At 41.7% G+C, this 61,072-nt stretch overlaps 2 protein-coding genes across 23 annotated transcripts; one reads left to right on the top strand and one right to left on the bottom strand.

The window, feature by feature from the left end:
• Positions 1–7,844: 7,844 nt before the first annotated feature.
• LOC110521170 (acyl-CoA Delta-6 desaturase) lies at positions 7,845–30,108 on the top strand. Of its 12 annotated transcripts, none has more exons than XR_016495040.1 (15): positions 9,755–10,009; positions 10,350–10,452; positions 10,629–10,723; positions 10,813–11,124; positions 15,116–15,226; positions 17,183–17,380; positions 17,676–17,777; positions 18,108–18,233; positions 23,042–23,102; positions 23,230–24,229; positions 25,180–25,277; positions 25,439–25,535; positions 25,760–25,839; positions 27,825–27,950; positions 28,085–30,108. XR_016495040.1 is itself a non-coding variant. In XM_036968522.2 (15 exons), the coding sequence occupies exons 4-15, from the start codon at positions 10,888–10,890 to the stop codon at positions 28,134–28,136; spliced, it is 1,365 nt and encodes a 454-aa protein (XP_036824417.2). In that variant the 5' UTR covers positions 9,755–10,009; positions 10,350–10,452; positions 10,629–10,723; positions 10,823–10,887; the 3' UTR covers positions 28,137–30,108. The 12 variants fall into 12 exon arrangements, 10 of the variants coding, with proteins under 10 accessions (XP_090087090.1, XP_036824418.2, XP_036824415.2 ...); XM_036968522.2 differs by having other exon boundaries at positions 10,823–11,124; positions 23,230–23,306; XM_036968521.2 differs by having other exon boundaries at positions 23,230–23,306.
• A 7,092-nt stretch (positions 30,109–37,200) lies between these two features.
• Positions 37,201–51,631, bottom strand: LOC110521168 (acyl-CoA Delta-4 desaturase). Of its 11 annotated transcripts, none has more exons than XM_090230952.1 (15): positions 50,479–51,584; positions 49,849–49,951; positions 49,579–49,673; positions 49,178–49,489; positions 48,732–48,842; positions 47,316–47,513; positions 44,646–44,747; positions 44,191–44,316; positions 43,468–43,528; positions 43,283–43,359; positions 41,518–41,615; positions 41,260–41,356; positions 40,059–40,138; positions 39,340–39,465; positions 37,201–39,205 (listed from the first exon to the last, which is right to left on the bottom strand). In XM_090230952.1, the coding sequence occupies exons 4-15, from the start codon at positions 49,412–49,414 to the stop codon at positions 39,154–39,156; spliced, it is 1,365 nt and encodes a 454-aa protein (XP_090087078.1). In that variant the 5' UTR covers positions 49,415–49,489; positions 49,579–49,673; positions 49,849–49,951; positions 50,479–51,584; the 3' UTR covers positions 37,201–39,153. The 11 variants fall into 11 exon arrangements, with proteins under 11 accessions (XP_090087078.1, XP_090087084.1, XP_090087081.1 ...); XM_090230958.1 differs by having other exon boundaries at positions 49,178–49,479; XM_090230955.1 differs by having other exon boundaries at positions 49,579–49,646.
• Positions 51,632–61,072: the final 9,441 nt, after the last annotated feature.

The raw sequence follows: 61,072 nt of genomic DNA, 5'->3' as shown, positions 1-61,072 counted from the left end.
GAAAGAGAGAGAGGATGGAACAACAGTGTCAGAGAGAGAGAGAGAGAGAGAGGAGGGAACAGCAGTGTCAGAGAGAGAGAGGAGGGAACAACAGTGTCAGAGAGAGAGAGAGAGAGGAGGGAACAGCAGTGTCAGAGAGAGAGAGGAGGGAACAGCAGTGACAGAAAGAGAGCGAGAGAGGAGGGAACAGCAGTGACAGAAAGAGAGAGAGAGGAGGGAACAGCAGTGACAGAAAGAGAGAGAGGATGGAACAACAGTGTCAGAGAGAGAGAGAGAGAGGAGGGAACAGCAGTGTCAGAGAGAGAGAGGAGGGAACAACAGTGTCAGAGAGAGAGAGAGAGAGGAGGGAACAGCAGTGTCAGAGAGAGAGAGGAGGGAACAGCAGTGACAGAAAGAGAGAGAGAGGAGGGAACAGCAGTGACAGAAAGAGAGAGGAGGGAACAGCAGTGTTAGAAAGAGAGAGGAGGGAACAGCAGTGTCAGAAAGAGAGAGGAGGGAACAGCAGTGACAGAAAGAGAGAGGAGGGAACAGCAGTGACAGAAATAGAGAGAGAGAGAGAGAGAGAGAGAGAGAGAGGAGGGAACAGCAGTGTCAGAAAGAGAGAGGAGGGAACAGCAGTGACAGAAAGAGAGAGAGAGAGGAGGGAACAGCAGTGTCAGAAAGAGAGAGGAGGGAACAGCAGTGTCAGAAAGAGAGAGGAGGGAACAGCAGTGACAGAAAGAGAGAGAGAGAGAGGAGGGAACAGCAGTGTCAGAAAGAGAGAGGAGGGAACAGCAGTGACAGAAAGATGGGAGGGAACAGCAGTGTCAGAGAGAGAGAGGAGGGAACAGCAGTGTCAGAGAGAGAGAGGAGGGAACAGCAGTGTCAGAAAGAGAGAGGAGTGAACAGCAGTGCCAGAAAGAGAGAGGAGGGAACAGCAGTGACAGAAAGAGAGAGAGAGAGGAGGGAACAGCAGTGTCAGAGAGAGAGGGGAGGGAACAGCAGTGTCGGAGAGAGAGAGGATGGAACAGCAGTGACAGAAAGAGAGAGAGAGAGGAGGGAACAGCAGTGTCAGAGAGAGAGAGGAGGGAACAGCAGTGACAGAAAGAGAGAGAGAGAGAGAGAGAGAGGGAGAGAGAGAGAGAGAGAGGAGGGAACAGCAATGTCAGAAAGAGAGAGGAGGAAACAGCAGTGTCAGAGATAGAGGGGAGGGAACAGCAGTTTCAGAGAGAGAGAGGAGGGAACAGCAGTGACAGAAAGAGAGAGAGAGAGGAGGGAACAGCAGTGTCAGAGAGAGAGGGGAGGGAACAGCAGTGTCGGAGAGAGAGAGGATGGAACAGCAGTGACAGAAAGAGAGAGAGAGAGGAGGGAACAGCAGTGTCAGAGAGAGAGAGGAGGGAACAGCAGTGACAGAAAGAGAGAGAGAGAGAGAGAGAGAGAGAGAGGGAGAGAGAGAGAGAGAGAGAGGAGGGAACAGCAATGTCAGAGAGAGAGAGGAGGGAACTGCAGTGGCAGAAAGCGAGAGGATGGAACAGCAGTGACAGAAAGAGAGAGAGAGAGAGGAGTTAACAGCAGTGTCAGAAAGAGAGGAGGGAACAGCAGTGTCAGAAAGAGAGAGGAGGGAACAGCAGTGTCAGAAAGAGAGGAGGGAACAGCAGTGTCAGAAAGAGAGAGGAGGGAACAGCAGTGTCAGAAAGAGAGAGGAGGGAATAGCAGTGACAGTAAGAGGGATAGAGAGAGGAGGGAACAGCAGTGTCAGAAAGTGAGAGGAGGGAACAGCAGTGTCAGAAAGAGAGAGGAGGGAACAGCAGTGACAGAAAGAGAGAGAGAGAGAGAGAGGAGTTAACAGCAGTGTCAGAAAGAGAGAGAGAGAGGAGTTAACAGCAGTGACAGAAAGAGAGAGAGAGAGAGAGAGAGAGAGGAGGGAACAGCAGTGTCAGAAAGAGAGAGAGAGAGAGAGAGAGAGAGGAGGGAACAGCAGTGACAGAAAGAGAGAGAGAGAGAGAGAGGAGGGAACAGCAGTGACAGAAAGAGAGAGGAGGGAACAGCAGTGACAGAAAGAGAGAGAGAAAGAGAGAGGAGGGAACAGCAGTGACAGAAAGAGAGAGGAGGGAACAGCAGTGACAGAAAGAGAGAGGAGGGAACAGCAGTGTCAGAAAGAGAGAGAGAGGATGGAACAGCAGTGTCAGAGAGAGAGAGGAGGGAACAGCAGTGACAGAAAGAGAGAGGAGGGAACAGCAGTGTCAGAAAGAGAGAGAGAGGAGGGAACAGCAGTGACAGAAAGAGAGAGGAGGGAACAGCAGTGTCAGAAAGAGAGAGAGAGGAGGGAACAGCAGTGTCAGAAAGAGAGAGAGAGGAGGGAACAGCAGTGTCAGAGAGAGAGAGAGGAGGGAACAGCAGTGTCAGAAAGAGAGAGAGAGGAGGGAACAGCAGTGTCAGAAAGAGAGAGAGGAGGGAACAGCAGTGTCAGAAAGAGAGAGAGGAGGGAACAGCAGTGTCAGAGAGAGAGAGAGGAGGGAACAGCAGTGTCAGAAAGAGAGAGAGAAAGAGAGGAGGGAACAGCAGTGTCAGAGAGAGAGAGAGGAGGGAACAGCAGTGTCAGAGAGAGAGAGAGGAGGGAACAGCAGTGTCAGAAAGAGAGAGAGAGGAGGGTACAGCAGTGTAGTTTAGACTCCCTTTGAAATGTTGCATGTTTGAGATTGACTGCATCGCGGACTGATCTACACATTAGAATGTGTCTGAATTTAGAAGGTGGTTTGTAGTTTGAGCAGTTGGTAATTACAGACTGAGCTAATGGTATAGGTGTGTTAAGCAAAAACACATTAGCTCATCACACATACAAGTATCAAGATTGTGCCTTATAAAAAAACATGACATTTTTAACATACACAGCAAGCTGCAGGGTTTGTCCTTCTAAAAATATACAGTGCCTTCGGTACAGTATTCAGACCCCTTGACTTTTTCCACATTTTGTTACGTTACAGCCTTATTCGAAAATAGATTGTTATTTTTTTTAAACATCCTCAGCAATCTACACACACTACCCAATAATGACATCACAATACCCAATAATGACATCACAATACCCCATAATGACATCACAATACCCCATAATGACATCACAATACCCCATAATGACATCACAATACCCCATAATGACATCACAATACCCCATAATGACAAAGTGAACACAGGTTTTTAGAACATTTTGCAAATGTATAAAACATTTAAAACATCTTCTTCAGGCTAGGGCCTATTTTTCTCCATTTCCGCCTGACTGATGTGCCCAAAGTAAACTGCCTTTTGCTCAGGCCCTGAAGCCAGGATATGCATATAATTGGTACCATTGGAAAGAAAACACTCTGAGGTTTGTATAAATGTTAAAATAATGCAGGAGACTATAACACGATAGATATGGTAGGAGAAAATCCAAAGAGGCCATGCTCTTACATTGGAAAGTATAGGGGAAAAATGTAATCTAGCTCCCAGTATGCAATTCTTATTGCTTCCACTGGGTGTCAGTAGTCTTTGTTCAAGGTTTCAGGCTTGTTTCTTCCAAAACAAAGAATAATAATGAGTTTTGGTACAGGGACACAGACTTGGAAATTCGTGTACGCACGACAAAGAGGACACGCACCTGCTAATATCGTTTTCCTATTGATCATACTTCTTTCCATATGAAATATTATAGTTTAATTACATTTTAGGGTACCTGAGGATTAAATAGAAAAGTATTTTGACTTGTTTTAACAAAGTTTAGCGGTAGAGTTTTGGATTCCTTTCTTTGCAAGTTGAACGAGTGGATTACTCAAATCGATGGTGCCAACTAAACTGACATTTTGGGATATAAAGAAGGATTTTATCTAACAAAACAACACTACATGATATATAGCTGCGACCCTTTAGATGACAAATCAGAGGAAGATTTTCAAAAAAGTAAGTGAACATTTAATCGCTATTTGTGAATTTATGAAACCTGTGCCGGTGGAAAAATATTTCGATGTGGGGTGCCGTTCCTCAAACAATCGCATGGCATGCTGTCGCTGTAATAGCTACTGTAAATCGGACAGTGCAGATAGATTAACAAGAATTTAAGCTTTTTAGCGACACTTGTATGTACCTACATGTTTAATATCCATAGTCTGATTATTTATTTGAATTTCGCGCCCACCCGTTTCACCGGAAGTTGACCCCTTATTCATTTAAAACAGAAATACCTTAATTAAGTATTCAGTATTCAGACCCTTTGCTTGGTTGACTTTCTATGTAATGAAAATAAAATGTGTCTCCTTGCCTACGTAACAGACATATTTGGGAAACTGGAAAGAACTTAACGCAAGCATTCAGGAGAAATACAAAGAAATTCTACAGATGAGTGACCAAATCAATTATTTTCATATGTTTGGGGTCACAAGAATTTTCAGATATCAAAACGGGATCGTGGGCCAAAAGAGTTAGGGAACACCTGCTATGTAACCCGATGAAACTGACACCATCGCACAGTCAGAGAGCCTAATATAGCGGACACCATCGCACAGGCAGAGAGCCTAATATAGCTGACACCATCGCACAGGCAGAGAGCCTAATATAGCTGACACCATCGCACAGGCAGAGAGCCTAATATAGCTGTCACCATCGCACAGGCAGAGAGCCTAATATAGATGACACCATCACACAGTCAGAGAGCCTAATATAGCTGACACCATCGCTCAATCAGAGAGCCTAATATAGCTGACACCATCACACAGTCAGAGAGCCTAATATAGCTGACACCATCGCTCAATCAGAGAGCCTAATATAGCTGACACCATCACACAGGCAGAGAGCCTAATATAGATGACACCATCACACAGTCAGAGAGCCTAATATAGCTGACACCATCGCTCAATCAGAGAGCCTAATATAGCTGACACCATCACACAGGCAGAGAGCCTAATATAGATGACACCATCACACAGGCAGAGAGCCTAATATAGCTGACACCATCGCACAGGCAGAGAGACTAATATAGCTGTCACCATCACACAGTCAGAGAGCCTAATATAGCTGACACCATCACACAGGCAGAGAGCCTAATATAGCTGACACCATCACACAGTCAGAGAGCCTAATATAGCTGACACCATCGCTCAATCAGAGAGCCTAATATAGCTGACACCATCACACAGGCAGAGAGCCTAATATAGCTGACACCATCACACAGGCAGAGAGCCTAATATAGCTGACACCATCACACAGGCAGAGAGCCTAATATAGCTGACACCATCGCACAGGCAGAGAGCCTAATATAGCTGTCACCATCGCACAGTCAGAGAGCCTAATATAGCTGACACCATCGCACAGGCAGAGAGCCTAATATAGCTGTCACCATCGCACAGTCAGAGTTGGACGGAGGGGAAGGAGGAGGAATTTCTTATTTGGGTAAATTTGGGGTTATGACGTCAGATCTACTGAAAAATACATTTTTGGGAATACGTCCCAAATAGCACTGTATTCTATTTGTAATGCACTACTTGACCAGGGCCTTTAAGGAATAGGGTGCCATTTGGCTATAGGCCCTGGTCTAAAGTAGTGCACTACATAGGGAATAGGGTGCCATTTGGCTATAGGCCCTGGTCTAAAGTAGTGCACTACATAGGGAATAGGGTGCCATTTGGCTATAGACCCTGGTCTAAAGTAGTGCACTACATAGGGAATAGGGTGCCATTTGGCTACAGGCCCTGGTCTAAAGTAGTGCACTACATAGGGAATAGGGTGCCATTTGGCTATAGGCCCTGGTCTAAAGTAGTGCACTACATAGGGAATAGGGTGCCATTTGGGACGCATTCTTGATGTAAAAAAATTTCACATCATGTCTTGAGCTGAGGGTCAAAGGAGAATAAGGAGGACAGTGTGTTCGGTCCAATTAACTGCAATGTGAATTTGTGGGTTTTCAATGTGGTTTTGTTTCCACCTGCTGGTTAATATCGGTAGTGGTTGAGCTGAAACAAACTCTTGTTCAAGGTTGAATGAATGGGTTGCGTTTATATAGCGTGTGCCCACACTGATATTAATCGGCACGTGCGCTTTTGCCAACTGCTCGCAAAAACGGTGAGGGTATAGCCTGTATCCCTTCTAATAGGGATGTATCAGGCAGAACAGAAAACCAGCAGGCTTTCGGATCTTGTAGGGTCAGAGTTGAGTACCACTGGCCAACGTGATGAGATTATTATGGACAAAAGAGTGAGATTATGTTTATTTGTCAAACGGCAACCCAAGCATCGATGATCATGTCACCAGAGTAAGACCCTCGATATTTATTGGGAAGGAGCGTCAAAACTCCTTTCGCCATCCTGTGATGTTCACCATCATTTATTTCATCTGTAGCCTAATAAACAGAGTGGTTTCCCGCCGAGTCATAGTGGCAGGACTACACAACATGGCATTGCATGACTCCAAGTTAACATCGATATAAATGGTTATTAAATAAATAGTTGTGCATAAAAATGATTGCACTGACATTTCTCGCACAATTCATTTTAGCGACACAAAAAGATCCAACCTTGTCTAGCGTGTTTTTGTTACCCCGGGCAAACCCAAACCCGGACGACGCTGGGGCCAATGGTGCTCCACCCTATGGGACTCCCAATCACGGCCGATTGTGATACAGCCTGGAAATCGAACCACGGTGTCTGTAGTGACACCTCTAGCACTGAGACGCAGTGCCTTAGACCGCTGCGCCTCTCAGGAGTCCCATGCTAAAAAGCCAACCTTACTGAAGCAAGTTATTCCTATCACACTCTATTGGCATCGGTCTAGTCACAGGGAACCTCCTCGCCCTGAACACATCTTCCTCTGCTACTCTCTTCACTGCCTCAGCATATGACACCTGTACTACTCTGATCCTGGCAACCTAAACCTGCCTTTCCCTCACAGGACACTTCTGATCTGGGTACCCCTACAGTAATCACACACAACTTCTTCCACCAATACTACACACTCCTTTGACTCATGCCCTCCTGCACACTTCTCACATCTAGGAATCTCCCTCCTTCCTACACACTACATGCAACATGACCATAAGTTTGGCACCTAAAACACTGTTATGGGACAAAAAGTTCTACAAACAAGAAAGCTCTTACAAGCATTTATGAAATTTCTCCTTCCAGTTATTGATAAACATGTACTTATTAAGAAAGGGACTGTTAGATCTGCTGAGGCACCATAGATCGATGAGGAACTGAAGAATTGTGTGGTTGAGAGAGAGAGGAAGTTAAAGAAGTGGCTAATAAGTCTGGCTGCTCATCTGACTGGAAAACCGACCGCAAATGGAGAAATGATGTGACTGAACTGAACAAAAAAGAAGAAGAAAAACTGTATTATGAAACTTAGATAAATTATATAAAATATGGCGTAAAAAAAAGCTTTGGAGAATTTCATATGAAATTATGGGCAAAAAAGACTAATTCAACATCGTTATTTATTAAATCAGATGACTCATTCATCACCAAACCCTGTGGCCAATTATTTAAATAACTTCTTCATTGGCAAAGTGGGCAAACTCAGACATGAAATGCTAACCGCCGAAGACGTGGATGTCAATTTAAGGCAGCCCCACCCCCAACCCCCCACCCCCCTGCACCGCTCTGATTCATAGGGTTTGGGTTACATGCGGAAGGACACGTTTCAGTTGAATAAATGTCCCTTTCCAGCAACAAACTGTGAGCTATCCAGACATAAAATACCTAATTATGAAAGAAAAGCAATTTAAATAAGGTTAGCATGGAACATTTTTCTGAGTGTTCCTGGCCATTAATAATGAGAGACCAAAGCTACTGAGGATAATAGCAGAATATGTTGCCGTTATCTTCAATCTGAGCTTGAAGAAAAACAGTTTTCACCTCAGGTAGGGAAGCTAAAGTCATGATACCTTTACTTTCGAATGGTAAAGGGCTGTTTTTTTTGTCTCAAACAGCAAACCAATAAGTCTACTGCCGGGCTCTTATTAACAAACACTTTGGAAATCATTGTGTTTGAATCAAATACAATGCTATTTGTCTATGAAGAAATGAACAACAGACTTCATAGACTGCACTGACACAAGGGAAAGGGGGATAGCTAGTCAGTTGTTCAATTGAATGTGTTCAACTGAAATGTGTCTTCCCGCATTTCCTGCCTTAAATCAACATCCACGTCTTCCCGCATTTAACCCAACGCCTCTGAATCAGAGAGGTGCCTTAATCAACATCCACGTCTTCCCGCATTTAACCCAACGCCTCTGAATCAGAGAGGTGCCTTAATCAACATCCACGTCTTCCCGCATTTAACCCAATGCCTCTGAATCAGAGAGGTGCCTTAATCAACATCCACGTCTTCCCGCATTTAACCCAATGCCTCTGAATCAGAGAGGTGCCTTAATCAACATCCACGTCTTCCCGCAAAAATAATGTATTTCACCTTTATTTAACCAGGTAGGCTAGTTCACCTTTATTTAACCAGGTAGGCTAGTTCACCTTTATTTAACCAGGTAGGCTAGTTCACCTTTATTTAACCAGGTAGGCTAGTTCACCTTTATTTAACCAGGTAGGCTAGTTCACCTTTATTTAACCAGGTAGGCTAGTTCACCTTTATTTAACCAGGTAGGCTAGTTGAGAACAAGTTCTCATTTACAACTGCGACCTGGCCAAGATAAAGCAAAGCAGTTTGGCACAAACAACAACACAGAGTTACACATGGAATGAACAACTAATAACAACAAATAACTGATGAATGCATAAAATGCATAACACTTAAAATAAAAAACAGAAATAACTTATTTACAGAAGTATTCAGACCCTTTGCTATGAGACTCTAAATTGATCTCAGGTGCATCCTGTTTCCATTGATCATCCTTCAGATGATTCTACAACTCTATTGGTGTCCACCTGGGGTAAATTCAATTGATTGGACATGATTTGGAAAGGCACACACCTGTCTATATAAGGTCCCACAGTTGACAGTGCAATATGTCGGAGGAAACACTGTACAGCTGGCGACCGAGGTCAGCTTGCAGGCTCCCAGCCCGCCACAAGGAGTCGCTAAAGCACAATGGGACAAAGAAATCCCGTCCGGCCAAACTCTCCCCAGACGAACCCGGGTCTGTAGTGACACCTCAAGCACACGTGATGTAGTGCATGAGACTGTTGCACCACTCGGGAGGCCAACTTTGACACCGTTTAATCAGCTTCTTGATATGCCACACCTGTCAGGTGGATGGATTATCTTGACGAAGGAGAAATGCTCACTAACAGGGATGTAAACACATTTGTGCACAACATTTGAGAGAAACAAGCTCTATGTGCATATGGAACATTTCTGGGATAATTTTGTTTCAACTCATGAAACACTTTACATGTCGTGTTTTATATTTTTGTTTTGTGTATTGTAATTTCACGTTATTTTATTTATTTTAATGAATGTGGTTCTGTATCTGTCTATTCATGTTGTGTATTATGTCATGTTTTATGTTTTGTGTGGACCTTAGGAAGAGTAGAAGCAGCTTTGCCTGTAGCTAATGGGGATCCGGATAAAATACTACACCGGAAAGCATCAGGGAGGGGCAGTCCTTTCTTCTTCTTGAGACAGCATGTAAACAGGCACTGTGTCAGGGGCGGGGCCCTGATTGCGTCCAAGAACGTCCTGATTGGTTGGAATAGGTAAACTATTGACATAGGAAAGTGATTGACAGACCAGAAAGCCAATCAGATAGAGAGGGCCGGCCTTTATTTATTTTTTTATATAATTCGGAAAGGCTGTTATGAACCAATTGCAGATATGGCAGCAGGCTAGTGAAACAACTCTATTGGACTAGAGACCCTCGAATGATCGGCTTTGAATTGTATAGTGAACGAGTGGGTGAATGACTGAGTGAGCTATAGGAACGAAATATACAGTTAGTAGCCTACTGGTGATTTGATTGGATAGATGATGAGACGGGTAATCAGAAAGAAGTAAATGTATTTTTATGAATAAGAGACGGAGCGAGGAGAGGATTGCACATCTGGAAATGTTGGTGAGTGCAGCTATTCTATTCATTCTGTATCCACATCATCATTGTATAAATTGCGTTATATTGTTGATCGCAATATAGCCTGATTTAATGTAATGTCATGTAGCCTGGGGATTTCTGTAACGGTTGACACGACTTTTCGATTTTATCATGTGTGTCATTATACAGACATTAACATGAACCACTCATAAAGGTTTGCACTGTGTGTCATATAAAACTCGGGAAACATATGCGGAAAAGAAGAGGAGTCCATGCCCACACAATGGCGTTATCTTTTTTGTTAGAAAAGGAACTCCACAGAATTACAGGACCCAGACTGGCTGACATTCTTGCGCCTCTACAGGTATTCGTCATTCGATATTTTCAGCAAATGAATTGAACAACACATTTTGTTGTACATCGTTGTCTGGAAAACATCTCCCTTCCCTCTGGCAGAAGAATCGCAGGTTAGCGTTTTTCGTCATGAATGTTGTTCTGGAGGCAGCTCTGCCGAATGGTCACTAGCTAGCACAGCCACAGTCATCAAATCAGATTTTAAACCTAACCCTAATCTTAAATTAAGACCAAAAAGGAAATGTTTGTTTTTATAAATGTTTTAATATAACCAATTTTGACTTTGCAGTTGGCTTATCTAGTGGAAATCTCTCAGATCTGCCTCCAGGACAAGACTCATCCCAATAAACATCAAACTGTAGAAGAGTCACACCATTTCACCACGTAGGTGTGACTTGGCTCAGACAGCATGATCTGATTCTGATTCCATTCCCTGACTTCCTCTCTGTACGTTGCATTTGACTGGTCCTCAGTGTGTTTCAGTTGGACAGACTGGTCAGAGCGCAGCCAACACAGCGACGGTGTGAGTGGAGCAGAGAGAACCGAGGATGGGGGGCGGAGGTCAGCAGACGGAGTCAAGCGAGCCGGCCAAGGGTGACGGGGTTGGGCCCGGTGGAGGGCGAGGTGGCAGTGCAGTCTACACCTGGGAAGAGGTCCAGAAGCACTGCCACAGAAGCGACCAGTGGTTGGTCATCGACAGGAAGGTCTATAATATTACTCAGTGGGCGAAGAGACACCCGGGGGGCATCAGGGTCATCAGTCACTTTGCTGGAGAAGATGCCACGGTCAGTAGCCTAACTATGGAAGATGTTGGTGAAATGTTTTCAAGTTATTCCAGGAAGACTGTTGCAAATGTTATAATGTTTTAGGTATGACATATTACACTAGTTGTTAGTGGATCGTACATTGTGATAATGACTTATTATATTAGTTGTTAGTGGATCGTACATAGTGATAATGACATATTACACTAGTTGTTAGTGGATCGTACATTGTGATAATGACTTATTATATTAGTTGTTAGTGGATCGTACACTGTGATAATGACATATTACACTAGTTGTTAGTGGATCGTACATTGTGATAATGACTTATTATATTAGTTGTTAGTGGATCGTACACTGTGATAATGACATATTACACTAGTTGTTAGTGGATCGTACATTGTGATAATGACATATTACAGTAGTTGTTAGTGGATCGTACATTGTGATAATGACATATTACACTAGTTGTTAGTGGATCGTACATTGTGATAATGACATATTACAGTAGTTGTTAGTGGATCCTACATTGCGATAATGACTTATTACATTAGTTGTTAGTGGATCGTACATTGTGATAATGACATATTACACTAGTTGTTAGTGGATCGTACATTGTGATAATGACTTATTACACTAGTTGTTAGTGGATCGTACATTGTGATAATGACATATTACACTAGTTGTTAGTGGATCGTACATTGTGATAATGACATATTACAGTAGTTGTTAGTGGATCCTACATTGCGATAATGACTTATTACATTAGTTGTTAGTGGATCGTACATTGTGATAATGACATATTACACTAGTTGTTAGTGGATCGTACATTGTGATAATGACTTATTACACTAGTTGTTAGTGGATTGTACATTGTGATAATGACATATTACACTAGTTGTTAGTGGATCGTACATTGATGGATCATGATAATGATCTTAAAGCTGCAATATGCAAATGTTTAATAAGCAGTTCTATCTGTTCTATTTCTATGCTTCCTGTTCTTAAGTTTTCATTTTTCTTTTTTCTTTTACTTTCGGTTTTGTTGTTTTGTTTGCTGAGATATGCAAATATTTTTTGGTTATGAAAAAGTTATTTCCCATTTTTTGTCATACAATGATTCTCTACTCTATATTATTATATATGATTCTCTACTCTATATTATTATATATGATTCTCTACTCTATATTATTATATATGATTCTCTACTCTATATTATTATATATGATTCTCTACTCTATATTATTATATATGATTCTCTACTCTATATTATTATATATGACTCTCTACACTATATTATTATATATGATTCTCTACACTATATTATTATATATATTCTCTACTCTATATTATTATATATGATTCTCTACACTATATTATTATATATGATTCTCTACACTATATTATTATATATGATTCTCTACTCTATATTATTATATATGATTCTCTACTCTATATTATTATATATGATTCTCTACTCTATATTATTATATATGATTCTCTACTCTATATTATTATATATGATTCTCTACACTATATTATTATATATGATTCTCTACTCTATATTATTATATATGATTCTCTACTCTATATTATTATATATGATTCTCTACTCTATATTATTATATATGATTCTCTACTCTATATTATTATATATGATTCTCTACACTATATTATTATATATGATTCTCTACTCTATATTATTATATATGATTCTCTACTCTATATTATTATATATGATTCTCTACTCTATATTATTATATATGATTCTCTACACTATATTATTATATATGATTCTCTACTCTATATTATTATATATGATTCTCTACTCTATATTATTATATATGATTCTCTACATATTATTATATATGATTCTCTACTCTATATTATTATATATGATTCTCTACTCTATATTATTATATATGATTCTCTACTCTATATTATTATATATGATTCTCTACTCTATATTATTATATATGATTCTCTACTCTATATTATTATATATGATTCTCTACTCTATATTATTATATATGATTCTCTACTCTATATTATTATATATGATTCTCTACTCTATATTATTATATATATTCTCTACACTATATTATTATATATGATTCTCTACACTATATTATTATATATGATTCTCTACTCTATATTATTATATATGATTCTCTACTCTATATTATTATATATATTCTCTACTCTATATTATTATATATATTCTCTACTCTATATTATTATATATATGATTCTCTACTCTATATTATTATATATGATTCTCTACTCTATATTATTATATATATTCTCTACACTATATTATTATATATGATTCTCTACACTATATTATTATATATGATTCTCTACATATTATTATATATGATTCTCTACTCTATATTATTATATATGATTCTCTACACTATATTATTATATATGATTCTCTACTCTATATTATTATATATATTCTCTACACTATATTATTATATATGATTCTCTACACTATATTATTATATATGATTCTCTACATATTATTATATATGATTCTCTACTCTATATTATTATATATGATTCTCTACACTATATTATTATATATGATTCTCTACACTATATTATTATATATGATTCTCTACATATTATTATATATGATTCTCTACACTATATTATTATATATATTCTCTACACTATATTATTATATATGATTCTCTACATATTATTATATATGATTCTCTACATATTATTATATATGATTCTCTACTCTATACTATTATATATGATTCTCTACACTATATTATTATATATGATTCTCTACACTATATTATTATATATATTCTCTACACTATATTATTATATATATTCTCTACACTATATTATTATATATGATTCTCTACACTATATTATTATATATGATTCTCTACACTATATTATTATATATGATTCTCTACACTATATTATTATATATATTCTCTACTCTATATTATTATATATGATTCTCTACACTATATTATTATATATATTCTCTACACTATACTATTATATATGATTCTCTACACTATATTATTATATATATTCTCTACTCTATATTATTATATATGATTCTCTACACTATATTATTATATATGATTCTCTACACTATACTATTATATATGATTCTCTACACTATACTATTATATATGATTCTCTACACTATATTATTATATATATTCTCTACACTATATTATTATATATGATTCTCTACACTATACTATTATATATGATTCTCTACACTATATTATTATATATGATTCTCTACACTATATTATTATATATATTCTCTACACTATATTATTATATATGATTCTCTACACTATATTATTATATATGATTCTCTACTCTATATTATATATATATATTCTCTACACTATATTATTATATATGATTCTCTACACTATATTATTATATATGATTCTCTACTCTATATTATTATATATGATTCTCTACACTATATTATTATATATGATTCTCTACTCTATATTATTATATATGATTCTCTACTCTATATTATTATATATGATTCTCTACTCTATATTATTATATATGATTCTCTACTCTATATTATTATATATGATTCTCTACTCTATATTATTATATATGATTCTCTACTCTATATTATTATATATGATTCTCTACTCTATATTATTATATATGATTCTCTACTCTATATTATTATATATGATTCTCTACTCTATATTATTATATATGATTCTCTACACTATATTATTATATATGATTCTCTACTCTATATTATTATATATATATTCTCTACACTATACTTGCTTGTTTTGTCACATGAACTGAAATTAGGGCGAACTATTAGAATTGTAACAACCAGGAAACGGCGGAGCGATTTCTGCATGATGCGTCTTTATTTAATCACTCGGTGAATATTAATTATATTTTTGTACTGAGAGACAAATGAATGACATTTGTATGTATTTCTCTTAAACAACATAGATGAATCTATGTCTCTGATTTCTAGGAAGCATTTGTCGCATTCCATCCCGATCCTAATTTTGTCAGGAAGTTTCTGAAGCCGTTGCTGATTGGAGAGCTGGCACCGACAGAGCCCAGCCAGGACCAGGGGAAAAACGTGAGGAGGCCCATCTTTATTTCTCTCCCTCTACAGCACCACGCCCATAACATACATCGTTGTAGGCTACATAATGAAACATAGAATGTGAAGCCTACAGCATCTCTCCCTCTGACATAGCACCACACCCACTCTAACATACTGTAGGTTTAGGTAGGGACCCGGGGACCAATGTGAGGCCTGTCTTTCTCTGGCTGATAGGGAATTACATGCATCTCAGACTGAATGCTGTGCAGAATGATATTTTCTACAATGTGTCAGAAGAACCGGGGACCAAGTCGTAGTGTGTCATCTTCAGTCATCTACTATAATAACTAGGGCACATTATACCAGCCTGTCTATGTGCCCAGATGCCCCTATAACTAGATCACATTATACCAGCCTGTCTATATGCCCAGATGCCCCTATAACTAGATCACATTATACCAGCCTGTCTATATGCCCAGATGCTCCTGTAACTAGATCACATTATACCAGCCTGTCTATATGCCCAGATGCCCCTATAACTAGATCACATTATACCAGCCTGTCTATGTCCCCAGATGCCCCTATAACTAGATCACATTATACCAGCCTGTCTATATGCCCAGATGCCCCTATAACTAGATCACATTATACCAGCCTGTCTATATGCCCAGATGCCCCTATAACTAGATCACATTATACCAGCCTGTCTATGTCCCCAGATGCCCCTATAACTAGATCACATTATACCAGCCTGTCTATGTCCCCAGATGCCCCTATAACTAGATCACATTATACCAGCCTGTCTATATGCCCAGATGCCCCTATAACTAGATCACATTATACCAGCCTGTCTATGTCCCCAGATGCCCCTATAACTAGATCACATTATACCAGCCTGTCTATGTCCCCAGATGCCCCTATAACTAGATCACATTATACCAGCCTGTCTATGTCCCCAGATGCCCCTATAACTAGATCACATTATACCAGCCTGTCTATATGCCCAGATGCCCCTATAACTAGATCACATTATACCAGCCTGTCTATATGCCCAGATGCCCCTATAACTAGATCACATTATACCAGCCTGTCTATGTCCCCAGATGCCCCTATAACTAGATCACATTATACCAGCCTGTCTATGTCCCCAGATGCCCCTATAACTAGATCACATTATACCAGCCTGTCTATGTCCCCAGATGCCCCTATAACTAGATCACATTATACCAGCCTGTCTATATGCCCAGATGCCCCTATAACTAGATCACATTATACCAGCCTGTCTATGTGCCCAGATGCCCCTATAACTAGATCACATTATATCAGCCTGTCTATGTGCCCAGATGCCCCTATAACTAGATCACATTATACCAGCCTGTCTGTATGCCCAGATGCCCCTATAACTAGATCACATTATACCAGCCTGTCTATGTCCCCAGATGCCCCTATAACTAGATCACATTATACCAGCCTGTCTATGTCCCCAGATGCCCCTATAACTAGATCACATTATACCAGCCTGTCTATGTCCCCAGATGCCCCTATAACTAGATCACATTATACCAGCCTGTGTATGTGCCCAGATGCCCCTATAACTAGATCACATTATACCAGCCTGTGTATGTGCCCAGATGCCCCTATAACTAGATCACATTATACCAACCTGTCTATGTGCCCAGATTCCCCGCTGCCCGCTGTCTGTTTACCTATTCAGGAGTCTTACATCTTATCCTGGTTCTCTTCAGCTTTCTGTTACTTCTATTTCCTCACCCTTCCTCTTATTCTTCCTCTTCTTCTCTACAGGGTTCTCTTCTCAATTTACACTGTCCTTATCCCTCTCCTGTCCTTCTCCCTCTCCTGTCCTCTTCCTCCCCTCTTCTCCCTCAATTCTCATCTTTCTACCATCGTCCATCTTCCTCCTGGTTCATCTACTTTGAGAAAGATCTCATTACATATGTATTGATTATTGATCACCTCTAATCCATACAGGCAGTACTGGTGCAGGACTTCCAGGCCCTGCGCGACCGTCTGGAGAGGGAGGGTCTCCTCCGTGCCCGCCCCCTCTTCTTCAGCCTCTACCTGGGCCACATCCTGCTACTAGAGGCCCTGGCTTTGGGCCTGCTCTGGGTCTGGGGGACCAGCTGGAGCCTCACACTGCTCTGTTCCCTCATGCTGGCCACGTCTCAGGTACCATTACAGTATTATTAGGGAGTACAATAAGATATTTGACAGGCAGATTCAAAGGTCAGGCAAAAGGATCTAAGGTTAGGGTTAGGGTTAAGATTATGGTTATGGTTAGGTTTCAGATTAAGGTTAGAATTAGAGTATTAGGGTTAGCGTTAAGGTTGGGGTATTAGGTTAGGGTTACGATTAAGGTGAAGGTTGGGGGTGGTGAGGTTAGGTTAGGGTTTAGCTTAGTGATAGGGTTACCAAACCACCTTTCAGACACCGTTCAAAATCTGCCTTTCTTTCTCCCTCTCAGTCCCAGGCTGGCTGGCTGCAGCATGACTACGGCCACCTGTCAGTCTGCAAGAAATCCAGCTGGAATCACGTACTGCACAAGTTTGTCATTGGACACCTAAAGGTAGGCTACTGGACAATGGTTGGACATTCGACAATACTGTTTCTTTAGGCTGATCTTCTGCTACTCTTTGGATAAGTTAATCGGACACAGTTTAAACCTAGTTCTAGACTGAAAACCATTCTCAATGGATAATCAGCTTTGAAAGTACAAGTTTAATCTGTGTTCATGGAAACGGTCCTTTTCACTTTCCTACATTCACCAGAGCAGTGTTACGTTTCAAAGTTCACTGCTATACATTAGCCTTATTTTGTGTAGTGTCCAACAGGTGTAAGTTACAGTAAGTGTAATTGTGTGTACCATTAATAAGTAACAGTAGCTGTGTGTTTCCAGGGTGCCTCTGCTAACTGGTGGAACCATCGTCACTTCCAGCACCACGCTAAGCCCAACGTGTTTAGTAAAGATCCTGATGTCAACTCACTGCATGTCTTCGTCCTGGGAGACAAACAGCCTGTAGAGGTAGTTATCACTATAGTATATTTGTGATTCCTGCCCCAACTGGACTCACAACCTTAGTGCTTTATGACCCATCTGACTTCCTGTCATATTTGAATAATAATCTAAATATTCATGTAATATTATTAATGTAGTATTTAAATATCCATGTAATAGCTCATTAATTTAATTTAATATTCATGAAATAACCATACAATAATATTCATGTAAAATTCTAATATCCTCTTAACCTGTGTAGTCTTAACATTCTGTCTGCTCTGTACACAATGACCGGCCTTCACTAAACCCCTAAAATAAAACATCTTGATTGAATTTTAAACCCCAAATCTATTTTGCATGAAGAAACAACCTGTCATTCATCACAAACGTTGTGAATATCTGGGGTTTTCCCTCTTCACAATGCAGAAAGACTGCATTCAATCAGTGGTCACCACTCGTTTCTATTACAGCACACCTGTCACACCTGTCATAATTGTTTAGAGGTTTACTATTATTATTAATGGTAAAGGTAGGTGTAAAAAGGTGTAAACAAACTTTTTAGCACACGTGTAGCCGAAGAAAATAGCGGCAAAGAAAGTAGAAAGTAGTTTTGAAACAATAGCAGTCGTGACATTTTTTTGGCAACATAGTGATATATTCTTATATACTGTACAATGAGGAATTCAACTACAAAATACTAGTCTTCTCCCATTTTTTTTTAACCATTGCCCCCAACCCCATGTGTATAAACAACAACAATAAATAAGAATAAAATAAGATAACAGATACAAAACAAAAATGTGAAGAACATAAATCAATCGACTCTAATTAGCACATGTAGGACAGTATGTAAGTGTGTGTGCATGGACTTTGCAGATGTATTTCTCACATGTGCAGCACTTAGTATTGTTTTACAGTCCTTCTTTGGGGGGCAGAAGTGGCATCTCCTCCTCTTGTCTACCATCTCTGGCATACCCCAGCTGCAGCCTCAGGTGGATCAGGACAAGATTCAGCCCCCTGAACAGCTTTCACAAGCGCTGCAGATGCTGCTGTGCAGGGGAGGCACTCCCTTCTTTGAATGTGTGGGGTTACAAGTGTCTTTCCCAGCTGCTCCAGGAACACCGCTTATCGGGCATCCAGATAGGGTTGATCTTGTTCCGTATCATGAAGGCATTGTATGAGGACACATCAATGATGTTATGGAAGATGACCAGGGGCCTGCGGGCTGTCATCCTCCTGCAGCTGTAAGTTCCAATCACCTTGTCCAGGTTGTCCACGCCTCCTTTGTTGTAGCCTCGCCTCGGGACCTATACACACCCTCTAAGATTAGCAGCCCTATGTAGGCACGCAGGTCAATTTCATCCATCCCTCTTCCAGTTGTCTCCATATCTACGGAAACCCTCCAAATTTGTCATCTCCAGGAGGATTTTTCAGATGGCTGGTGTGATGAACATGTAGAATGTTGAGGTGATGTCCTGGGCATGGGAAACGGCATGTCTTGTGTGCCGTGGGGTCATCCTTATGACATTTTGTGCTGCCATCCCGCCCTGGTTGTCATATGGTGACAAGGACCATGTTATTTTGCTGTTCTTTAACAAAAATGTCTCTCTTTCAGCTTGGGGGATTTCTTCTTCATCTGAAGATGATACATCGTCCTCTGGGTTGTATTCTTCCCCATCTTCTTCTTCATCTGAAGATGATGTATCGTCCTCTGGGTTGTATTCTTCCCCATCTTCTTCTTCATCTGAAGATGATGTATCGTCCTCTGGGTTGTATTCTTCCCCATCTTCTTCTTCATCTGAAGATGATGTATCGTCCTCTGGGTTGTATTCTTCCCCATCTTCTTCTTCATCTGAAGATGATGTATCGTCCTCTGGGTTGTATTCTTCCCCATCTTCTTCTTCATCTGAAGATGATGTATCGTCCTCTGGGTTGTATTCTTCCCCATCTTCTTCTTCATCTGAAGATGATGTATCGTCCTCTGGGTTGTATTCTTCCCTATCTTCTTCTTCATCTGAAGATGATGTATCGTCCTCTGGGTTGTATTCTTCCCCATCTTCTTCTTCATCTGAAGATGATGTATCGTCCTCTGGGTTGTATTCTTCCCCATCTTCTTCTTCATCTGAAGATGATGTATCGTCCTCTGGGTTGTATTCTTCCCTATCTTCTTCTTCATCTGAAGATGATGTATCGTCCTCTGGGTTGTATTCTTCCCCATCTTCTTCTTCATCTGAAGATGATGTATCGTCCTCTGGGTTGTATTCTTCCCCATCTTCTTCTTCATCTGAAGATGATGTATCGTCCTCTGGGTTGTATTCTTCCCCATCTTCTTCTTCATCTGAAGATGATGTATCGTCCTCTGGGTTGTATTCTTCCCTATCTTCTTCTTCATCTGAAGATGATGTATCGTCCTCTGGGTTGTATTCTTCCCCATCTTCTTCTTCATCTGAAGATGATGTATCGTCCTCTGGGTTGTATTCTTCCCCATCTTCTTCTTCATCTGAAGATGATGTATCGTCCTCTGGGTTGTATTCTTCCCCATCTTCTTCTTCATCGGAAGATGATGTATCGTCCTCTGGGTTGTATTCTTCCCCATCTTCTTCTTCATCTGAAGATGATGTATCGTCCTCTGGGTTGTATTCTTCCCCATCTTCTTCTTCATCTGAAGATGATGTATCGTCCTCTGGGTTGTATTCTTCCCCATCTTCTTCTTCATCTGAAGATGATGTATCGTCCTCTGGGTTGTATTCTTCCCCATCTTCTTCTTCATCTGAAGATGATGTATCGTCCTCTGGGTTGTATTCTTCCCTATCTTCTTCTTCATCTGAAGATGATGTATCGTCCTCTGGGTTGTATTCTTCCCCATCTTCTTCTTCATCTGAAGATGATGTATCGTCCTCTGGGTTGTATTCTTCCCCATCTTCTTCTTCATCTGAAGATGATGTATCGTCCTCTGGGTTGTATTCTTCCCCATCTTCTTCTTCATCTGAAGATGATGTATCGTCCTCTGGGTTGTATTCTTCCCTATCTTCTTCTTCATCTGAAGATGATGTATCGTCCTCTGGGTTGTATTCTTCCCCATCTTCTTCTTCATCTGAAGATGATGTATCGTCCTCTGGGTTGTATTCTTCCCCATCTTCTTCTTCATCTGAAGATGATGTATCGTCCTCTGGGTTGTATTCTTCCCCATCTTCTTCTTCATCTGAAGATGATGTATCGTCCTCTGGGTTGTATTCTTCCCTATCTTCTTCTTCATCTGAAGATGATGTATCGTCCTCTGGGTTGTATTCTTCCCCATCTTCTTCTTCATCTGAAGATGATGTATCGTCCTCTGGGTTGTATTCTTCCCCATCTTCTTCTTCATCTGAAGATGATGTATCGTCCTCTGGGTTGTATTCTTCCCTATCTTCTTCTTCATCTGAAGATGATGTATCGTCCTCTGGGTTGTATTCTTCCCCATCTTCTTCTTCAGATACCTCCTTCTCTTATAAATCATTGTTCTCTGGTTCCTCCTGGACATCTGATAAAATCAGATATATGACCTGTTGGGCACTGAAACCTGCACTCATGGCTTCAGCAAAGAGAGAACTGGGAGGATCTGCAGCATCTTTATAGCCTCTGACTGCATTCCCCATTATTAAACAATGCTTTCAAGACATGTTTATTTTGTCTGAAATTTGGATGATTTAGTCCCCTCCATGTGTGGGCTCGTGGAAGGGTCATGGAGGGGTTATGGAGGGGTCGTGGAAGGGTCGTGGAGGGGTCGTAGAAGGGTCGTGGAGGGGTCGTGGAGGGGAGACGCTGCACATCCACAAGAAAGTTTTAGTTTGGTCTGAGTTCAATCAGCAGCACATAATCTACATTTATCATTGTGTGTGTGTGTGTGCGTGCGTGCGTGCACGCGTGTGTGTGTGTGTGTGTGTTTGTGGTGTGTAAATTAATTTATAACTGCCGGGTCAAAAATGACCCTAAAACAATCTTTGTACCCTGTTGGTGTACAGACAATCTTTGTACCCTGTTGGTGTACAGACAATCTTTGTACCCTGTTGGTGTACAGACAATCTTTGTACCCTGTTGGTGTACAGACAATCTTTGTACCCTGTTGGTGTACAGACAATCTTTGTACCCTGTTGGTGTACAGACAATCTTTGTACCCTGGTGGTGTACAGACAATCTTTGTACCCTGTTGGTGTACAGACAATCTTTGTACCCTGTTGGTGTACAGACAATCTTTGTACCCTGTTGGTGTACAGACAATCTTTGTACCCTGTTGGTGTACAGACAATCTTTGTACCCTGTTGGTGTACAGACAATCTTTGTACCCTGGTGGTGTACAGACAATCTTTGTACCCTGTTGGTGTACAGACAATCTTTGTACCCTGTTGGTGTACAGACAATATTTGTACCCTGGTGGTGTACAGCTTAAATGGAAATATGAACAGAGGCGATGTTTCACTTGTTGTAATGTTGGGGGTCACTCTAGGAAACGTCATCAGAAATACCCTTTATGGGGTTTTCTCTGCTGTTAAACATAGTGGGTTATGTTTTACCTTTAAGACAACATGTTAATTAATTTAATGTGATATTCATGAAATAACCATGTAATATTATTAATGTAGTATTGAAATATCCATGTAATAGTTCATTAATTTAATGTAATATTCATGAAATAACCATGTAATAATAACCATGTAATAGCTCATTAATTTAATGCAATATTCATGAAATACCCATGTAATAATGTCCATGTAAGGGTTTGTCTCAGTCGTGTTAAAACGGTATTAGTGTTTCTGTGTAAGATCCATCTGACTCCTCGTCTCTGTCTATTGCAGTATGGTATAAAGAAGTTGAAGTACATGCCCTACCATCACCAACACCAGTACTTCTTCCTCAGTAAGTTGCTGAACACGTTTCATGGATTTCTGTATAGAATCACATCAACTTCCATTGAACACACACAGGTAAAAGACAGACCACTGTGTATGTGTGTAATACCAATAATTTCCCTTCTGTGTTTCAGTTGGACCTCCACTACTTATTCCAGTGTATTTCCACATCCAGATATTACGGACCATGTTTTTACGACAGGACTGGGTGGTGAGATTTCATACCAACTAAATGTAGACTTAATCCTCTTCATTCCCATCTGGAACATAAGGGCTTCCACGAGAGAGTAAAATTATATGATGTTTAGGACCTTGAGCGTGGCTGAGGTGCACCTATGACCAGCTCGGGAAAGCAGATTGCATAGCGGAGAAGGTACGGTGGGATTCGAAATGGTCGGTGATCTGTTTGTTGACTTGGCTTTCGAAGACCTTAGAAAGACAGGGTAGGATAGGTATGACTGTGTGAACACCTGGGGGCACTAAATCCTTGTCCGTTGCTCACTAAAGCTAGTGAGCAATAATATTGTACTACCAACAACACACTGACTGTACCATCAGAAATGACTAAATCAAATCAAATTTTATCACATACACATGGTTAGCAGATGTTAATGCGAGTGTAGCGAAATGCTTGTGCTTCTAGTTCCGACCGTGCAGTAATATCTAACAAGTAATCTAACAATTTCCCAACAACTACCATACACACAAGTGTAAAGGAATGAATAAGAATATGTACATATAAATAAATATATGGATGAGTGATGGCCGAACGGCATAGGCAAGATGCAGTAGATGGTATAGAGTACCGTATATACATATGAGATGAGTAATTTAGGGTATGTAAACATTATATAAAGTGGCTTTGTTTAAAGTGGCTAGTGATACATTAATTACATCCAATTTTTTATTATTAAAGTGGCTGGAGATGAGTCAGTATGTTGGCAGCAGCCACTCAATGTTAGTGATGGCTGTTTAACAGTCTGATGGCCTTGAGATAGAAGCTGTTTTTCAGTCACTCGGTCCCCAGCTTTGATGCACCTGTACTGACCTCGCCTTCTGGATGATAGCGGGGTGAACAGGCAGTGGCTCGGGTGGTTGTTGTCCTTGATCTTTATGGACTTCCTGTGACATCGGGTGAACTATCTTCCTTATCACCGTGATAATTGTTGCTTTGCAGTCATTCTATAGGGGAATAGGGGTGATTTTAGCAAAAACAAAAAAAGTGGGATGCATGCCAGCAAAGCCACTACACAACACTAAACAATACATTAATTGCACTATAATGGTGACAAATGGTGCCCACAAACTGTTAGGGCCTACATAAAGCTGTCCCAACAGCAGAGTCCCAAAAGCAGTCCCTTCATCTTACCACTGTTACACCTGGCTGTCAGCGGAGCCTTGTCTGGCAGCGAAACAGTTCATTCAGCCTCATTTACTGTCTTTAAAAAAACATTGCTGATATGGCTGACTTGGTTAAACAAATGTGGTTTCTACTGACAATTTGAGATGTACAAACTATGGCATAAGGGGACGACAAGCAGATAAGAGGCAAACCGTAATTTCGATTAAGACTTTAATGAGCGCTCTAGGACGGACGTAGTCAATATAACTATTTGTTCAGCACTTTTGAAATGTACCGCGACAGAATTCAGAACACAGGCCGTTCTTCAAGTGTTCAACCTGTACACCAAGTCACAACCATAGGATAAATAAAGGGGGATATAAGCAGACAAGGAAAGCTCTTACAGGCTACATGTGCACCACAAAGTCAGAACAGTAGAGTAAGTTATGAGGTGGAAAAGGACCAAATTGTTAGGGTGAGGCACATGGGCTACTAACAGCTTACTACACAACATACACTTGTATTACTTTCTTAGCTACAGTATACATATCTCCCTGGTATATTACATCATCAACCAACTTGTTGTGTAATGTCTATGTCCAATGGCCGATGAGCATCGATACGTTCCATCTATAATTTCTAATAAATGTGGGACTCAAAAAAATGAATGATGTGTTGCCACTGGGTAGGGACCCCAGATGTATAATGTCTGGCCTAATACCAATCTTTGTCTCCTGTGAAGGATCTGGCGTGGTCGATGAGTTTCTACCTTCGCTTCTTCTGCTGTTACTATCCCTTCTTTGGTTTCTTTGGCTCAGTAGCATTGATCAGCTTTGTCAGGTAAAGTATGAACTGAGAGGGAGCTCAAAGATGAACTCATTCATTCGTTGTATTCAAACTATCTGCAGTATTAGAAAACAACACAATGTTGTGCTTGATGTAATAATGTAATATAATATTGTGGCTGAATAATTATATTGTGAATATTGTACTGTATATAGGTTTTTGGAAAGCCACTGGTTTGTATGGGTGACCCAGATGAATCACCTTCCTATGGAGATAGATCACGAGAGACACCAGGACTGGCTCACCATGCAGGTAACATGTCATTACTAGACAACTGGGTCTTGTCTTGGAGTAGGAGGGCTGATCTAGGATCAGGTCCCCCCTGTCCATACATTCCTATTCATTATAATCTTAAAATGCTAAACTGATCTGGGAACAGCAGTCCTGAGTACAGGCCCAGGACTGTTTTCTGGGGCTGTGCCTTCTGTAGTTCTCCAGCAGAGGGAGCTGTAACGTGTCTCTTTCTCTGGTCTTAGTTGAGTGCTACTTGCAACATTGAACAGTCAACCTTCAACGACTGGTTCAGTGGACACCTCAACTTTCAGATTGAACACCAGTAAGTGAAACAAATATCCCACCTTCTGTCAACAGTATATACTGTATTGTCGTGTCTTTGGCATCATTAAACTGAAGACCTTTAGTTTATCAAATCAATTCTCTGTAATTATTATTACGTGATTAACTAATCAGGTAAATGTAATTAACTAGGAGGTCGGGGCACCAAGGAAAATATTCAGATTTCAAAGTTATAATTTTCCTAATATAACTTTCAGATATTTTAATATCTGATCAATTAGTCTTCTAATTAATGAATTATTCTTTACCTCACCTTGGTCTCATTCCAAACGTCGTAAATGGTTGGCTATCTGCACGAACCCAGTCTTCACTATGAATCATCCATACATCAATTGTCTCAATCATTTATTTATTAACTAACTAAATAATCACAGAAATGCACACACAAACAAACAAAGTAGATATGGTTACAAGGCAATGATAGGGGATGTGCCCTAGTGGGCTAAACCGGCATCGCGGCTTGGTAGACAATGGGACTGAGAAGGGCGCCAAAGATAAGACACGACACAGTTGATAATTCTAACAGTTGAAATGCTAATCCTTTGCACATGAACGCTCACTCATTCGGGAACAATTGTAATCAATATATATATTTACGCTCAGTGTGTCGTCGTGATCTCTGTTGGAAGTTCATCCGCCCCTCTCTCTGCGTACCTGGAGTCTTTGGTTAGAATGGATAGTTCAGAGTAAGTAACATTCAGAAATGTAGAATAGATGTTTCGGCGGTTGTCGGCCTTCGCATTCACGGGTACATCATTTCTAGCTGCAGACTACTAATTAGTATCGAAGAGTAGCTCTTATTCTGTCGGATCGATAGTCTCAGAGTTTAACCACATGGTATGGTTATAAGATTCAGCAATCTACTCCAACCTTAACTCCCTCTCGTGGTAATCGAGGTTCAGCTGGTCTGAAGAGGATTTTATTAGGTGGGGGTTATATTTGGAACAGTAGACAATATCATTTTACTCATTCATTTTATTCAACAATTAGATGCAAACCCCACAACTGAGACTCTTGTATAAACACAGTTATAGTAACGTGGCTGTATTGTCTCATGAGTTTCACAAAATTGTACAAAACGGACCAGTTCATAGCTGGATTCTTCCCCGACCATGAACACATTCTCCAAAACATGGACATTGTTCAGTTCTCAAGTTCTGTGATTTGGAAGAGGTTCCTTTGTTCTCCTGTGAACCTCACTCTCTCTATACTCTTGCCATGAGGAGAGAAACTCCTCTAGGAATTTATGACCTGCCTAACAGAGCCTGAGTGTAGGAGGAAGAGAGAGAGGTGGTGCAGAGAGAGGGGGATGGTGCTCGCTGTACCCAAAGAGGCCCACTTCATGACAGTATTTATATGTTCATTTACCAGGTCACTGACATACTAAAGTTATAGTTTAAGCAGCACTCAGCTTCATTTGATCTTAAATATAACTTGTTGTTTGTACTAAATACTCTACCTGGTAATAGTGTTTAGATACAATATTGATACAATCTACTACTCAGAAACTGAGGTTTCTCTGATAACGGTTTCTCTCTCTGTCTCTCCCTCTGTCACCTTCCCCCTGCCCCTGCCCCTCTCTCTCTGTCTGCCTCTTTCTCTCTCTCTCTCTCTCTCTCTCTCTCTCTCTCTCCCTCTCCCTCCTTCCTCCTCCCCCTCTCTCTCTCTCTCTCCTTCTCTCTCTCTCTCTCTTTCTCTAATATCTCTCTCTCTCTCTCTCCTTCCTCCTCCTCCCCACTCTCTCTCTCTGCCTCTCTCCCTCTCTCTCCTTCCTCCCCCCCACTCTCTCTCTCTCCTCTCTCTCTGCCTCTTTCTCTAATCTCTCTCTCCCTCTCTCTCCTTCCTCCCCCCCACACTCTCTCTCTCTGCCTCTTTCTCTAATTTCTCTCTCCCTCTCTCTCCTTCCTCCTCCCCCCCACTCTCTCTCTCTGCCTCTCTTTCTCTGTCTCCCCCTCTGTCTCCCAGTCTGTTTCCTACCATGCCCCGTCATAACTACCACCTGGTGGCTCCTCTGGTTCGTGCTTTGTGTGAGAAACATGGAGTTCCCTACCAGGTCAAGACTTTGCAGAAAGGCATGACTGATGTTGTCAGGTAAAGTGTTTTAATGAATACTTGTATAGTGCTATTCCTCTCGGGAATAGATTGTACATCATAAGGTGATACCTGCTGCTCTCAGTCTCCTATGTGATTTACCTGGTTCTTTATCCACCTCTGTTCTTCTCCAGGTCTCTGAAGAAGTCAGGAGATCTGTGGCTTGATGCGTATCTCCATAAATAAATCCCTTCCTGACTCTGGACGGGATTTAATCCATCGCAGATTAACCACCTGCGAACAGAGAGGACATTTCCTGGATGTTTTTGATGATAATGATCGCTGCAAACATTATTGTGATATAATTGTTTTAATCCTTGTCAGCAGTGAATGGGGATCCATAGCATAAATAGAGGGTTTATATAGTAGGGCCAGGCGTTTAAAAAAAAACTAAAAAGTATTTATTGACCAAAATTCCAGCATTATCCACTGGGTTTGATGCAGGCAGAAAATCCTAAGAAATGCTCTGTAATTGACACAAGTCTCAGTCATTCCAGTCTGGTTGTCCATTCGTTTTTGGTGGAGGGATCGCCTGAACCAGGGGAGGCGCAGCAAATGAATCTTAATTTCACACAACCTATTATTTGGCAGGGAATTCTATTCGTAGATCAGTGATTTTACACCTCGTTTTTCTCAAGCTGATCGCCTCCAACAGACTCAATCCCTGATCACAGGAGGTTATATAAATGGGGCAATTAGGACACCTAAAGGGGAAAGACTATGAATCCAAGCAGAAAATATAAGTGTACAATAAAACATCTCTATCGCTTGAAATTCCCCGCTGGGATGTTCTTCGCAGACAACAATATATTCTGCAAAACCTAAAATTTAGCGTCACATTTTAAATGGAAAGACAGGATAGACAGGATAGACAGCCATCTGACATAATTATGCCGTCTCAGAAGAATGTTTCAACCTTGAAAGGTTGTGGGGGATATATAGTGAAACAGTCTCGTCCTTACATAACAAGACAACATCAATTAACAACAATATTTCACGACGTCTTCGTTGTCTGTTAATTAACATATGGGTATGATAGGCATTTTTATATCCGAAAATGTAGAGGGTGAAATATAAACTATTTTCAGAATACTAATGGCTCGCCTATTTTCATTTACTATAGACATAACACCTTTTATCCATCTCTGTTAAGACGGCAGTATTTGGAGAGATGCGCTTCTCCGCCTCCACAAGGTTCATGTAAAAGCGAAGCTACTCAGGAGTGATATTCTAACACTGTTGAATAGTTCTCTGCCTGTAAATACACTCTATCAGCCAGAACAACTTTAACATCTTCACCCAGCTCTCATACACAATGTGTGACAGTGGATTTGTCCGTTACTATGGAGATGCTTTCTGTTGTGTTTTTTTTACCGGAGACTGCGGCTCCGTTCTTTTCACGTGTCTTAATGAAGGTGCGCAATTTGGGATTGTCAACTTTGTTTAGAGGGATGTTGGCGCTTGCAAAAGCAAAATATATATCCTCATCATTGACGTTTGTACACGTGTTTAATGAAAATGGCTAGATTTTGTTCGGCTACATTTTCTTAGATAACGTGCCTACTATTCCTATATAATTTTGATAACAGACAATGAGTAAGTAAAATATTTATGCCGATGTATTTCCTTAGGCTAATCATTTGGTGCATTAGTCTAAAGTGCATGCTGTTGATGCAAATATTTTCTTTTAAATCTCATTTGAAGTCAATTCACACGGTTGGGAATTGATTTTGGACTAATTGGATAATTATGTCAGATGATCACGGTGTGAGAAAGTGCTACATCGGTAGAAAAACAACAACTGAAGAACAACCAAAACGCCTGGCCCTAATCATTGGTGCCACCCTGTTTGAACAACATTTATGTATTTACGTATATTAAAATAAATATGTGTTTAAGCCTTATATTACATATATTTAAATATATGGACATATTACAAAATTGGCCTTTTTGATATATTTCTACATATATGTTTATATATTTAAATATATGGAAATACATTTTGAGAGCATGCTGTGGTAGCTAGTAAAATAAATGCCCAAATATATTTCATAAATATATGTTGCCATGTATTTAAATGAATGAATGGAAATGTTTGCTTTTTACCTTAATGATACTGTAGCTAAGCTACATAAATAAAAACAATCAATGTGTAAAACTACAGAGGTCAGGACTGAATCACAGTGGCCTGTTGTGGTTTACGTTGAAAAGTCTGACTGAATGACTGACAACTAAAAGAGTCGTTTCAATCATCTTTATCGTTGGCTCAAATAACTTGGTCCGTTGTTGAATTGTTACCTGGGAGTCAACGGAAGGTCGCATCTGAAACAATACAATGTATATAATTAACTCTGTGCTCTAAACATCCGAATGTTGAAATTATATCTTTCTACTACATCCGGTTGCTACTAACGACGTTGATTCCTTCACCTCCAGTGTCCATTTTCAGACTCACAAGTTGACAGTTACCCTGTGGATAATGCTGAGACAGGTTGACAGTTACCTGGTGGATAATGCTGAGACAGGTTGACAGTTACCCTGTGGATAATGCTGAGACGGGTTGGCAGTTACCCTGTGGATAATGCTGAGACAGGTTGGCAGTTACCCTGTGGATAATGCTGAGACAGGTTGGCAGTTACCCTGTAGATAATGCTGAGACAGGTTGGCAGTTACCCTGTGGATAATGCTGAGACAGGTTGACAGTTACCCTGTGGATAATGCTGAGGCAGGTTGGCAGTTACCCTGTGGATAATGCTGAGACAGGTTGGCAGTTACCCTGTGGATAATGCTGAGACAGGTTGACAGTTACCCTGTGGATAATGCTGAGACAGGTTGGCAGTTACCCTGTGGATAATGCTGAGACAGGTTGGCAGTTACCCTGTTGATAATTCTGAGACAGGTTGGCAGTTACCCTGTGGATAATGCTGAGACAGGTTGGCAGTTACTATGTTGATAATGCTGAGACAGGTTGACAGTTACCCTGTGGATAATGCTGAGACAGGTTGGCAGTTACCCTGTGGATAATGCTGGGACAGGTTGGCAGTTACCCAGTGGATAATGCTGAGACAGGTTGGCAGTTACTCTGTTGATAATGCTGAGACAGGTTGACAGTTACCCTGTGGATAATGCAGAGACAGGTTGACAGTTACCCTGCGGATAATGCTGAGACAGGTTGACAGTTACCCTGTGGATAATGCGGAGACAGGTTGACAGTTACCCTGTGGATAATGCTGAGACAGGTTGACAGTTACCCTGCGGATAATGCTAAGACAGGCTGACAGTTACCCTGTGGATAATGCTGAGACAGGTTGACAGTTACCCTGTGGATAATGCTGAGACAGGTTGACAGTTACCCTGTGGATAATACTGAGACAGGTTGACAGTTACCCTGCGGATAATACTGAGACAGGTTGACAGTTACCCTGCGGATAATACTGAGACAGGCTGACAGTTACCCTGTGGATAATGCTGAGACAGGTTGACAGTTACCCTGTGGATAATGCTGAGACAGGTTGACAGTTACCCTGCGGATAATGCTGAGACAGGTTGGCAGTTACCCTGTGGATAATGCTGAGACAGGTTGACAGTTACCCTGTGGATAATGCTGAGACAGGTTGACAGTTACCCTGCGCATAATGCTAAGACAGGCTGACAGTTACCCTGTGGATAATGCTGAGACAGGTTGACAGTTACCCTGCGGATAATGCTGAGACAGGTTGGCAGTTACCCTGTGGATAATGCTGAGACAGGTTGACAGTTACCCTGTGGATAATGCTGAGACAGGTTGACAGTTACCCTGCGCATAATGCTAAGACAGGCTGACAGTTACCCTGTGGATCAGTGAAACAATTCCCCACAAGATGAAGAATAAATAAGGTGTTAATGTTCAAATTTGAATTTGTCAAATGCTTTGTAAACAGTGACTTTCAACGTGGCACCGTCATAGAATTCTACCTTTACAAGTCAGTTTGTCAAATTTCTGCCCTGCTAGAGCTGCCCGGGTCAACTGTAAGTGCTGTTATTTTGAAGTGGAAAGGTCTAGAAGCAACAACAGCTCAGCCGGTAAGTTGTAGGCCACACAAGCTCACAGAACGGCACCGCCGAGTGCTGAAACGGGTAAAAATCATCTGCCACCTGTTGCAACACACACCGCCGAGTTCCAAACTGCCTCTGGAAGCAACGTCAGAACAAGGACTGTTAGTTTGGGAACTTGATTAAATGGGTTTCCGTGGCCGAGCAGGCGCACACAAGCCTGAGATCACCACGCGCAATGCCAAGCATCGGCTGGAGCGATGTAAATCTCGCTGCCATTGGACTCTGGAGCAGTGAAAACGCGTTCTCTGCAGCGATCCATCACGCTTCACCAATGTGGCAGTCCGACGAACGGATTTCGGTTTGGCGGATGCCAGGAAAACGCTACCTGACGCAATGCAAAGCGACAAATGGAAAGGAGTAATGCTCTTGGGGGGGTTTTCATGGTTCAGGCTGTAAAGTTTGGTGGAGGAGGAATAATGGGCTAGGCCCCTTACAGTAGTTCCAATGAAGGGCAATCTTAACTGTACAGCATACAATGAAATTCTAGAGGATTCTGTACCTCCAACTTTGTGGCAACAGTTTTGGGGAAGGTCTTTTCCTATTTCAGCAAGACAATGCCCCCCCCCTATGGGGCACAAAGGGGTGCCACTCTTCAGAATTGAAGTCTGTGGGTGTCCCGGAGCAGGCTGATACCCTGTTTCATCGACCCAAGATCCAAGATCCTTTTGAAGGCAAACTGCAAATTCCACTACTGTGACTAATCCTTATTGTGCTAGCTTCACATAGGTGTGAATTCCCGAAGTCAGTTGCTTCCCGCAGTTGTAGCCTATAGCATGCTGCCGGCAGTATCTAAAGTGGCCAAAATTTGTGGTTAAGGCTAAGGTTAGGTTGAAATCCCATTGTAAGTAATTCATTGTAGAAATAGGCAGCCTGTATGACTTTGTGGCTGTGGTAAATAGTGACGAATTAGCACATGACACATATGGCTTCATCAACAACAGTAATGTGTAATATGTGAAAAGTTGTACAATAAAAATACCCCGTAAGTTTAACTAGTTACCCAGCCAAGCAGATACCACTAGTAGAGTGATTTTGGGGTTCCCCAGTTGCACAGCGGTCTAAGACACTGCATCTTAGTGCTAGAGGCGTCACTACAGACCCTGGTTTGATTCCAGGCTGTATCGCAACCGGCCGTGATTGGGAGTTCCACAATTGACCTAGCGTCGTCCAGGTTAGGGTTTGGCCGGGGTAGGCCGTCATTGTAAATAAGAATTCGTTCTTAACTGACTTGCCAAGTTAAATAAAGGTTAAATAAAGATACGATAAAAAATGAAAAGATTTGTCCTTTAGAACAAAAAGCACTTTACCACTTGGCTGTAAATGGAACAGGTAGGACACTTGAATCAGGCTAGTGACATCTGACCTGTCCCAATTCACCTTCGTAACCTAGCCTGACGTAACCTGTCCCAATTCACCTTCATAACCTAGCCTGGTGGAACCTGTCCCAATTCACCTTCATAACCTAGCCTGGTGGAACCTGTCCCAATTCACCTTCATAACCTAGCCTGGTGGAACCTGTCCCAATTCACCTTCATAACCTAGCCTGGTGGAACCTGTCCCAATTCACCTTCATAACCTAGCCTGGTGGAATTAACCTGTCCCAATTCACCTTCATAACCTAGCCTGTGGAACCTGTCCCAATTCACCTTCATAACCTAGCCTGGTGGAACCTGTCCCAATTTACCTTCATGACCTAGCCTGGTGGAATCAGCCTGTCCCAATTCACCTTCATAACCTAGCCTGGTGGAACCTGTCCCAATTTACCTTCATAAACTAGCCTGGTGGAATCAGCCTGTCCCAATTCACCTTCATAACCTAGCCTGCTGGAACCTGTCCCAATTTACCTTCAGAACCTAGCCTGGTGGAACCAACATGTCCCAATTAACCTTCATAACCTAGCCTGGTGGAATCTGTCCCAATTCACCTTCATCAGTGGGTGCGGTTCCCCTTTAAATCTCGTGTAAGGCCAGATTCTGTTTCAAGAGACACCCAACCCTTCTCTAAGGCTAGCAAGCAACACATTGCTTGGCTAGTCAAGATAATTTTTTTATTCATTTTTAAAATAGCTTTGGCAATTCAATTATATTTAATACATACTTGACATTAACTGAACTCAACTTAAATTTTTATAACAATTCTTACCTTGGTTAGTCACACTGCACATTTGTGGCAAGCTAAAGAATGAGCTAGCTAGCTAGGTGTTTTAGCAAGCTTAATGAAAACTTATTTCTTTTTAACCTTTATTTAACTAGGCAAGTCAGTTAAGAACAAATTCTTATTTTCAATGACGGCCTAGGAACAGTGGGTTAACTGCCTGTTCAGGGGAAAAACGACAGACCTTGTCAGCTCGGGGGTTACTAGTCCAACGCTCTAACCACTAGGCCACCCTGCCACCTCTACACTCTAACCACTAGGCCACCCTGCCACCTCTACACTCTAACCACTAGGCCACCCTGCCACCTCTACACTCTAACCACTAGGCCACCCTGCCTCCTCTACACTCTAACCACTAGGCTACCCTGCCACCTCTACACTCTAACCACTAGGCCACCCTGCCGCCTCTACACTCTAACCACTAGGCCACCCTGCCACCTCTACACTCTAACCACTAGGCCACCCTGAGTCCTCTACCCTCTAACCACTAGGCTACCCTGCCACCTCTACACTCTAACCACTAGGCCACCCTGCCGCCTCTACACTCTAACCACTAGGCTACCCTGACACCTCTACACTCTAACCACTAGGCCACCCTGCCACCTCTACACTCTAACCACTAGGCCACCCTGCCGCCTCTACACTCTAACCACTAGGCCACCCTGCCACCTCTACACTCTAACCACTAGGCCACCCTGCCGCCTCTACACTCTAACCACTAGGCCACCCTGCCACCTCTCCACTCTAACCACTAGGCCACCCTGCCGCCTCTACACTCTAACCACTAGGCCACCCTGCCACCTCTCCACTCTAACCACTAGGCCACCCTGCCGCCTCTACACTCTAACCACTAGGCTACCTGCCACCTCTCCACTCTAACCACTAGGCCACCCTGCCACCTCTACACTCTAACCACTAGGCCACCCTGACACCTCTACACTCTAACCACTAGGCTACCCTGCCACCTCTACACTCTAACCACTACCCTGTCTCCTCTACACTCTAACCACTAGGCTACCTGCCACCTCTACACTCTAACCACTAGGCCACCCTGTCTCCTCTACACTCTAACCACTAGGCTACCTGTCTCCTCTACACTCTAACCACTAGGCTACCTGCCACCTCTACACTCTAACCACTAGACTACCTGCCACCTCTACACTCTAACCACTAGACTACCTGCCTCCTCTACACTCTAACCACTAGACTACCTGCCACCTCTACACTCTAACCACTAGACTACCTGCCACCTCTACACTCAAACCACTAGACTACCTGCCACCTCTACACTCTAACCACTAGGCCACCCTGCCACCTCTACACTCTAACCACTAGACTACCCTGCCACCTCTACACTCTAACCACTAGGCTACCTGCCACCTCTACACTCTAACCACTAGGCTACCTGCCACCTCTACACTCTAACCACTAGGCTACCTGCCACCTCTACACTCTAACCACTAGACTACCTGTCTCCTCTACACTCTAACCACTAGGCTACCTGCCGCCTCTACACTCTAACCACTAGACTACCCTGCCACCTCTACACTCTAACCACTAGGCTACCTGCCACCTCTACACTCTAACCACTAGGCTACCTGCCACCTCTACACTCTAACCACTAGACTACCTGTCTCCTCTACACTCTAACCACTAGGCTACCCTGCCACCTCTACACTCTAACCACTAGGCTACCTGCCACCTCTACACTCTAACCACTAGACTACCTGCCACCTCTACACTCTAACCACTAGACTACCTGCCACCTCTACACTCTAACCACTAGGCTACCTGCCACCTCTACACTCTAACCACTAGGCCACCCTGCCACCTCTACACTCTAACCACTAGGCTACCTGCCACCTCTACACTCTAACCACTAGACCACCCTGCCACCTCTACACTCTAACCACTAGGCTACCTGCCACCTCTACACTCTAACCACTAGGCTACCTGCCACCTCTACACTCTAACCAATAGGCTACCTACCACCTCTACACTCTAACCACTAGGCTACCTACCACCTCTACACTCTAACCACTAGGCTACCTGCCACCTCTACACTCTAACCACTAGGCTACCCTGCCACCTCTACACTCTAACCACTAGGCTACCTGCCACCTCTACACTCTAACCACTAGGCTACCCTGCCTCCTCTACACTCTAACCACTAGGCTACCTGCCACCTCTACACTCTAACCACTAGGTTACCCTGCCACCTCTACACTCTAACCACTAGACTACCCTGTCTCCCCAAAACGCTTGCTTGCAGGTGAAGAAGTCTTTTCCTCTGTCACCAAAACAGGTTAAAAACATATTTTAATAAAATTGTATGAGTGTTTAGTAAAACATATTTTCCTTCTGAATAAAATTCTAAATTGTCAGTTGGAGCCGGGGATGGGGCTCGGGACCATTTCAAATTGTGATGGACGGACAGCTCGGGACACCAAGGATGGACAGTACATTATCATATTTACAAATATGTTCTATGTTCAAGTGCATTTCGAAATATACATCTTGTTTAATTTTTTACTATGTTTCATAAGTGGCAGGTGGGCTATACCTCAATGGCTGCGGAATGTATTTCCCACTACAACTTGTGCAAAACACCACTTTAGAAACCTGATGCTGGGTACTAGAGGGCAATAGAGACTCAACCAGTGGAGGCTGGTGGGAGGAGCTATAAGAGGACATGATCATTGTAATGGTTGGAATGGAATCAATGGAACGGTATCAAAGACATGGAAACCACATGTTTCACTCCATTCCATTGATTCCATTCCAGCCTTTACAATGAGCCCGTCCTCCTATAGCTCCTCCCACCAGCTTCCATTGGACTCAAAACATATCATCAGGGTAGAGAAGATTGTCAGGTGCAAGTGTATATTTTACACATATTTTACAAATATGTTAACATGTTAATTTATATTTTAGGAACTTTTTAGTTGTCATTCATTATTTTGTTGTCACACTTGCCAAAGTATAGGTCTGAACTTGGTGGTTTTATGCATTGGATTTTAATGTAGCCTAGCAACAGTATTCAGGTAAAAGGCAAACATTTCAATTCATTAAAATATGGCAAAATATATTTATGAAATATAATTGGTAAATTATTTTACTAGCTACCACAGCACGCTATTAAAATGCATTCCCATATATTTAAAGATATAAACATATTTGTAGAAATATGAAAAAGGCCAATTTTGTAATATGTCGATATATTTAAATATATGTAATATAAGGCTTAAACATATATTTAGATATCTGTAATTTACATATACGTACATGCATGTACATACATGTTGTTAAAATATATATCAATGTATTTTTTCCGTTTGGGGAGGAATAGTCTATCTAGTCACCAATGATTAAGGCCAGGCGTTTCGGTTGCTGTTCGATAAACTGACCTCAAGTTGCTGATATAGCACTTTCTTACACCATGATCATATAACATAAATATCCAATAAATCCAAAATCAATTCCCAACCATGTGGATTGACTTCAAATTAAATAATCGCCAACAATTATTCTCATCAGCAGTATTAGCGTATTTTAAGGACATTATCGACATAAATAGTTTACTTATTCATTGCCTGGTATTAACATTATTATGGGAATAATAGGTATTTTATGTAAGAAAATGTAGCACAATTCAGAACCAAGTAGGCATTTTAATTTGCTATAGAATAAATTATGAGGATATGGCTTTTGCAAGCACCATCTTCCCTCTCGAAAAAGTTGACAATCCCAAATTGCGCACCTTCATTAACACACGTAAAGAACGGAGCCGCAGCCCGGAAAAAACACAGTAATGGACAAATCCACTGTCACACATTGTGTATGAGAGCTGGGTGAAGATGTTAAAGTTGTTCTGGCTGATAGAGTGTATTTACAGGCAGAGAACTATTCAACAGTGTTAGAATATCACTCAAAGTAGCTTCGCTTTTACATGAACCTTGTGGAGGCGGAGAAGCGCATCTCTCCAAATACTGCCGTCTTAACAGAGATGGATAAAAGGTGTTATTTCTATAGTAAATGAAAATAGGCGAGCCATTAGTATTCTGAAAATAGTTTATATTTCACCCTCTACATTTTCGGATACAAAAATGCCTATCATACCCATATGTTAATTAACAGACAACGAAGACGTCGTGAAATATTGTTGTTGATTGATGTTGTCTTGTTATGTAAGGACGAGACTGTTTCACTATATATCCCCCACAACGTTTCAAGGTTGAAGCATTCTTCTGAGACGGCATAATTATGTCAGATGGCTGTCTATCCTGTCTTTCCATTTAAAATGTGACGCTAAATTTTAGGTTTTGCAGAATATATTGTTGTCTGCGAAGAACATCCCAGCGGGGAATTTCAAGCGATAGAGATGTTTTATTGTACACTTATATTTTCTGCTTGGATTCATAGTCTTTCCCCTTTAAGTGTCCTAATTGCCCCATTTATATAACCTCGTGTGATCAGGGATTGAGTCTGTTGGAGGCGATCAGCTTGAGAAAAACGAGGTGTAAAATCACTGATCTACGAATAGAATTCCCTGCCAAATAATAGGTTTTGTGAAATTATGATTCATTTGCTGCGCCTCCCCTGGTTCAGGCGATCCCTCCACCAAAAACGAATGGACAACCAGACTGGAATGACTGAGACTTGTGTCAATTATAGAGCATTTCCTAGGATTTTCTGCCTGCATCAAACCCAGTGGATAATGCTGGAATATTGGTCAATAAATACTTTTTAGTTTAAAAAAAAACGCCTGGCCCTACTATATAAACCCTCTATTTATGCTATGGATCCCCATTCACTGCTGACAAGGATTAAAACAATTATATCACAATAATGTTTGCAGCGATCATTATCATCAAAAACATCCAGGAAATGTCCTCTCTGTTCGCAGGTGGTTTATCTGCGATGGATTAAATCCCGTCCAGAGTCAGGAAGGGATTTATTTATGGAGATACGCATCCAACCACAGATCCCCTGACTTCTTCAGAGACCTGGAGAAGAACAGAGGTGGATAAAGAACCAGGTAAATCACATAGGAGACTGAGAGCAGCAGGTATCACCTTATGATGTACAATCTATTCCCGAGAGGAATAGCACTATACAAGTATTCATTAAAATACTTTACCTGACAACATCAGTCATGCCTTTCTGCAAAGTCTTGACCTGGTAGGGAACTCCATGTTTCTCACACAAAGCACGAACCAGAGGAGCCACCAGGTGGTAGTTATGACGGGGCATGGTAGGAAACAGACTGGGAGACAGAGGGGGAGACAGAGAAAGAGAGGCAGAGAGAGAGAGTGGGGGGAGGAGGAAAGAGAGAGAGGGAGAGAGCGATTAGAGAAAGAGAGAGAGAGAGAAGGAGAGAGAGAGGGAGCGAGCGATTAGAGAAAGAGGCAGAGAGAGAGAGTGTGGGGGGGAGGAAGGAGAGAGAGAGAGAGAGAGAGAGAGAGAGTGGGGGGGAGGAAGGAGAGAGAGGGAGAGAGAGATTAGAGAAAGAGGCAGAGAGAGAGAAGGAGAGAGAGAGAGTGGGGGGGAGGAAGGAGAGAGAGGGAGAGAGAGAGAGAGAGAGTGGGGGAGGAGGAAGGAGAGAGAGATCAGACACAATCAGAGTTTTTCAGAGAAACCTCCGTTTTTGAGTAGGATTGTATCTAAACACTATTACCAGGTAGAGTATTTAGTACAAACAACAAGTTATATTTAAGATCAAATGAAGCTGAATACTAAAACTATAAACTTAAACTAAAACTATAACTTTAGTATGTCAATGCCCTGATAAATGGCCATATAAATACAGTATATACTGTTTGACAGACAACAGTAAGGTGGGATATTTGTTTCACTTACTGGTGTTCAATCTGAAAGTTGAGGTGTCCACTGAACCAGTCGTTGAAGGTTGACTGTTCAATGTTGCAAGTAGCACTCAACTAGGACCAGAGAAAGACACGTTATAGCTCCCTCTGCTGGAGAAATACAGAAGGCACAGCCCCAGAAAACACTCCTGGGCCTGTACTCAGGACTGCTGTTCCAAGATCAGTTTAGCCTTTTAAGATTATAATGGGAATAGGAATGTATGGACAGGGGGGACCTGATCCTAGATCAGTTGTCTAGTAATGATGACATGTTACCTGCATGGTGAGCCAGTCCTGGTGTCTAGTAATGATGACATGTTACCTGCATGGTGAGCCAGTCCTGGTGTCTAGTAATGATGACATGTTACCTGCACGGTGAGCCAGTCCTGGTGTCTAGTAATGATGACATGCTACCTGCATGGTGAGCCAGTCCTGGTGTCTAGTAATGATGACATGTTACCTGCATGGTGAGCCAGTCCTGGTTTCTAGTAATGATGACATGTTACCTGCATGGTGAGCCAGTCCTGGTGTCTAGTAATGATGACATGTTACCTGCATGGTGAGCCAGTCCTGGTGTCTAGTAATGATGACATGTTACCTGCATGGTGAGCCAGTCCTGGTGTCTAGTAATGATGACATGCTACCTGCATGGTGAGCCAGTCCTGGTGTCTAGTAATGATGGCATGTTACCTGCATGGTGAGCCAGTCCTGGTGTCTAGTAATGATGACATGTTACCTGCATGGTGAGCCAGTCCTGGTGTCTAGTAATGATGACATGTTACCTGCACGGTGAGCCAGTCCTGGTGTCTAGTAATGATGACATGTTACCTGCATGGTGAGCCAGTCCTGGTTTCTAGTAATGATGACATGTTACCTGCATGGTGAGCCAGTCCTGGTTTCTAGTAATGATGACATGTTACCTGCATGGTGAGCCAGTCCTGGTGTCTAGTAATGATGACATGTTACCTGCATGGTGAGCCAGTCCTGGTGTCTAGTAATGATGACATGTTACCTGCATGGTGAGCCAGTCCTGGTGTCTAGTAATGATGACATGTTACCTGCATGTTGAGCCAGTCCTGGTTTCTAGTAATGATGACATGTTACCTGCATGGTGAGCCAGTCCTGGTGTCTAGTAATGATGACATGTTACCTGCATGGTGAGCCAGTCCTGGTGTCTAGTAATGATGACATGTTACCTGCATGGTGAGCCAGTCCTGTTGTCGCTCGTGATCCATCTCCATAGGAAGGTGACTCATCTGGGTCACCCATACAAACCAGTGGCTTTCCAAAAACCTATATACAGTACAATATTCACAATATAATTATTCAGCCACAATATTATGTTACATTATTACATCAAGCACAGCATTGTGTTGTTTTCTAATACTGTAGATAGTTTGAATACAACGAATGAATGAGTTCATCTTTAAGCTCCCTCTCAGTTCATACTTTACCTGACGAAGCTGATCAATGCTACTGAGCCAAAGAAACCAAAGAAGGGATAGTAACAGCAGAAGAAGCGAAGGTAGAAACTCATCGACCACGCCAGATCCTTCACAGGAGACAAAGATTGGTATTATGGACAGACATGATCACATCTGGGGTTCCTAGCAAAGCAACACTTATCACTGTTGATTAGGAAGCTAGTCATTTCTTATGGTACAGTTAGTCTTAGTGGTATTATGCTCGCTAGCTTTAGTGAGCAACGAACAAGGATTTAGTGCCCCCAGGTGTTCACATAGTCATACCTATCCTACCCTGTCTTTCTAAGGTCTTCGAAAGCCAAGTTACCAAACAGATCACCGACCATTTCAAATCCCACCGTACCTTCTCCGCTATGCAATCTGGTTTCAGAGCTGGTCATGGGTGCACCTCAGCCACGCTCAAGGTCCTAAACGATATCATAACCGCCATCGATAAGATACAGTACTGTGCAGCCGTATTCATCGACCTGGCCAAGGCTTTCGACTCTGTCAATCACCACATTCTTATCGGCAGACTCAACAGCCTTGGTTTCTCAAATGACTGCCTCGCCTGGATCACCAACTATTTCTCAGACAGAGTTCAGTGTCGGAGGGCCTGTTGTCCTGACCTCTGGCAGTCTCTATGGGGGTGCCTCAGGGTTCAATTCTCGGGCCGACTATTTTCTCTGCTTCGCACACCTGTCCACCTGTTCTGACTTAGAACACGTGGACAACTACAAATACCTGGGTGTATTTACATCTACAAATACCTAGGTGTCTGGTTAGACTGTAAACTCTCCTTCCAGACCCATATCAAACATCTCCAATCCAAAATTATATCTAAAATCGGATTCCTATTTCACAACCAAGCATCCTTCACTCATGCTACCAAACATACCCTTGTAAAACTTACTATCCTACCGATCTTTGACTTTGGCGATGTCATTTACAAAATAGCCTCCAACACCCTACTCAGCAAATTGGATGCAGTCCATCACAGTGCCATTCGTTTTGTCACCAAAGCCCCATATACTACCCACCACTGTGACCTGTGTGGTCTCGTTGGCTGGCCCTCGTTTCATATTCGTCGCCAAACCCACTGGCTCCAGGTCATCTATAAGTCTTTGCTAGGTAAAGTCCCGCCTTATCTCAGCTCACTGGTCACCATAACAGCACCCACCCATAGCACACGCTCCAGCAGGTATCTCTCTCTGGTCACCATAGCAGCACCACCCATAGCACACGCTCCAGCAGGTATCTCTCTCTAGTCACCATAGCAGCACCCACCCATAGCACACGCTCCAGCAGGTATCTCTCTCTGGTCACCATAGCAGCACCCACCCATAGCACACGCTCCAGCAGGTATCTCTCTCTGGTCACCATAGCAGCACCCACCCATAGCACACGCTCCAGCAGGTATCTCTCTCTGGTCACCCCCATTATTATTGCCTTACCTCCGTTATCCTACCTCATTTGCACACACTGTAAATATACCTTTTCTATTGTATTATTGACTGTATGTTTGTTCATTCCATGTGTAACTCTGTGTTGTTGTTTGTGTCACACTGCTTTGCTTCATGTTGGCCAGGTCGCAGTTGTAAATGAGAACTTGTTCTCAACTAGCCTACCTGGTTAAATAAAGGTTAAATAAATAAATCATATAAATATATATATAATTACTCTCTCGTGGAAGCCTTTACGTTCCAGATAAGAATGAAGAGGATTAAGTCTACATTTAGTTGGTATGACAACTCACCACCCAGTCCCGTTGTGAAAACATGGTCCGGAATATCTGGATGTTGAAAAACACTGGAACGATTAGTGGAGGTCCAACTGAGAGACAGAAGGAAAAGATTGGTATTACACACATTGCTTTTATGTGTTCAATGGAAGTTGATGTGATTCTATACAGAAATCCATGAAACGTGTTCAGCAACTTACTGAGGAAGAAGTACTGGTGTTGGTGATGGTAGGGCATGTACTTCAACTTCTTTATACCATACTGCAATAGACAGAGACGAGGAGTCAGATGGATCTTACACAGAAACACTAATACCGTTTTAACACGACTGAGACAAACCCTGACATGGACATTATTACATGGGTATTTCATGAATATTACATTAAATTAATGAGCTATTACATGGACATTATTACATGGTTATTTCATGAATATTACATTAAATTAATGAGCTATTACATGGATATTTAAATACTACATTAATAATATTACATGGATATTTAAATACTACCTTAATAATATTACATGGATATTTAAATACTACCTTAATAATATTACATGGTTATTTCATGAATATTACATTAAATTAATGAACTATTACATGGATATTTGAATATTACATGAATATTTAGATTATTATTCAAATATGACAGGAAGTCAGATACACAAAGCACAAAGTTTTTTTTAACCTTTATTTAACTAGGCAAGTCAGTTAAGAACAAATTCTTATTTTCAATGACGGCCTAGGAACAGCGGGTTAACTGCCTGTTCAGGGGCAGAACGACAGATTTGTACCTTGTGGGCTCGGGGATTTGAACTTGCAACCTTCCAGTTACTAGTCCAACGCTCTAACCACTAGGCTACCTACTAGGTTGTGAGTCCAGTTGGGGCAGGAATCACAAATATACTATAGTGATAACTACCTCTACAGGCTGTTTGTCTCCCAGGACGAAGACATGTAGTGAGTTGATATCAGGATCTTTACGAAAAATGTTGGGCTTAGCGTGGTGCTGGAAGTGACGATGGTTCCACCAGTTAGCAGAGGCACCCTGGAAACACACAGCTACTGTTACTTAGTAATGGTACACACAATTACAGTTACTGTAACTTACACCTGTTGGACACTACACAAAATAAGGCTAATGTATAGCAGTGAACTTTGAAATGTAACACTGCTCTGGTGAATGTAGGAAAGTGAAAGGGACCGTTTCCATGAACACAGATTAAACCTGTACTTTCAAAGGAGATTATCCATTGAGAATGGTTTTCAGTCTAGAACTAGGTTTAAACTGTGTCCGGTTAACTTAACCAAAGAGTAGCGAAGATCGGCCTAAAGAAACAGTATTGTCAAATGTCCAACCATTGTCCAGTAGCCTACCTTGAGGTGTCCAATGACAAACTTGTGCAGTTTGTGGTTCCAGCCGGATTTCTTGCAGACTGACAGGTGGCCGTAGTCATGCTGCAGCCAGCCAGCTTGGGCCTGAGAGTGAAAAAGAAAGGCAGAATTTGAACAGTGTCTGAAAGGTGGTTTGGTAACCTTATCTCTCTTCTCCCTCTTTTACCCCTGCCCCGCTACAAAGTTTCTCCCTGCTGGTAGTCACTGAGTCCGAGGTGCTAAAGGAGCTCCTGAAACTAGACCACAAAAAAACATCTGAGTCAGATGGTTTAGACCCTTTCTTCTTTAAGGTTGCTGCCCCTATCATCGCCAAGCCTCTCTCTGACCTTTTGAACCTGTCTCTCCATTCTGGGGAGGTTCCCATTGCTTGGAAGGCAGCCACAGTTCATCCTTTATTTAAAGGGGGAGATCAAGCTGATCCTAACTGTTATAGGCCAATTTCTATTTTGCCCTGTTTATCAAAAGTGTTGGAAAAACTTAATCAACTGACTGGCTTTCTTGATGTCTATAGTATTCTCTCTGGTATACAATCTGGTTTCTTTTCAAGTTATGGATGTGTCACTGCAACCTTGAAGGCCCTCAATGATGTTACTATTGCTCTTGATTCTAAGCAATGTTGTGCTGATATTTTTATTGACTTTTTCTTGTGGGTCGGCTAAGGAGTATTGGTGTCTCTGAGGGGTCTTTGGCCTGGTTTGCTAACTACCTCACTCAAAGAGCGCAGTATATAATGTCAGAACATCTGCTGTCTCAACCACTGCCTGTCACCAAGGGAGTACCCCAGGGCTCGATCCTAGGCCCCATGCTCTTCTCAATTTACATCAACAACATAGCTCAGACAGTAGGAAGCTCTCTTATCCATTTATATGCAGATGATACAGTCTTATACTCAGCTGGCCCCTCCCCAGAATTTGTGTTAAATGCTCTACAACAAAGCTTTCTTAGTGTCCAACAGGATTTCTCTGTCATATGGTTTGGTATGAAGAATGCCCCACTCCCTACTGGTGTGATTACTCTGAGGGTTTTGAGCTTCAGGTAGTCACCTCATACAAGTACTTACTAACCCTGATTCAGATGACCATCCTAACTATGCTAGATTACGCAGACATCATTTATAGATCGGCAGGTATGGGTGCTCTCGAGTGGCTAGATGTTCTTTACCTTTCAGCCATCAGATTTGCCACCAATGATCCTTATAGGACACATCACTGCACTCTATACTCCTCTGGTCATCACTGTATACTCGTTGCAAGACCCACTGGTTGATGCTTATTTATAAAACCCTCTTAGGCCTCACTCCCCCCTATCTGAGATATTTACAGCAGCCCTCATCCTCCACATACAACACCCGTTTTGCCAGTCACATTCTGTTAAAGGTCCCCAAAGCACACACATCTCTGGGTCGCTCGTCTTTTCAGTTCGCTACAGCTAGCGACTGGAACGAGCTGCAACAAACACTCAAACTGGACAGTTTTATCTCCATCTCTTCATTCAAAAACTCAATCATGGACACTCTTACTGACAGTTGTAGCTGCTTTGTGTGATGTATTGTTGTCTCTACCTTCTTTCCCTTTGTTCTGTTGTCTGTGACCAATAATGTTTGTACCATGTTTTGTGTTGCTACCATGTTGTTGTCATGTTGTGTTGCTACCATGTTGTGCTGCTACCATGTTGTTGTCATGTTGTGTTGCTACCATGTTGTCATGTTGTGTTGCTACCATGTTGTGCTGCTACCATGTTGTTGTCATGTTGTGTTGCAATCATGCTGTTGTCATGTTGTGTTGCTACCATGTTGTGTTGCTACCATGTTGTTGTCATGTTGTGTTGCTACCATATTGTTGTCATGTTGTGTTGCTACCATGTTGTTGTCATGTTGTGTTGCTACCATGTTGTGTTGCTACCATGTTGCTGTCATGTTGTGTTACTACCATGTTGTGTTGCTACCATGTTGTGTTGCTACCATGTTGTGTTGCTACCATGTTGTTGTCATGTTGTGTTGCTACCATGTTGTGTTGTTGTCTTCGGTCTCTGTTTATGTAGTGTTGTCTCTCATGTCGTGAAGTGTTTTGTCCTATATTTTTTTAATTATTATTATAGTTTATTATTTTTTCCCCGTCCCCGCAGGAGGCCTTTTGTCATTTGGTAGGCCGTCAATGTAAATAAGAATTTGTTCTTAACTGACTTGCCTAATTAAATAATGGTAAATAAATAAATAAAATTAATAAATACAATTCAATCTTAAACCTAACCTAAACCCTTACCCTAACCTAAATCTTAATCTATTCGTCTAATTCTAACCTTAATCCTAACCCTAACCTAATCATCTAATTCCAACCTTAATCCTAACCCTACCTTAATCCTCTAATTCTAACTTTAATCCTAAACCTAACCTTAACCTTAATCCTAATCTAATCCTCTAATTCTAACCTTAAACATAAACCTAACCTAATCCTCTAATTCTAACCTTAATCCGAAACCTAACTTTAACCTTAATCCTAACCCTAACCTAATCCTCTAATTCTAACCTTAATCCTAAACCTAACCTTAACCTTAATCTTAACCCTAACCCTAACCTTTGATCCCTATGCCTATAACCTTTGAATCTGCCTGTCAAATATCTTCTTGTACTCCCTAATAATACTGTAATGGTACCTGAGATGTGGCCAGCATGAGGGAACAGAGCAGTGTGAGGCTCCAGCTGGTCCCCCAGACCCAGAGCAGGCCCAAAGCCAGGGCCTCTAGTAGCAGAATGTGGCCCAGGTAGAGGCTGAAGAAGAGGGGGCGGGCACGGAGGAGACCCTCACTCTCCACACGGTCACGCAGGGCCTGGAAGTCCTGCACCAGTACTGCCTGTATGGGTTAGAGGTGATCAATAATCATTACAGACGTATGAAGTCTATCTCAATTAATCTGTCCTTGATTTGAGGAGGCGAGGTGATAGGATGCTTGGAATTACAGAAAGACCAACAGTGAGCAAAGTAGATGAACCAGGAGGAAGGTGGATGATGGTAGAGAGATGAGAATTGAGGGAGAGGAGGGGATGAAGAGGACAGGAGAGGGACAGGAGAGGGATAAGGACAGGAGAGGAAGAGGACAGGAGAGGGATAAGGACAGGAGAGGAAGAGGACAGGAGAGGGATAAGGACAGTGTAAATTGAGAAGAGAACCCTGTAGAGAAGAAGAGGAAGAATAAGAGGAAGGGTGAGGAAATAGAAGTAACAGAAAGCTGAAGAGAACCAGGTTAAGATGTAAGACTTCTGAATAGGTAAACAGACAGCGGGGAATCTGGGTATATAGACAGGCTGGTATAATGTGATCTAGTTATAGGGGCATCTGGGCATATAGACAGGCTGGTATAATGTGATCTAGTTATAGGGGCATCTGGGCACATAGACAGGCTGGTATAATGTGATCTAGTTATAGGGGCATCTGGGCACATAGACAGGTTGGTATAATGTGATCTAGTTATAGGGGCATCTGGGCACATAGACAGGCTGGTATAATGTGATCTAGTTATAGGGGCATCTGGGCATATAGACAGGCTGGTATAATGTGATCTAGTTATAGGGGCATCTCGGCACATAGACAGGCTGGTATAATGCGATCTAGTTATAGGGGCATCTGAGCATATAGACAGGCTGGTATAATGTGATCAATTTATAGGGGCATCTGAGCATATAGACAGGCTGGTATAATGTGATCTAGTTATAGGGGCATCTGGGCACATAGACAGGCTGGTATAATGTGCCCTACTTATTATATAGTAGACGACTGAAGATGACACACTACGACTTGGTCCCCGGTTCTTCTGACACATTGTAGAAAGGATCATTCTGCACAGCATTCAGTCTGAGAAGCATGTAATTCCCTATCAGCCAGAGAAAGACAGGCCTCACATTGGTCCCCGGGTCCCTACCTAAACCTACAGTATGTTAGAGTGGGTGTGGTGCTGTGTCAGAGGGAGAGATGCTGTAGGCTTCACATTCTATGTTTCATTATGTAGCCTACAATGATGTATGTTATGGGTGTGATGCTGTAGAGGGAGAGAGAGAAAGATGGGCCTCCTCACGTTTTTCCCCTGGTCCTGGCTGGGCTCTGTCGGTGCCAGCTCTCCAATCAGCAACGGCTTCAGAAACTTCCTGACAAAATTAGGATCGGGATGGAATGCAACAAATGCTTCCTAGAAATTAGAGACATAGATCAATCTATGTTGTTTAAGAGAAATATATACACATGTCCTTTATTTGTCTCTCAGATAATTTAACAAATATTTTAAAAAGTACAAATAAATACTAAATAATTAACTGTGAGATTAGTTAAGAGATTATCATGAAATTAGGATCCAGCAATGTACGATCCACTAACAACTAGTGTAATATGTAATAGAGTCACAATGTACGATCCACTAACAACTACTGTAATATGTCACACCTACAACATTATAACATTTGCAACAGTCTTCCTGGAATAACTTGAAAACATTTCACCAACATCTTCCATAGTTAGGCTACTGACCGTGGCATCTTCTCCAGCAAAGTGACTGATGACCCTGATGCCCCCCGGGTGTCTCTTCGCCCACTGGGTAATATTATAGACCTTCCTGTCGATGACCAACCACTGGTCGCTTCTTTGGCAGTGCCTCTGAACCTCTTCCCAGGTGTAGACTGCACTGCCACCTCGCCCTCCATCGGGCCCAACCCCGTCACCCTTGGCCGGCTCGCTTGACTCCGTCTGCTGACCTCCGCCCCCCATCCTCGGTTCTCTCTGCTCCACTCACACCGTCGCTGTGTCGGCTGCGCTCTGTCCAGTCTGTCCAACTGAAACACACTGAGGACCAGTCAAATGCAACGTACAGAGAGGAAGTCAGGGAATGGAATCAGAATCAGATCATGCTGTCTGAGCCAAGTCACACCTACATGGTGAAATGGTGTGACTCTTCTACAGTTTGATGTTTATTGGGATGAGTCTTGTCCTAGAGGCAGATCTGAGAGATTTCCACTAGATAAGCCAGCTGCAAAGTCAAAATTGGTTATATTAAAACATTTATAAAAACAACATTTGCTTTTTGGTCTTAATGTAAGATTAGGGTTAGGTTTAAAATCTGATTTGATTACTATGGCTGTGCTAGCTAGTGACCATTCGGCAGAGCTGCCTCCAGAACAACATTCATGACGAAAAACGCTAACCTGCGATTCTTCTGCCAGAGGGAATGGAGATGTTTTCCAGACAACGATGTACAACAAACTGTGTTGTTCAATTCAGTTGCTGAAAATATCGAATGACGAATACCTGTAGAGGCGCAAGAATGTCAGCCAGTCTGGGTCCTGTAATTCTGTGGAGTTCCTTTTCTACCAACATCGAAACCATTAAAAATGTTGCTCAAAATATCTAATAACGAAAACCTGTAGCATTCTGTATGGAGTTTCTATTCTAATCTGTGGAGCATCGATGCGATTTACCACGATGTTTATTTGTAACACTATATTAGAATAGAGACAAAGAGCATTGAAATGTTCTCATCAATAAATAATAAAGAATACGGAGATGCGCCATTGTGTGGGCATGGACTCCTCTTCTGTTCCGCATATGTTTCCCGAGTTTTATATGACACACAGTGCAAATCTTTATGAGTGTTTCATGTTAATGTCTGTATAATGACACACATGATAAAATCCAATAGTCCATTGGCGTGTCATCCCTTACAGAAATCCCCAGGCTACATGACATTACATTAAAGTAGATTAAAGTACATTTAAAGTAAATTAAATTATACAATGATGATGTGGATACAGAATGAATAGAATAGCTGCACTCACCAACATTTCCAGATGTGCAATCCTCTCTCTTTTCCTCTCTCCTTGTCCTATTCATGCAGATACATTTACTTCTTTCTGATCACCCGTCTCATCATCTATCCAATCAAATCACCAGTAGGCTACTAACGGTATATTTCGTTACATAACTAACTGTAGCTCACTCTGGTCATTCACCCACCCTCAAGTTCCCTAAACAATTCCATGCCGATCATTCGAGTCTCTCGTCCAATGGGGTTATTTCACTAGACCGCTGGCATATCTGCAATTGGTTCACAACAGTTTATCCGAATTGTATAAAAAAAAGTCCGTCCCTATTAATCTGATTGGCCTTCAGGACTATCAAAGGCTTGCCTATTTCAACCAATCAGGACGCTCTTGGACGCCCTCACGCTGTCACAAGAAGATAGGACAGCCCCGTTTGTGTTTTCTCCAACTGAAGTTTAACATTTAATTATTCACTTTAGTTACATACGTGTTTTTTTTTTTTTTTTAATAGATCCATCAATCCACTCCGTTAAATAAATGTAACCCGAGTCATCATTATCTAGTGGATAGAAATGACCTAAACCAAAACATTTTCCGTGCTACCCTTTTACAGTCACGAAAGGTTCATTTAACTGCGGTATTAGTGTAACGAGTTATAATCTACAGCCCATAAGGGTTCGCTAAGGTATGGTGCGCGGACTTTGTACATTAATAAAATGAGTAAAGTCCCCTTGATATGGATTTTTCCTCCTGTTCTCTAAACGGAGTTCTTGATTTGCGTATCCATTTTCATTTCCCCGCACCACACTCACACCCCAGTAGCAAACCAACACCAGTCACATACAAAAATAAGAATAAACCTTCATACACTTCAATGAAACTTTGCTCCAATGACTAACATCAAGTAAGATGACCAGACTACCGTATCATATGGAGCGATTACCTTCTTTCTCTACGGAGGCTTTGCTTACGAATGCTTTCTCTGATCAGGTCCCCGATGTCCTGTTGCCAAGGCAACACCTTATACATAAAACATAACATAATGCGTATGTAAAATGATATAATACATAACTTTAATAGACAGGTACGGAACTACATAAATTAGATATAAAAAAAAAAAAGACAATAGAGCAACACAGTGGAGGTGTCATGATACCCAGAAAACCTTGCGGTCAAACAGTGAAATGGTACCCATTGTTTTCCACCATTTATTTTTTCCCATGAGGGATTTTCGAAACACTGAAACAATGAATGGTGGGAAAAATGATTGGCACCATTTCCCTGTTTGACTGCTAGGTTTTGTGGCTATTGTGAATTATACTGTGTTAGACTGAACAAAAAATATAAACGCAACATGTAAATCATTGGTCCCATGTTTCATGTGCAGAAAAAAAAATATATATATCCACATGAAAAGGTTATTTCTCTCAAATTCTGTGCACAAATTTGCTTACATCCCTGTTAGTGAGCATTTCTCCATTGCCAAGATAATCCATCCACCTGACAAATGTGGCATATCAATAAACTGATTAAACAGCATGATCATTACACAGATGCACCTTGTGCCGGGGACAATAAAAGGCCACTCTAAAACGTGCCGTTTTGTCACACAACACAATGCCACAGATGTCTCAAGTTTTGAGGGAGAGTGCAATTGGCATGTTGACTGCAAGAATGTCCATCAGAGCTGTAGCCAGAGTATTTAATGTTGATTTATCTACCATAAGCCGCCTCCAACGTTGTTTTAGAGAATTTGGCAGTACGTCAAACCGGCCTCGCAACAGCTGACCGTGAACCACACCATCCCAGGACCTTTACATCCAGCTTCTTCACCTGTGGGATCGTCTGAGACCAGCCACCCAGACAGGTGATGAAAGCTGTGGGTTTGCACAACCAAACCATTTCTGCACAAACCGTTAGAAACCGTCTCAGGGAAGCTCATCTGCATATTCGTCATCCTCACCAGGTTCATGACCTGTCTGCAGTTCGTCATCGTAACTGACTTCAGTGGGCAAAAGTTCACATTCGATGGCCACTGGCATGCTGGAAAAATGTGCTCTTCAAGGATTAATTCCGGTTTCAACTGTACCGGGAAGATAGCATCATGTGGGCGAGTGGTTTGCTGATGTCAAAGTTGTGGACAGAGTGCCCCCATGGTGGCGGTGGGGTTATGGGTTTGGCAGGCATAAGCTTTCAGATGTCGAACACAATTGCATTTTATTGATGTCAGTTTGAATGCACAGAGATACTGTGACAAGATCCTGAGTTCCATTGTCGTGCCATTCATCCACCACCATCACCTCATGTTTCAGCATGATAATACATGGCCCCATGTCTCAAGGATCTGTACATAATTCCTGGAAACTGAAAATGTCCCAGTTCTTCCATGGCCTGCATACATACCAGACATGTCACCCATTGAGCATGTTTGGGATGCTCTGGATTGACGTGTACAACAGCGTGTTTCAGTTCCCGCCAATATCCTGAAACTTAACACAGAAAACCCATTCTGGTGGGAAGCTGCTATAGACCACCAAGTGCTAACAGTCAGTATCTGGGTAATATGTGTGAAATGCTTGATAATGTATGTGATATCAACAGAGAAGTATATTTTCTGACTGACCTAAATATTGACTGGCTGCTCACTCAAGAAAAACCTCCAAACTGGAACCAGTGCATGCAACCTGGTTCAGGTTATCAGTCAACCTACCAGGTAGTTACAAACAGCACAGGAATGAAATCATCAACATGTATTGATCACATCTTTACTAATACTGCAGAAATCTGCTGTAAAGCAGTATCCAAATCCATCAGATGTATTGATCATAAAATAGAAGCCATACCTAGGAAAATTATTCCGATGTTGATGATGTAAAAAAGTATTAGCTGGTCTGTGGTTTGTAATGAGGAGCAACAAGACTCTACACTTGATAGATTTATGAAATGACTTACTTCAGTTACTAATAGACCCTTTCTTCTTCAAGGTTGCTGCCCCTATCATCGCCACGCCTCTCTCTGACCATTTTTAACCAGTCTCTCCTCTCTGGGAAGGTTCCCATAGCTTAGAAAGCAGCCAAGGTCCGTCTTTTATTGGAAGGGGGAGATCAATCTGATCCTAACTGTTACAGGTCTATTTCTATTTTGCCCTGTTTATCAAAAGTGTTGGAAAAACGTAATAATCAACTGACTGGCTTTCTTGATGACTACAGTATTCTCTCTGCTATGCAATCTGGTTTCTTTTCAGGTTATGGATGTGTCACTGCAACCTTAAAGGTACTCAATGATGTCCCCATTGCCCTTGATTCTAAGCAATGTTGTGCTGCTATTTTTATTGACTTGGCCAAAGCTTTTGATACGCTAGACCATTCCATTCTTGTGGGCTGGCTAAGGATTACTGGTGTCTCTGAGGGGTCTTTGGTCAAGTTTGCTAACTACCTCTCTCAAAGAGCGCAGTGTATAGTGTCAGAACATCTGCTGTCTCAGCCACTGCCTGTCACCAAGGGAGTACCCCAAGGCTCGATCCTAGGTTCTTCTCAATTTACATCAACAACATAGCTCAGGCAGTAGGAAGCTCTCTTATCCATTTATATGCAGATTATACAGTCTTATACTCAGCTGGCCCCTCCCCGGATTTTGTGTTAAACGCTCAACAACAAAGCTTTCTTAGTGTCCAATAAGCTTTCTCTGCCATTAACCTTGTTCTGAACACCTCCAAAACAAAGGTCACGTGGTTTGGTAGGAAGAATGCCCATCTCCCGACAGGTGTGATTACTACCTCTGAAGGTTTAGAGCTTGAGGTTGTCACCGCATACAAGTACTTGAGAGGATGGCTCGATGGTACACTGTCCTTCTCTCAGCACATATCAAAGCTGCAGGCTAAAGTTAAATCTAGACATGTTTTCCTCTATTGTAATCGCTCCTCTTTCACCCCAGCTGCCAAGCTAACCCTAAGTGAGATGACCATCCTACCCATGCTAGATTATGGAGACATAATTTAGAGATCGGCAGGTAAGGGTGCTCTCGAGTGGGTAGATGTTCTTTCCCTGCAGCCCTCATCCTCCACATACAACACCCGTTTTGCCAGTCACATTCTGTTAAAGGTCCCCAAAGCACACACATCCCTGGGTCGCTCGTCTTTTCAGTTCGCTGCAGCTAGCGACTGGAACGAGCTGCAACAAACACTCAAACTGGACAGTTTCATCTCAACCTCTTAATTTAAAAACTCAATCATGGAGACTCTTACTGACAGTTGTGGCTGCTTTGCGTGATGTATTGTTGCCTCTATTCTCTTTCCCTTTTTCCTGTTGTCTTTGCCAAATAATGTGTGTGCCATGTTTTGTGTTGCTACCATGTTGTGCTGCTTCCATGTTGCTACCATGTTGTTGTCATGTTGTGTTGCTACCATGCTGTGTTGTCATGTGTTGCTGCCTTCCTATGTTGTCTTAGGTCTCTCTTGTCGTGTAGTGTAGTGTTGTCTCTCTTGTCGTGATGTGTGTTTTGTCCTATATTTTAAATTATGAATAATAATTATTATTATTTATATTTGATTTACTTTTTATTTTTAATCCCGTATCCGCAGGAGGCCTTTTTACTTTTGGTAGGCCGTCATTGTAAATAAGAATTTGTTCATAACTGACTTGCCTAGTTAAATAAAGGTAAATAAAATAAAAAATATATGTGCCCATTAAGAAAATTACTGTAAAAACGGAAAATTCCCTGTGGATTGATGAGGAATTGAAAAATGTTACCTTTGAGAGGGATGAGGCAAAAGGAATGGCAAATAAGTCTGGCTGCACAACCGATTACTAAACCTACTGCAAATTGAGAAATCATGTGACTAAACTGAATAAAAAGAAGAAGAAACAAAGACAAATGATATAAAGAATGATTGTAAAACCTTTTAAATGAAATGTTGGGCAAAAAGGCAAACTCAACACCATCATTCATTGAATCGGATGGCTCATTCATCACAAAATTCACTGATATTGCCAACTACGTTAATTATTTTTTCATTGGCAAGATTAGCAAGACATGCCAGCAACAAACGTCGAACCTACATAGAATTTTTTTTTAAATGAAAGACAAGCATTGTAATTTTGAATTCCTTAAAGTGAGAGTGGAAGAGGTGAAAAAATTATGGTTGTCTATCAACATTGACAAGCCACCGGGGTCTGACAACAGATGGGAAATTACTGAGGATAATAATGGACATTATTGCCACTGCTAGTTGCCATCTCTTCAATCTAAGCTTACAAAAGAGTGTGGGCCCTCAGGTCTGGAGGGAAGCAAAAGTCATTCTGCTATCCAAGAACAGTAAAGCCCCCTTTACTGGCTCAAACAGGTGACCAATCTGCCTGTTACCAACCCGTAATAAACTTTACAATGTTACAATGCAATTTTACAGTAAATAAATTAACAATAAACTTTCAGCACATTTATACATGCACAAATGACTGATGATTGGCTGAGAGCAACTGACAATAAAATTATTGTGGAAGCTGTTTTGTTAGACTTCAGTGCGGCTTTCGACATTATCGATCATAGTATAATGCTGCAAAAACATATATATATTTACACCTCCTGCTATATTGCGGATAAAGAGTTACCTGTCTAACAGAACACAGAGGGTGTTCTTTAATGGAAGCCTCACCAACATAATCCAAGTAGAATCAGGAATTCCCCAGGGCAGCTGTCTAGGCCCTTTACTTTTTCAATGTTTACTAATGACCTGCCACTGGCTCTGAGTAAAGCCAGTGTGTCTATGTATGAGGATGACTCAACACTATTCAGGTCAGCCACTACAGTGAGTGAAATCATTGCAACACTTCACAAAGAGATGAAGTCAGTTTCAGAATGGGTGGTAAGAAATAAGTTAGTCTGACATATTTAAAAAACTAAGATCATTGTATTTGGGACAAATCATTCACTAAACCCTAAACCTCAACTAAATCTTGTAATGAATAATGTGGAAATTGAGCAAATTGAGGTGACTAAACTGCTTGGAGTAACCCTGGATTGTAACCTGTCATGGTCAAAACATATTGATACATCACTAGCTAATATGGGGAGAAGTCTGTCTATAATAAGCGTTGCTCTGCCTCCTTAACAGCACTATCAACAAGGCAGGTCCTACAGGCCCTAGTTTCTACCTTCTTAACAACACTATCAACAAGGCAGGTCCTACAGGCCCTAGTTTCTACCTTCTTAACAACACTATCAACAAGGCAGGTCCTACAGGCCCTAGTTTCTACCTTCTTAACAACACTATCAACAAGGCAGGTCCTACAGGCCCTAGTTTCTATCTTCTTAACAGCACTATCAACAAGGCAGGTCCTACAGGCCCTAGTTTCTACCTTCTTAACAGCACTATCAACAAGCCAGGTCCTACAGGCCCTAGTTTCTATCTTCTTAACAGCACTATCAACAAGGCAGGTCCTACAGGCCCTAGTTTCTACCTTCTTAACAGCACTATCAACAAGGCAGGTCCTACAGGCCCTAGTTTCTACCTTCTTAACAGCACTATCAACAAGGCAGGTCCTACAGGCCCTAGTTTTGTTGCACTTGGACTACTGCCCAGTCGTGTGGTCAGGTGCCACAAAGAGGGACAAAGAGGGAAAATTACAATTGGCCCAAAACAGGGCAGCATGGCTGGCCCTTAATTTAGATGTACAGCTTATATTAATCATATGCATGCCAATCTCTCATGGCTCAAAGTAGAGGAGAGATTGACTTCATCACTACTTGTTTTTCTAAGAAGTATTGCCATTTGTTGCTCTTAAATAACGTCTACAATTGCAGGTTCTGATGCTAATCTCTCACAACCAGCTGTTCTGTTTACACCCGTGAGAATCTCACCACATTAGGAACCACCTGTGAGAATCTCACCACATTAGGAACCACCCGTGAGAATCTCACCACATTAGGAACCACCCGTGAGAATCTCACCACATTAGGAACCACCTGTGAGAATCTCACCACATTAGGAACCACCCGTGAGAATCTCACCACATTAGGAACCACCCGTGAGAATCTCACCACATTAGGAACCACCTGTGAGAATCTCACCACATTAGGAACCACCCGTGAGAATCTCACCACATTAGGAACCACCCGTGAGAATCTCACTACATTAGGAACCACCCGTGAGAATCTCACCACATTAGGAACCACCAGTGAGAATCTCACCACATTAGGAACCACCCGTGAGAATGTCACCACATTAGGAACCACCCGTGAGAATCTCACCACATTGGGAACCACCCGTGAGAATCTCACCACATTAGGAACCACCCGTGTCCTTGGTTGTCCCTTTTGACGTCAATACTGTTCATAATAATGTGATTCATAGATGCTACTGAATGCAGCAAGTGTAACAAAAATGACAATGGAAATGCAACAATTCCTCCAGCTAACCACAGCTTTTATTTTACCTTTATTTTAACAAGTCAGTTAAGAACAAATTCTTATTTTCAATGACGGCCTAAGAACAGTGGGTTAACTGCCTTGTTCAGGGGCAGAACAACAGGTTTTTACCTTGTCAGCTCGGGGGATATGGTCTTGCAACCTTTCGGTTCCAAGTCCAACACTCTAACCACTAGGCTACCTGCCGCCCCTACCCTCTAACCACTAGGCTACCTGCCGCCCCTCCACGCTAACCACTAGGCTACCTGCCGCCCCTCCACGCTAACCACTAGGCTACCTGCCGCCTACAGAACATAAAAGGTTAGCTAAGGTACAGAGTAACATGTTAAAGTCTACAGAACGTAAATGGTTAGCTAAGGTACAGTGTAATGTGTTAAAGTCTACAGAATGTAAATGGTTAGCTAAGGTACAGTGTAATGTGTTAAAGTCTACAGAATGTAAATGGTTAGCTAAGGTACAGTGTGCTGCCTTTGGACGAAACTGGACGAGTTGTGTTTTTTTTTCTCCATTTTCATTCCCTGCAGCACCACCAGTCACATACAAGATAAGAACACCACTTTCATACACTTAAATAAAACTTTGCTCTAATGACTAACATCAAGTAAGATGACCACACTATCATATCATATGGAGCAATACCTTCTTACTCTATGGAGGCTTTGCTTACGAATGCTTTCTCTGAGCAGGCCCCTGATGTCCCGTTGCCAAGGCAACACCTTATCTTGAACTTTAACCCAAACATCCGATGTGAGGGAGGGAGGGAGATGCTACAGCTATTTAGGTCAGAGGCATTGTGATGTTTTATCAGTTTTTATAAGCTAATGTTGCTGCTTGTTTGAGTGATTTGAGATGGCAGGGAGTTCCGTGCTATCGTGACTACATATTACTGTGTGTTGCCTTGAATTAATTTTTTGCTTTAGGGACTATGAAGTACGAATGTATGTCAGAGCTGTATGTTGGTTGATGAATAGACAGTTTACAGTTTTTAAGAACTTTCAACGACAAAAAAAACAAACAAGAAATGATGCAGACAAAATCTCCGCTACTTTGAGCCAAGGAAAGGTTAACATGCCTTTTGTTTACATGAGCTATTTAGGGACATTGTAGGGTAAGACGTGCTGTTCTGTTCTGGCTCAGCTATGGCTTTATTATGTCTATCTGACCCTATTACTGGGCAATAGTCAAGATAGGATACAACTAGAGCCTGTACGACATGTTTGGTCAGTTGTGGTGAATACTGAGCATCTCCTTATCACAGACAGGCCTCTCCCCCATCTAGAAAACAATTGAATCGAAATGCCTTGAACATGACAGTTTACAGTCTAAGTTGACACCGAGAAGTTTAGTTTCCTCAACTTGTTCTATAGACACATTTTTCATAACCAGATCCAGCTTAGGTCTAGAGTTTAAGGAAGGATTTGTACCAAAAACTATGCTCTTAATCTTAGATATATTCAGAACTAGTTTATTGCTGGCCACCACTCTGAAACTAACTGCAAGTCTTTGTTTAGAGTCTGTGGCCACTGAAAAGTACAGTGTTGAATCACAAGCCTAGATAGACACACAGGCTTTGTTAAAAGCTAATTGTAAATCATTATTAAAAATAGAAAACAATAAAGGGCCAAGACAGCTTCCTTGTGGAATTCCACACTTTACATGTATTACATTAGAGAGGCTTCCATTGAAGAAAAACCCTTTGTGTTCTGTTAGATAGATAGCTTTTGATCCTTGATACGACAGAGGGTGTACAACAATAACACACACGTTTTTCTGCTAACAGGTTATGGTCAATGATATCAAAGGCTGCACTGAAATCCAAGAGTACAGCTTCTACCATCTTCGACATCAATTTATTTCAGCCAATCATCAGTCATTTGTGTCAGTGCAGTACATGTAGAATGGCCTTCTCTATAGGCATGCTGAAAGTCTGTTGTTAATTTATTCATAGAGAAATAGCATTGTATTTGATTCAAACACAATTCTTTCCAAATGTTTGCTAAGAGCCGACAGTAGACTTATTGGTCTGCTGTTAGAATCAGAAAATGGGGCTCTACCATTCCTGTGTAGTGGAAAGTCTTCTTCTCTAGGCCCAGTCCTGTACAATATTCTGCTCTAGGTGAGACAAAATAAAATGGACACACTCTTCCTATCCCCACGAAGTCGAATAGTAGCCTAGGCTATACAGTGTCATCCCAGAATGCACTTTTATGAAAGTCTATTTATGTGGTTTGCAAAACAGCCATTTTGCATAAGCTTTATTGTCCTGATACCTAACAAAAACTTAAGACCAGGAGTTGGAACCGGTTCAGGGAACAGTATGTTTGGTTAAGCCAATATTTTGTCCATTAAAATAACATCAAATTAATCAGAAATACAGTGTAGACATTGTTAATGTTGTAAATGACTATTGTAGCTGGAAACGGCAGATTTTTTTAAATGGAATATCTACATAGACATACAGAGGCCCATTATCAGCAACCATCACTCCTGTGTTCCAATGGCACGCTGTGTTAGTTCATATGAGGTTTATCATTTTAAAATGCTAATTGATCATTATTAAACCCCTTTGCAATTATATTAACACCTGGTATAGAGGTCCTTGAAGGCAGGGAGCTCGGCCCCAGTGATGTACTGGGCCGTACGCACTACCGTCTGTAGCGCCTTGCGGTCGGATGCCAAGCAGTTGCCATACCAGGCGGTGATGCAGCCAGTCAAGATGCTCTCAATGGTGCAGCTGTAGAACTATTTGAGGATCTGAGGACCCATTGCCAAATAATTTCAGGGGGAAGAGCTGTTGCTGTGTTTGGACCATGATAGGTCCTTAGTGATGTGGACACCGAGGACCTTAAAGCTCTCGACCCGCCCCACTACAGCCTGTCGATGTGACATGTTCTCCATTTCCTGTAGTCAATGATAAACTCCTTTGTCTTGCCCACGTTGAGGGAGAGGGTGTTGTCCACATGGCCAGATCTCTGACCTCCTCCCTATAGGCTGTCTCACCGTCGTCGGTGATCAGGCCTATTACCGTTGTGTTGTTGGCAAACTTAATGATGCCGTTGAAGTCATGAGCAGCCAGATTGTCATGGGTGAACAGGGAGTACAGGAGGGGACTGAGCACGCACCCCTGAAGGACCCCCGTGTTGAGGGTCAGTGTGGTGGATGTGTTGTTGCCTACCCTCACCACCTG

This window comes from Oncorhynchus mykiss, chromosome 4 (genome assembly GCF_057628025.1).
Source record: "Oncorhynchus mykiss isolate SJ-2025 chromosome 4, ASM5762802v1, whole genome shotgun sequence".
In the NCBI taxonomy this organism is placed as follows: Eukaryota; Metazoa; Chordata; class Actinopteri; order Salmoniformes; family Salmonidae; genus Oncorhynchus; species Oncorhynchus mykiss.
This window is presented reverse-complemented; position numbering and strand designations above follow the sequence as displayed.

Bases quoted from the DNA above. Each gene is read 5' to 3' on its own strand.
- LOC110521170 (XM_090230964.1), top strand. From the start codon at position 10,888: ATGGGGGGCGGAGGTCAGCAGACGGAGTCAAGCGAGCCGGCCAAGGGT. The intron at 18,234-23,041 runs GTAGTTATCACT...TGTCTATTGCAG, and splicing joins GAGACAAACAGCCTGTAGAG to TATGGTATAAAGAAGTTGAA. The intron at 25,536-25,759 runs GTAACATGTCAT...CTCTGGTCTTAG, and splicing joins AGGACTGGCTCACCATGCAG to TTGAGTGCTACTTGCAACAT.
- LOC110521168 (XM_090230951.1), bottom strand. From the start codon at position 49,414: ATGGGGGGCGGAGGTCAGCAGACGGAGTCAAGCGAGCCGGCCAAGGGT. The intron at 43,529-44,190 runs GTAGTTATCACT...TGTCTATTGCAG, and splicing joins GAGACAAACAGCCTGTAGAG to TATGGTATAAAGAAGTTGAA. The intron at 40,139-41,259 runs GTAACATGTCAT...CTCTGGTCCTAG, and splicing joins AGGACTGGCTCACCATGCAG to TTGAGTGCTACTTGCAACAT.